The 72,089-nt window shown below is 32.8% G+C and overlaps 4 protein-coding genes across 5 annotated transcripts; 3 read left to right on the forward strand and 1 right to left on the reverse strand.

The window, feature by feature from the left end:
• Nucleotides 1-11,991: 11,991 nt before the first annotated feature.
• On the reverse strand, nucleotides 11,992-15,814 carry LOC140431304 (uncharacterized). The gene is made up of 3 exons (XM_072519237.1): nucleotides 15,727-15,814; nucleotides 15,163-15,550; nucleotides 11,992-14,342 (listed from the first exon to the last, which is right to left on the reverse strand). Exons 2-3 carry the CDS (start codon nucleotides 15,390-15,392, stop codon nucleotides 13,271-13,273), a joined length of 1,302 nt encoding a protein of 433 aa, XP_072375338.1. The 5' UTR covers nucleotides 15,393-15,550; nucleotides 15,727-15,814; the 3' UTR covers nucleotides 11,992-13,270.
• Nucleotides 15,815-23,917: 8,103 nt separating this feature from the next.
• Nucleotides 23,918-25,066, forward strand: LOC140431300 (uncharacterized). The gene has a single exon (XM_072519234.1). The coding sequence runs from the start codon at nucleotides 23,918-23,920 to the stop codon at nucleotides 25,064-25,066; it is 1,149 nt and encodes a 382-aa protein (XP_072375335.1).
• A 680-nt stretch (nucleotides 25,067-25,746) lies between these two features.
• On the forward strand, nucleotides 25,747-26,595 carry LOC140431301 (uncharacterized). The gene has a single exon (XM_072519235.1). The coding sequence runs from the start codon at nucleotides 25,747-25,749 to the stop codon at nucleotides 26,593-26,595; it is 849 nt and encodes a 282-aa protein (XP_072375336.1).
• A 28,831-nt stretch (nucleotides 26,596-55,426) lies between these two features.
• On the forward strand, nucleotides 55,427-58,038 carry LOC140431303 (uncharacterized). 2 transcript variants are annotated; one of them, XM_072519236.1, is made up of 4 exons: nucleotides 55,427-55,752; nucleotides 55,850-56,096; nucleotides 56,156-56,193; nucleotides 56,634-58,038. In XM_072519236.1, the coding sequence occupies exons 2-4, from the start codon at nucleotides 55,865-55,867 to the stop codon at nucleotides 56,697-56,699; spliced, it is 336 nt and encodes a 111-aa protein (XP_072375337.1). In that variant the 5' UTR covers nucleotides 55,427-55,752; nucleotides 55,850-55,864; the 3' UTR covers nucleotides 56,700-58,038. The 2 variants fall into 2 exon arrangements, 1 of the variants encoding a protein (XP_072375337.1); XR_011949654.1 differs by lacking the exon at nucleotides 56,156-56,193.
• Nucleotides 58,039-72,089: the final 14,051 nt, after the last annotated feature.

The raw sequence follows: 72,089 nt of genomic DNA on the forward strand, positions 1-72,089 counted from the left end.
CGAAAGAAACAAAATCTAGATTCGCAACATGTACTCCACGAATACAAGCCCATTTTATGACTAAAATCGAGAAAAAACTGGCCAGATCAACACGTATGTAAGATATACCAAAAAAAAGCTAATCCTCGCCATCTGAACCCTCGGGAGGACTCTTGCCTGCAAACACCGGTTAACTTGTGTGAATATGGGGTGGTAAAAGATTCTTCACACCTTCTTAGTTGACTTTGCCATTTAAATTGCTCTTTTCTGAAGGGACAAGGTTTAATTATTTAAACTGAACATGTAGAGTACAGTCAGTAAGCTATTGCTTATAAAAATCATTGCAAATTGGACACTAACTCCACTTGTATTGATTAGATATTACCCCTAAATTACCTTACCATTCAGAAGTATGTAATATTGGTAAAGTGATACATATATTCTGGCTAGATAAATTAAGCATTCTTTGATTTTTTGCGGACTACTATCCATTTTTACAAAAAAATATCTATTTTAGCACTTAAATATTTATTTTAAGATAACCTTCTATCCAGAATTATATGTAGTATACAAACAAAACCAGAAATAAAATAATAAAGAAGCTACAAGATATCGTAAAACAATAGATGGATGAAATAAATCAAGTTCATATTAATCGGATTCTTAAATAAAACGTATAAAGATATACTGACGTTAACAAAATGCATTAGGAAATTTTTGCATATGAAAAAAACATCCAACTTGGTAACGAAATCCTTTTGTATCTATAAAGCTATTTTTAGAAAAGCACGTACCTACCAAAAACAGGTATTTGGTAGTAGACATATCTATTACATACTGTAATGCGTATGAACGATAACAAAAATAAAGACTAAGGAGTCCGTATGAACCGTTTAGAATATACGCTGAAAATATACGGCTTAATCGCATAGCTGCCAAACTATCAGAGCTTACTTAAACCGATATACTTATGGTTCCAATATACAGTGAAAAAGACCTGAACGACCCCTATAATATATACAAGTGAACTAAGCGATATACATTTATGATACAGGGGTACTTATGGACTCTACAAAATTTTTAAAAATTATGAAACTATACATGTTAACGAATCGACACAGCCAATATTATGGAATAGTCAAGTGAGCTCCGTATATCGGTGTCCACTTCACCGCGGAGCTCACTTGAACCTTAATTTTAACATGGGCGGAGTTTACTTTATGCCGTAGATATATAATTATGCACAGATATCAAAGTGAGGTCCTGACAATACACGCACTTAGTGAGGACCGGTAGAAAACGTAGACATAATCGATTCATAGTGACCTTGACAAGTAAATAGCAATTAAAAAATGAGCAATATACACAAAAAAAATTACGTGTATGTGTCCCGTATTGTTCAAGTATATTGCCACCCAAGTGAGGCCATTATACGCAGCTGTTAAAGTGAGACTGTATATATTTTTTAGTTATGCACACAAAGAGAGGACAACTTTACGTGTATATTTCCTTACAGCTCATCAAGTGAGGACCCTACAGTGTTGTCGATAAATATGAGATTAGTGGTTTCTACCGCCTTTTTCTGTATAACACAGTAAGAATTATTGTTTAGATGTTTCAGTATAACTTGTAGTTATAAGAAGGATGTCGCTTTGTTCTTGCTCGTACTGTTTGTTAATTTTATAACATTTTAGTACCTAAGCATCAAATCACGGTAGACTTGTCGGAGACTAGCTCAAAGAAATAGTATAATTTTTTTCAATAATTTACATTAAAGATGGATAGGAAATCAAGAATTTTGAAAATGGCATTAGTTGAGAAAAATAATAATCAAAATGGAGGATACAGTGATAGTTCAGGAATGCGAGATTTATATTGCAATATTATGTGTTACAATGTGGGCCAAGGAAAACAGTCCACTTCGATATTTGGCAGTATTTATTATATTTTAAGGAAATAACGAAGCCCCACCGTTCCACTTCCCTCTCCTCTTATTTTTAAATAGGGAATAGGGGTTGTCTGCATTTGCTTTTGTACACTTTTTCATTGTCGCTTTTAATGCTCTATTAAACCGTTATAAAAAATTTTATATTCGACCTTTCGTCTTTTTGAAACCATCATCAACTTTATTGTTAGACAACGTTTCGACTTCATAAAACCATCTTCAGTGAAATTAAATGGAAAAATAATACACAGGGTGAGTCTGTTTTTTTGAAGTATGATTTTACACTAGACCTCATTTAGTGAAAAAAATTTCATATAAACAAAGGTCGTATAATGCTTTGTTTCTGAGATACGGGGTGATAACATATAAATCATTTTTTAGTTTTTCGCAAATATCTCAAAAATAGTATTTACAATTGACTTCTAATTTTACAGTTATTAAAGGGGCATTCAAACTTATCGAAAACATAAATAAACTCATAACATTATCAATCAGTGACGTGCACTGAGGTTAATAGTTGCACTATTTTAAATAGAACTCCTAGGCCACTGCATATTTGGCAACATTTCTATAAATCTCCATGAAAAGTTCCTGTTGTTTAAATATCGTATCTTTTTAGTTTTTGAGAAAAACAGCAGTTAATCATTATTTGCAGTGTTTTTTTTTTAATGCTAAAATTTATCGTTTTTAATATTGGCTGTTCATAGAAGTTAATAGTAAAAATCATAATATTCTTATTGATGAATAATAACATTTTGTACAAAATTTAATATTTTTAATATTATTTTTACTATGAACTTTTACCAACAGCAAATATTAAAAAAGATAAATTTTTACATTTAAAAAAATATCTGCAAAGAATGATTAACTGCTGTTTTTCTCAAAAACTAAAAGAGATACGACATTTTTACAACAGGCATTTTTTATGTAAAATTGATTGAGAATTTAATAAAATTTAGCCAAATGTTGCCAAATATGCAGTGGCGTAGAAGTTCTATTTAAAATTGTGCAACTAGTAACCCCAATGTACACCACTGATTGATAATAAGATGAGTTTATTTGTATTTTAGACAAGTTTGGATGCCGCTTTAATAATTGTAAAATTGGTCAATTGTAGATACCATTTTTGAGATATATGCAAAAAACTCTGTATCTCAGAAAAAAAGCATTATACAACCTACGTTTATATAAACTTTTTTTCACTAAATAAGGTCTACTATAAAGTCCTTATAGCCATAAAGTGTTATGGCGTCGAAACGTTGTCTAGCAATAAAGTTTTATATATCGTTGAATTTGGTACTATGGGAAATTTAGTACTATGGGAAAAAATGAAGTTGATGATGGTTCCAAAAAGACGAAACGTCGGATATAAAATTTTTTATAACGGTTTAATAGAGCATTAGAAGCGACAATGAAAAAGTGTTTTGTTCTTAGTCTGTTAATAACTCCAAAAATAAATAAAAACCGAATTGCAAAATTTTGGTTTTTTGCGAATTTTTTCAAAACGGCTTAAGAAATCCTTGATTTTTTAGTGTCAAATTATTGCGCTTTTGATTACGCAACTTTGACCCAGTTTACCCTTCTCCCTATGTTTTACCGTTTACGAGATCCCCATACTTTGCATCTAATTTGACTCACCCTGTACAATACAATTAACTTTTTGCATAAATATTTTAAAGTTTCTGAAATGCTTAATGTTTATTATTTATCAAAAACATTTTCTGTTTTTACCATTTTTTTAGGTAATGAGATCAAAAGAAAAAAGATTATGTAATAAAAAAGACTATTGATTTTTTTGCGATACAGAAGTTCTTAAATTTTCTCGACATATTACCAGACATCATGAAGCCAAGATTGAAGTTCAAGAAATTTTGTCATGTTCAGTTGGTAATAAAAAAAGAAAAATACTTTTTAATAAACTCAGAAGCAAGGGAAATTTTCTAAAAAGTTGTACCAATGATCGTGTTGTCCCTGTGCGAAAACCTTTATTGGGAGAACTAGAACCAGCAACAATATCATCCTATTTACCTTGCAAATTTTGTAAAGGTTTCTATAAAAGAAAATTTCAGGTGACAGGCATAACTTTGATTTTCTAAATAGGAAAGTACATAATGTGACACCTTATTTAAAAGCTTTTGAAATACTGATTACAAGAATGTATATTATTTTAAGCCTTTCTGAGAACACAGGCGCAAAATTTCGCTCAAAATGTTTTTAAATGCGTTCATTTTTTCGAATCCTGAGGAAACTATTAAGTATTTTTTAAAAATTTAAACGCAGAATGAAATATTACTGTATTATCTATGATCGAAAGTCCCTGAGAACTTCTATAATATTTATTTTAATAAGTCACAGAGGTGAAAAAAATTTTAGTCTGATTTTTTATTTTAAATATATCATTCAAAAGAAACTTTTTGTTTATTATAAGGGACTTTCTGCCCTCGGCAATACTGTAGTCTTTTATTCTGAGTTTAAATTTTTTTAAAATATCTACTTATTAGTTTTCTCACGATTCGAAAAAAATAAATGCGGTTAAAAATAATTCGACCGAAATTTTGCGCCTACGCTCTCAAAAAGGATTAAAGTATTATACATTTTTGTACTATTTGAATTTATTCGACGGTCCACTGTTTTAAAATAGGTTGAACAGATGTTGCCAGTTGTATGGTCCTCACTATGTGTATCGTATGTTATTCAACAGGGCATAGAATATACATGGTTAGAAAATATACGCCAAAGTCAGCGCCTCTATGCGGAAAATCTCTGAACTAAAAATTGATGTGGACCATACAAAATGAGGTCCCACTTTTTTTTGTAAAAAAATAGTTTTTGCCATCAGTACATGTCTACGAAAAAGTCTTACATTGATTGACCAAGTGAGGTCCATATACTGGACCTCACTTTGTACAGGACCTCACTTCAACCGCAGTTTCTTTTGATATGTGGCTCACTTCATACGCTGGGAGAAAATATATATATATATATATATATATATATATATATATATATATATATATATATATATATATATATATATATAAGAATAAGAAAAAAGAAGTACTTGTGACTCGTTTGGAACAAATATATAACTGTTTTGGATGGGTTGGAGTCAATAATAGGGCTATTGGTTAACTATTTTTTTATTCTCGAGCTTTCAATTGTGTTTACAATTATTATCAAGAGCTAAAAAAGACAAAATACTTACAAGGTTGAACTAAAAAGAAAGTTAACAAAAATTGTTTTTTGTTTTATATATATATATATATATATATATATATATATATATATATATATATATATATATATATATATATATATATATATATATATATATATATATATATTATATATATATATATATATATATATATATATATATATATATATATTATATATATATATATATATATATATATATATATATATATATATTGTTATGATGTGTTTTTTGTTTGAATGATGAGCAATGAGTATTTTTAATAATATAGGGTTTTTATCGCGGTTCTCAAAGAATTAGCTTGTAAGTACTTTTTTAAATTATCTTTATTATAACTATTATGAAACACACATATATATCTAACCTAGCCAATGTAAATTTAAAATAAACTATCTTTAAATTGATATTCTTATAAAACTAATTAAATTCTATAGACAATCTAAAATTTAAACAAAACTATCTTCAAAATTGAAATTGCTATGACACTAACTAAATTATATTAACAAAATTTTGTACCTTTCTTTCACTGAATGCCTAAATGAACTGTTTTCTACTATATAGATTCTAATCACCACTGAATGTCTTCGTACTTCAGTTATCCTTGTTTTTTGTGAAATTACTTTTTCCAATTTCAGCTTCTACCAATTTAAGATATAGTTTTCTTCACCAGCATTTATACACCACCAACCAAACCAGCAAACACCATTTATATTTATTCTTCTTTTCAATATACCAATATCCAATTATTATAAGTTGATTTATACTAATCTCCAATCATAATATAATTTAATTCCTTCCAATGTCCATCCAATATTCTTCTAATATACTTTTATAATCTTCAATAATTATTTGTGTATAATTATAAATGTGCATTAAATATATGCATAATTTTTTAATCTTCATTTAACTCACTATATTAAACAATTGGACTATCTTCAACTAACTTTCATATTTCTTATTAAACTGCTTGACTGACTTACTAAAACTGTGAACAATTGACTTCACTAACTAACTTTCATAATAAACTGCTTGACTTCTGACTAAAAACTTTAAAACTGCCATCTTGAATCCAAATCACGGGTATTTATATCCTTTTCGATATTCCAGAACCATCTGGTAAGAAATCATGTATTATTTAGTTCTATTAAATACTTGTCTGAATTTTCTGGAACAAACCATTTCGCAAACATGGCCATCTCCGGAGATCCAGAGAATTCCATTCTTTTCTATTAATAATTTTGTTTACATTTAGGCTTTTCAGATCAGAATATATAATTAAATTAGTAACTTAACATTCTAATTTAATAAAATACACATTTCAAACAATATATTATTATAACCCCACTTTATATTCGTAAATATTCTTAAACGTCACTTCAGAGTATAAATATCTGTCTATCACTCACTGTATAGTTGGTTGCCTAGGCACATGGCTCACTTAAATCTATTTACAACATTAAAATTACTAAAATACAACTTTTTACAATTATTATATGCTAATTTATTAAAAATGCCCTCACATAAATATATTTTTATTAAATTCTCTAATATATAACTTCTTAAAATAATCAAATACTTTTTTATATCTAATATTATGTAGTATATAACTTATAAATTATTTTCTATAAACCCCAATTGTCACAATACCCCAAAAATAATATTTAAAATAAATAATTTACTTATTATTTTTTTAAATATTAATTTTCTCATACCTTATTAAATTCAATTTTTTTTTTATTTAAAATGTGTTAAATACATCCCTGTTCGCTGTCTATGTCAAAGCAGAGAACAACGGATCACAGTTCGGCTATTCTATGGTCAAACTGTCATGTCAAATGGAGAGAATAAAATATAACCTTAATTAAAAATATAATGGATATTGTGTTCTGTTTATTTATAGACAAAATCTAGGAATTATTTCCATTTAAAATAACTTTCATCAATATAAATTGGTAAGTTTTTTCACTTTATTATATTAGAAAGACATTTTTATAGCAATTATAGTATCAATTTTGTGTCTAACCCCAAATTATGATTTTTAGGGTAGAAATTAATTTCCATATATACAAAATTCAACAAGTATGATGTCAAATTGATTCAAAATAATGAAATCTACCATCTACCATTTAACAAATCAAGTCTATTGAATAAAATGGATATATCAGTAAGCTGTTAGTATTAAGTTTATAACCTAGATATATCATTACTTTTTGAAAAATTGTACATTTTTCTTGATTTATTTTTAGTCCAACTTTGTCTAATCTATTTATTATAATTTTTAGGTGTTTCTCATGATCTTCAGCAGTTTTAGAAAAAATTAATATATCACCAATGTAGTGAATTACAAAATGTTCATATTGATCCAAAATATCATGAAGACATCTACATAGAACACTGCAAGATGATTGAAGCCCAACTGGTACTACTTTGAATTGATATACTACTCTATCTATCTGAAATCCTGTATACTGTCTACTTTTTCTTTCTAGAGGTATTAACCAGAAACTATGCTGTAAATCGATTTTAGTGAAAAATGACATTCCTGTAATTCTTCCTAATATTCCATCTATAGTCATTGGTGCTTCAAATTGCTTTTCAGTAATCTTGTTAATATTCCTTGCATCCAAACATAACCTGATTTCACCTGATCTTTTTCGTACTCTTACTATGGGATTTATAAAACGTGTGTCTGCTTTCTCAATGATTCCATCTTCTAACATATTATTAATTGTTTTGTTTACTTCTTCTCTGTATTTATATGGTATTGGGTATGATTTTGTTTTAAAATCTTTTTCCTCCTTAACTCTTATACTAAGGATATAATTCTGTGCAATTCTATTTTCTTTATTGACAAGTCCCTTGTGTTGCTGCAATATGGAAATGACTATTGATTTATATTCTTCAGGGCAATTTAAAACTTTCATCATATCTTCTTCTTTACAAATCACATTATTCTTCAATATGTATTCATTATTCCTTGCTTCCAATTTTACGCACTCCGCCTCGTAGGAATCCATCTGCTTAAAATTTCCATTCCTTAAATATTCACTACAATAATTATTCTTTACATTCTTTTGGGACATTTCCCTATCATCAAAATACATTTCTTCTTCATAAACATCATTATTTTCTTTTAATAATATCCTATCAACTCTTATTCCTTCTTCCACCTCATCTTTCTGCATAAATTTAATTATTTGCCCTTCCAAAGTTACCATTTTTTCTTCAAAATCTATCTTTACTTTCTTCTTTTCCAATTCATCATTTCCCATTAATATATCAACACATAAATCCTTGACAATAAATCCTTGCATATTAATTTCTTTATTAAGAATATTAATTTTAAAATTGGCTAGTTTATCAATTTCACCCAACTTCTTATTATTTGCACCAATAATTTTAATTTTTGGAATCTTTATTATATCTGATAGTTTTAATGTATTAAAAATAAAATTCTCCGAGACTTAAGTACTTTCTGAACCAGTATCTATCATAATTTTAATCATTTTATTTTTGGCCAAAGCATTTATATAAATTAAATTAATAGAGTCAATAATTTTATCTTCATCTAGAGAAATAAATTCAGAAGGTTTTTCATAATAGCAATGGCCTAACTTGTAATTCAGAAAGTTTACTGAACAAAATTTTGATTATTAGAATTGTCAGATTGTATCTGACCACTTGGATCTGATGTACTATGTCTTTCCCTACTATGACTTCTACTCACATTTTCTTGCCTTGTACGATTTCGTTCCCTGTCTTCGCAGCTCCTATTCCTTCGAACACAATTTACCTGTCTGTTATAGTTAGGTTGCTCTGTATTTCTTCTATTGTTAAAATCTTGTCTATTATTATTAGTACTGTTATTAAAATGTTGTTTATTATAATTACTGTTATTATTATTAAAATTTTGTCTATTATAACTAGTATTATTATTAAAGTTCTGTCTATTTGGATTACTGTTAGTATTATTAAAATTTTGTAAACTATCACCATACCTAGTATTATTGTTATATGATTGTCTATATTGTTGATTATCATTTTTATTATATTGAAAGTTATTGTTGTTTTTTCTGTTGTTATTATTACTTGTCATATTGCCTCTTTGTATTCTTTGAATAAAATTAATAAAACTATCTATTGTTTGAATATTTTGTACAGTTACGGTTTGCACAACATCAGCATCAAAATGTCTAGATACATTTAAGACTGTTTCATCCTCTCTAAGTGGTGGTTCTAAATATTTTGCAACTGTTATCAATTTCAATGCATAATCTACCATATTTGATTTTAAATTTTGATTATACTTTCCAAAATATAGAATTTCTCTAAACTTGGCTTGCTCTAATTCACCCCAATAATAATTTAAAAATTTATTTTCAAATGTTTGAAAATTATCTAAATCATTCTCAATACTAGCAGACCAAGTTGCTGCATTGTCATTTAATGTCATCCTAATATAATCTTTAATATCATTAATATTATTCACAAATCTTAATTTATGTTTTAAACTATTTATGTATACTCTAGGATGCAAATTTTTTATATTACCAGAGAATTTAATCCCAGTCTCATTTGTTAAATTTAAGTAAGGTCTCCCTATGTCTCTCATTTGTGAAATATCATCTATTCTCTGTTCCACATTTCTTATTTGATTACTATTTATTTGGATATTTTGTTGTATATCGTCTAATTTTTCTTCTGTGTTTCTCCTGTCTTCGTTAATTTTTACTTCTAAGTTACATTTCTGTAACTCTATTTTCTGTTCTATATCTATTTTATTATCTTGAATAATCCTCTTTACTTCTGTCCTCTCATTGTCTATCCTTTTCTTGTAGTCCTTCCGTATACTTTTTATTTCATTTGCAACTTTTTTTTCTGCAGCTTCAAGTTTTTTATCCATTTGTTTTTCCATTTGTTTTACAATTTTATTATTATTATCTTCTATTTTCTTTTCTAATTTTCTATAATTCTCTTCTAATTTCTGTTCCATTTTTTTCATCTCTTCTTTGACTTCTTGTGAATTCTGTTCCATTTTGTGTTCTATTTTTTTCGTATTCTCTTCCATTGTCTTGTTCATCTGCATCATTAATGACATCAAAGCTGCCATATTGACATTTTCCTCTCTTTCTGAATTCATTTCTGCAGTATCTTGTGGAACTTGAACTAAACTCTCCTCTTGTATAGGTTGTGTTTCTACTTCCACATCTTCTTCATTCTTTTTGCTTCTTGTACCTTTCTTTCCTTGAGACATTTTGAGACTTTACTTGTTCAAATATATTTAAAAATAAAATCTATAATTTTTTCTTTCTACTGATAATTAATTTAATTATATGAGAGCACTTATCTTTCCAAACTAATTCTTTTAAATAGAGAGCCACCGCGTTGGGTGCCAAATTGTTATGATGTGTTTTTTGTTTGAATGATGAGCAATGAGTATTTTTAATAATATAGGGTTTTTATCGCGGTTCTCAAAGAATTAGCTTGTAAGTACTTTTTTAAATTATCTTTATTATAACTATTATGAAACACACATATATATCTAACCTAGCCAATGTAAATTTAAAATAAACTATCTTTAAATTGATATTCTTATAAAACTAATTAAATTCTATAGACAATCTAAAATTTAAACAAAACTATCTTTAAAATTGAAATTGTTATGACACTAACTAAATTATATTAACAAAATTTTGTACCTTTCTTTCACTGAATGCCTAAATGAACTGTTTTCTACTATATAGATTCTAATCACCACTGAATGTCTTCGTACTTCAGTTATCCTTGTTTTTTGTGAAATTACTTTTTCCAATTTCAGCTTCTACCAATTTAAGATATAGTTTTCTTCACCAGCATTTATACACCACCAACCAAACCAGCAAACACCATTTATATTTATTCTTCTTTTCAATATACCAATATCCAATTATTATAAGTTGATTTATACTAATCTCCAATCATAATATAATTTAATTCCTTCCAATGTCCATCCAATATTCTTCTAATATACTTTTATAATCTTCAATAATTATTTGTGTATAATTATAAATGTGCATTAAATATATGCATAATTTTTTAATCTTCATTTAACTCACTATATTAAACAATTGGACTATCTTCAACTAACTTTCATATTTCTTATTAAACTGCTTGACTGACTTACTAAAACTGTGAACAATTGACTTCACTAACTAACTTTCATAATAAACTGCTTGACTTCTGACTAAAAACTTTAAAACTGCCATCTTGAATCCAAATCACGGGTATTTATATCCTTTTCGATATTCCAGAACCATCTGGTAAGAAATCATGTATTATTTAGTTCTATTAAATACTTGTCTGAATTTTCTGGAACAAACCATTTCGCAAACATGGCCATCTCCGGAGATCCAGAGAATTCCATTCTTTTCTATTAATAATTTTGTTTACATTTAGGCTTTTCAGATCAGAATATATAATTAAATTAGTAACTTAACATTCTAATTTAATAAAATACACATTTCAAACAATATATTATTATAACCCCACTTTATATTCGTAAATATTCTTAAACGTCACTTCAGAGTATAAATATCTGTCTATCACTCACTGTATAGTTGGTTGCCTAGGCACATGGCTCACTTAAATCTATTTACAACATTAAAATTACTAAAATACAACTTTTTACAATTATTATATGCTAATTTATTAAAAATGCCCTCACATAAATATATTTTTATTAAATTCTCTAATATATAACTTCTTAAAATAATCAAATACTTTTTTATATCTAATATTATGTAGTATATAACTTATAAATTATTTTCTATAAACCCCAATTGTCACAATATATGTATATATAAAACTGAGGATAAACATTTTTATTTAAATATTTTATAACATAACATTTGCAGCGATAACACTTCTTTATATTCTCTAAGGGTTTTCAAAACATTTGAGCCAGTTTGTAATATATTTTTTATTTTGTTAGTGTTGTGTCATTTTTGTAATTAATTGTAACATACATGATTTATGTTTTTGTTTTTAACAATATATAGGTAAACATTTTTAATTTAATATGTTATAATACAGTTTGCAGCAATATAATATCTTCGTATTATCTAAACATTTTATAAAATTTTGAGCCACTTAGTATAAGTTTTAGATTGTTTGTTCTGAGCTTTTTGTAATTAATTGAAATATTAATATTTATATCACTAAACTATACTAGATTATAAAACTCTATCATATATATTATAAAATGATGAAATATCACTAAATTGTAAAATTATATTACTAAACTATATTTGATTATAAAACTATATCACTATTTACCATTGTGAAATAAATAAATTATGAAAATATTAATAAATTTTTGTTTCACTACACAAAGTTTGCAGCAATAACATTTCTTATTCTCTGTGCTTCCAACACCCAACCATTTGTTTTGATTTGCCTCCTTTGGAATCATTTCTATGAGAACTACAGGCTGTACTTCATCTTTTTCACCATTTTGGCACCAAGTGTTCCACTATCCCTGCAGTTATTTCTGTTAATACTTTACTAAATGTACTTTGTTCCATTGAAAATAACAGGTCGTTACCAGTACATTTTTGTAACTTCCATTTCCTACAAAATTAAGTAGGGAGAGAACCTTTAATTCTATTGAAATTTAGTTACCCCTCTGCCTTTCAGAAACTACAGGTGGCAAAGTATCTACAACATACCTAGCAATATTTTTGACACCCTAAAATACTTTATGAAGATCTAGAGCTGGTTATCTATTTCAAATGGGCTACTGGTGTCCCGTAACTGACGTTGCTCTACATTTACATAATTTCTTTCTGCCACATCATTCCATTCATTGCGTAATAACAAATTTACAAAATCCATTTTTTCAAAAACAAACAAGAAGCCAAAAATAACGTTTTATGTAATTTTCTGCTGTGGCTTGGTCACTTTACGCATAGCAATGCAGGGCATGATACATCATACCGTTTTTACACATTATGTTTTGAGAACTGTAATCTGATGTACGTTTTCTGAATTTTACACTAGTATGTAATTATTTACGTAAATGATACATCATAGCCACCATTAGCAGCATCAATAATCAGTATCTTAAATTTTATTACATTTGTAATTTTTACCTACGACTTTAATTTTGAGGCACCTTCAGGATAGAACTGCTCTACTTCTTTAATTAGGGGATATTGCATATTTGTTAAAGCCCCAATTACCTGGAAGACGGCATCAGCATGTGGCAGTAAGGAATAAGGTATGAAATCCAAGATTTTAAAAATTTTCATCCTTCTAATGGCTCGCTCAACATGAATTCTAGCCCTAGCAATGCACTCAGTCTGTCTAACTTGCTCAGGGGTAAACTGTGCAGTTGTTAGAAAGGGTGGAATGTTAACGTGTACTCCAGATGGCACTATATCTTTAATTAAAAATCCTTTGTCTGCTAAAATTAAATCCCCTGCTTCTAAGTGATCTAGAATTCCACAATCTTTAACAATTTTTTTGTCAGATGTTGATCCTGGATATAGGCATGATACAAATGTAACTACTCCATTGGGAGCCACTCCGACTAATCCTTTACATGTATTCCTATGTTTGTAGGAACTGTATGTAAGTTTTTGGGTTGCCATACTTGCCCTAGATACACTGGTATATACTTCGGTACAATCTAATATAATTCTACAGTTTGTAAAACTACTAAAGCAGTTTGGTAAACAAAGTTTGTTTTTATTCCGGGAGGGGATTTTGCCCATCAACTGCTTATAAACCACTTCATGTAAAACATGCAGCCATGTTGTAACAATATTGGACACTGTAGCTTGTGCAACACTAAATCGGACAGCAAGATCTTCATGGGGAAAGTTTTGCCTTAACTTCATAAGGGTCATTAATAATTGATCTATTTTTCTAATTTTTTCTACTTTCGACTTGTAATAATAATTCACTTCAATGTTTTTCAGTAGGTCGAAAAGAGATGTGAAAATTTTTTCTGTAGGTAGGCCAGTATAAAGAAGTATGAGCCTGTCGTTACCCCTGATGTTCTCAAAAGAAAACTTCTCTGAAAGGTGTTTCAGATCTTCACTCACTTGTTGCAAATTTTGCCTAAGAAAATAGTTTTCTGCATCTACCACAGCATGTAATGCCAAACTCTTTGTAGTTACAGATCCAGTTAAGGTAGATGGTTGTGGTTCTTCGACAGATCTATAATAATTGTACTGTATTAGTATAACACACAAATTCTTTATTATTTATTATATATATATATATATATATATATATATATATACATATACTGAAAAATATCACACTTGTGCTTATTTAATAGTGCATTGCATTGTGCCAACATATGATTAATGGGTGACAAGTTAAAATATAATAAAATATATCAACTTTTAACGTTCTTAGTCTAGCCTTTGGTATCTTGAATTTAATATAATTAATAAAATTACAGTCCTTATACTTAGTATGATGTAAAATATAGACAAATATCACAGCTTGTTTGTTTCTCTTGTCATATTGGGCCGTTATTTTAAAACAGTCAACCATGGACATGTATAATATTATGTAGGGATATTAGTTATTTTTCCTTACATAGAGACACCTCAAGAATCATTTCTAAACTTTTTCTATATTATAGTTCTTACTACTTCTAATTACAAAACTCAATAGCATATATGCCTTCTGCACAATTGTTTCATAGTGCTGGTTAAATTTCATATTGCTCTGAAAAACAACTCTATATATAAATAGCTTTACATTGTTTATATTAAATGGATTTGCTACTATATTAAGTTGCTTTTGTGTAAATGTAACAACAGAGCACTTGTTTACATTCAAATACATTTTATTATGAGTAAACCAATTGCAAACAGTGCCCAAATCTTGCTGTAATTTATAACTATCTTCCAAGCATGATATTTCCTTGAACATTTTGAAATCATCTATACTCAGCTAATCTATCTACCCATATGCCATGATTATATAATACATATAAGGAGAAGTAGTTTAAATACATTAATACCTTGCATCATGCATTAGGACATCCTCAATGATTTCAGTTACTTCTTTCTTTGCTCTAGTTCTTTTCTCCGGGGTTGGAAACTTTTTTGTTTTTCCTTCATTATGTACGAATAATGTAGGCCCATTCTCTTTTTTTCCATCTACAAAATGGCAACTGCAGAGGAAAGCCCCAGGACCTGGTTCTACTGTTCTTCTGTAAAATAACATATGCAAAAGAATGATATAGTACATTATTACCAAAAACAAAATATTCTATTTGATAAATTTTCACCTTGTCAATTGTATCCATAGATTCCTTGTTTTTGTATTCTTTGGAAAACGATAAAATTTACATTTTTCTCGTACATTGTAATGATTACAATTGGGTGCCCAACACATTACCATTTTTCCTACAAAGAAAACATTTAGAATAAAATACACTTTATTTATTAATTATTACAAAAAACAATTCCATTTTAAAGTTATAAGTTAAGTAAACAAGGATTGTTTTGTGGAATTTAATGATTTGTTTGCAAATTGGCTTCTTCAGTAAAATGTATCTTTAAATATACATCATTTTACATACCTTGAAGCGAAAAACGAGTTATTTTCAACAAAAACGTACAAAATCGATGTATTAAAAATCTACTTATGGTAATCACAATAGAATGCTTGGTTTGTTTGGATCACAGAATCATAGATTACTAATCACAACTTGTGATTAGTATTCTGTGGTTTGGATACAGGACCATAACCTATCTCAACGCGTGACGTCACCACTAATGAAGCGCATTGGCTATAAGTACGTGTGCTTGGTTGTATAGTAATTTTCAGCCACTTCCATTCTGTCAAAAAGTAACTAACTTCGCAAAAAATTTACTCTCTTATTAATAAACACGGACTAACCTTGGACTAACATTAGTCCCAGGACTACACCAATAATATTCATTTTTCGTATTAATAAACAGCGACTAAGGACAGACTAAGCTAAACCTTGGCTAGTCTCAGACTTCAGACTAACATTTAATCCGAGGTAGTGGCAGGTTTAAGAGAATGACTAACTTGACAATTGACATTGGGCGCGTTCAGCAGACGGAGCTGCTCCACAACTGTTGAGTAAAAGTCTGCAAAATCAAACCGCTACCGATACGCTACTTCCGGAGCGGCCTGTCAAATTTGGTAGCGTAAAAATGTATCGCTAACGCTAAATCCATCCAACATGTTGAGAGAAATGTCATTCATGACATTTCTGTACTAAAATTGAGGGTTAGGTGTTTGTTTTGTTTTTTTACTTCCAGCCATATATTACTTTATTATAAGGACATATCCATTGAATTTATTTAACTTGTTTAGAGGTATTTCTTGATTGGATTTCTAATTCCTTTCCAGCTGTTTCCTAATAACAAAAAGGTGATTCATTATTTATCTTTACAATTTAATGACTGTTTGGTTCCATTCCTTCATGTTTTGTTCATACTTTCTTTTCACTTCATATATTAGCTATTAAAAATGTTTACGTCGAAATTGATCATTACTTATAGTTAATGTTATCTAAAAAGAAAACTCTGAAAACTTTTGTTTTCTACATCTCTATAACTTTTATTATAATTTCTTCCCACTACAGCTATTTCAGCATTTTGTCTTTCTCAATTGACAAACAAATGTCTGCTTTACACTTTATAGTATCTGAACAAATAAAGGAGGGGAAAGCTGTATGTCTCAAATTGGTCATTCAGAATTATATCTGTATATTTTAATACATCTCACTGCCATGAGAAGCATAATGTGATACACGGGTAATACGATTTTACAGCCGCGAGAATCAAATATCAAATACACACGCATTTGTAATGCTCACACATCACAAATTATGAAAGCTCTGAGAAGCAATTGTGGTCTCTCATATCAAAGTATCATTAATGCAGTTTAAACGTAGACGGCTGTAAGTAACAGAAACTATATTTGGCCTCTGAAATATGTGAACCAATGTTTGATTCTCACAGCCTGAAAAGTGGGTTACTGATAAAAACTACTTAAGTCAACTATTATATATTTATTTTTTAACGAAAACTATTATTTAAATACATTGTTATTTTAATAAGAAATTAACAAAAACTTTATATATTAAAAAAATATTGTTTTCATTACACTATTTAGTTTCTCTTGTTTTTTTAACTCATTTTCACAGTATAAAGAATTGCACAGAGTACACAGTGAAATCAACAAACACCTACGGGCTAACAGTTGGAAATAAGTAATATTCATTTAGAGCAAAATTGTATTTTTCTGTAAAATGGCCTGTATTGTGGAAATGGACATATAATTGTAATAAACGATATTACATTGATAAACAAGGTCGCATGAATCATATGGACTTGTTTTTGTGTGAATCAGCATGTGATGCACACTGCTGTAATATACGATATCAGTCAACAAGGCTGCGTGAATCATATAGTGATTCTCACCTCTAACTAACACAAATTAAGGTTTTTTTTTAAAGAAATGTGTAGATATATACTTAGATTTTAATTGTGTGTGTATATAGAGTTAAAAAGATATACAGCCAGAAGGGTCCTTTTTTTTCACTATGGTGCAGTGTGAGGGTTCATAAATTTCTCAATTTAAGGGTTTGAAATTGTTCACTAAACAAATTATTATGATATAAAAGGTGAAGTGTGCATGTAGACTCTGTTTTTTGTTGTTGAAAGCTCTTTTGTGTTCTGGTATACATTTGTTTAAGGTTCTACCGTTTTAACAGATGTAATATTGTATGTTGGGTTTTTGATTAAGTTTGTTATACCCCACTGTATAAATGTTTTTTTATGTTGGCTCTGGTGTTTATTATATTTGCTTAAGTAATTGTTTGTTCTGAAAGCTGGTGTTATTCCTCTCTGTTTCTGGTTTTTTAGTTCTGTTGTTATCATGCCTGTAGATGTAATTATTGTTTAAAATTCGTTGATGGTTTTATTACTTACATATCAAAGTCATTCTTTCAGGCACTATATAGCTTTCCTTATTTAGATGATAATTGTGTGTAATGTTTAATCTAATTGTCAACTATCTAATATGTTGTTTCCAAGTAAGTGAAAATTTACTATATATTTACTGACGATTTAAAATGCTTTAAAATAAACAAATGCCAGGCCGAAGTCTGCAGAAGGATATTGATCGCCTCTAAGTGGAGCACACAAAATGGTATTTGGATGCGTCAAAATGTCATAGTTTTCATTTGCACCTTCCTCATCCCCCAATAATATTCGAATATAGTAAACACAATTTAACCATATATTCTACTTTTGAAACCAAGGATCTAGGTGTGAACCTTGACTCTAACTATAAATCACACATTTCCACAACAATACAGAAATCTATGAAGCTACTTGGATTTGTGAAGAGAACCATCAAAGATTTTTCTTACATCTCTGCTATTTGATCTCCTTCTCCATGGTTAGATCCCTTTTCATTTACTGGTCTACAGTTTTGTCCCCTATTACATTGCATCTAAACTGAAACTTAAGACTGTCCAATTTTCTGTCATGCCATTGTATGGATGCATGTATACTGTGAATATGTTGCATTAGAATGTATACTGAACTTCTCTTGAGGTATATAGAAATCAAAGAGACTTAATAGTTCTATTTAAAATTATCAACAGCCTGTGCAGCTGCTTCAAACTTCTCTCCAAAATATTTGTTTATTATTCTCCAATATTGCAACTAGGTATGTGCAGACTTTTTATATTCTTTTCATATATTCAATTACTCTTATAACAGCTTTACTCCCAGAACTCTTCTATTAGCTAACTCTTCAAAGAAGCTCCAAATTTTTAATCTATCAGTTTTCCCCTTCAAAAGTGATAATTCTGATTCAACTTTGTAATACTTTCGACTTCAGCTTTTGTATTGTGTTTAGTGTTACATTATCTGCATGCATTATATAACTTAATACCATTATACCTTGTGACTTTTTCTGAATTGATTTGTTATCTTATTTTGTGACTGTATATGTTATTTTTTTTTTGTAATCATACTATTCATATATTCTTCTTCCAAATCAGTTTATTGTATTAACTACATTTATAGCACTGTAAATAAAACTTGTAAAATGTTGTAAATAAAATGATATATTTTTAGTAGCTTTTGTTTTATTAAAATTAATTCTTTTACAGAGGAAAGTGTGTTTATAAGCCAAATAAGAAAAGTTTGTAAATATAACATAAATATTAATGAACCAAAATATATACAAGTATCATCATTCTATTTGCCTTTTCGCCACATTAATAGATGTTCCACTTTTTATCTAAAGGAATTGTAGGGTATTGAATTGAAATGGGTATAACTCCTAAATTTCCTAGTTGCTGAGTAATTACCCAAAATATTTATATGTAGTTTTCAAAGAACTAATAATCTTTACTAAAACCTACTTCAGCACATTCCCTACTCATGCGAAAATGCTTCACAAAAAGATCTCCCATATATTATTGGTGAATGGTTTCCTCATAAAACTTTTGATTACGAGGCACTTGAGCTCTCAACATTATTTAGCTCTAATTCTTCATTTTGTGTCAACTGATCCACAACATTTCCAATTAGCTGGATATTATTTTCCTCGTCCGCAAGTTCTTCCACTAATACTCTAATTATGTCATTCCTTTCTATATTCCTATTCATAGATAAAGAATTCTTATTATATAAATGTGACGTAAAGTTAAATAATATTTAAAAGTCAAGCTAAATTGGCAATCTACTGACAAACGTAAACAAAGAACAAAAATATTTAATTTTTAAAATGACAAATTATTTGACATTGACAGATAAGGTAGCGGTAGCGGAATCCAGCAGGTTTTGACTTATGACATTTGGTCCAGCGCTAACCGATGGATTCGGAAGTAGCGGAGCGGTAGCTGCTCCGTCTGCTGAACGCGCCCATTGAGTTGAGTTTTGTTTTGGTATTCATAACCTGAATTGTTTTTGATTATTCATATACATTATTTAATAATGGAAGATTATTTTATCAACGACTTAAGATTAATAGAACAACTTAATGACCATAGAAAGCAGCGAAATAATATTCATCTACGACATATTAAAATATATAAAATTAGAAAAATTCCTCTAGAAGAATTAGAAGAAAATGAATTTAAGTGCAAATATCGCTTTTCAAAAGCTACAGCAGTTTTTATAATAGATATGCTTAGATATGATTTATCTGGTGATTCCAGAGGTGGACATATACCTCCTCATTTAAAAGTTTTGTCTGCAATAAGAACTTGGGCCCATGGAGAAGTGAAATTTTTATTAAAGTTATTAATAAAAGTATATCTATATTGCATCTAGTATTGTTAACTTTTAGTTCTAAATATTTATTAGTTACACTATAAGCTCAGCAAAATTTAATTTCTAAATTGACTAATTACATTATAATTTCAACAGATTCAAGATGATGCTGGAGACTGGAGATATTATTGGTATAAGTCAGCCAGCAGTCTCCCTTGTTTGTAAACAAGTGGCTTTAGCTCTGGTACAGCACAGAGCTCGTTGGATCAAAATGCCAGAAAATGATTTGGAACAAAATGCCACAATTGTGGATTTAGGCAAGTAATCGGAGCTATTGACTGCACTCATATAGGAATACCAAAAGTTAGTGGAAACATTGGACAATATTACGTAAATAGAAAAGGAAATAGTTCAATAAATGTACAAGTAAGTTAAGAATAATTCTAGGCTAATTTGGTCACTTACTAAATTTATTGTATATGTCAAAACATAAGTCACCTATTCTGGGCTCATATAGAATAATTTTAGTAAAAAAACACAAGAAAGTTTCAAAACCACTTGCTAAATGTCTAAAATTTATATATTTTTAAAATATACAAAACCTCTGTACATGTTCAGTGTGGTTTTATTTCTAAATCTGTGACTTATATATAAAGTCACATATGTCAAACAGTTGTGACAAGTTATAAATAGAATGCTAGTGAAAATCCAGAAATTTGTATTTTTTAATTTATTTCAAAAATAATATGACTGGATTTACTGAGCTGTTTCATTCTCTTATTTACTATTATGTAATACTATTTTATTCTATTTTAAGACATAAATGTTTGTTTTCTTTTAGATTGTGTCCAATGCAAATGTTGTAAAAACAACCTGTGTAATATTGTAATCGTAGTATAGTTATTTTATCAAATTGTGCGCTCGGGTCGTCAGCTATCGTGTTAACGTGTGTGCGACTGATTCCTATAAACCCTCTCTTCCCCGCTTTATATAACTTAGGACTAGGACAGACAGTGCCAATTTGCCTCTCGGCAAGTGAAGGCCGGGTGTTGTGTGTGATCCCGAAAAGTGCGTGGTGCGTAAGTGATAAATGCGCTTGTAAACCCGGTGTTTTGTGTTAAAACGTATATAGTTGGTCTCTCTCAATTTTATCATTTCATGTATATCTGTTACTGCCTCCCCGCACTCACTGTAAAGCTAATATTTGTATAACTCTTTATGTAACTATCAGAATTGCGATAATTGTCAATGTTTGAACCAGCCCTTAAGTCTATTGTGTAAATAAATCGAAGGAAAATACATTTTAATTGTTTTATTGCTTCAGTGGTCCTTAATAAATATTTTGAAGCAATTAGGTGTTCAAATACGCCTCTCTTAAATGTGGATAGTTTGGCAACAAAGTTTACCCTTTCCACCATTTGTGGTCATTCGAGCCGGATATATTGTTTATCGCAATTCTCGCTCTGATTTATCTTCATAAATCAAATTAATTTTCTCTTATTTTAATTCTCTTCCCATAAAAATTAAAATAAACTCATTAGTAAGTGCTCTTCACAAAATAGAACTTTGCATAAGATAAACAATCTCACGGCACATGGAACAGTACGTCACCACGCAAGTGTTTGAAGTGTTTCCACCCAACATTCTTAGATTTATCGCTCTTCCAGGTGCATCTCAAGTGAAATTGCTGACAAGAAACATGTGATGTGCTATGGATTTTTTAGTTTCATTTCTATCTGTTGAGTTCGTTCCAACATATATTTTTATAATCACGTACAGGGACATTCAAAAGTTCGAACGCATATTATTAGTATACGGGACGAGTTTATATTTCGCAGGATTCGTACAGACATTATTTTCTGAGACTCTTGTTTATTATACGGGGTGGACTAAGCTGTATTTTAGACTCTAAAATTTTTTATTTCTCGTGTATCTCTCATAGATAAGTATCTCGCAAAGCTTTCGATACATTTCTAATCGCAATGGATCAATTGAAGAAACAACGCAAACCGTTGAAATCAAAAATCTCCCGTATCTCTAATTGGTTAAGGGATAACTCTGCTCAAGAAACGGATCCCTTGCAGTTCCAACTCCGTCGTACTGAACTAACGAATTGTTACACCAAATATGATGACCTCATGGATCAGATTGAGAAACTGGACGAAGCAAACACGGAAGAACGCGATAGGGAAGAAATTGAAGAAAAGTACTTCTCAACTCTGGCAGGTCTTCAACATAGAATGGAGATGCTCCAACCTCCTTCACACCAGTCCAGTTCCACTTCTCCACGTTTAGCTAGTGCTAAAGTGACTCTTCCCGAAATTAAAATTCAAACTTTCTCAGGATGCTTCTCAGAATGGAGTGCATTCTATCAGCTCTTCGAGACGTTAATTATTAATAACCCGGAACTCAACAACGTCCAGCGTTTTGTTTATCTCAAATCTTTTCTACGCAACGAACCTCTCCAGTTGGTAGAAAACATCCAAGTTTTAGAAGAAAACTTCCAAATCGCGTTAGACACTCTTCGAAATCGCTACGAAAACAAATCGCGCGTAATTAGTTTGCATATACAGCGTCTTTTGAAAGTTCCATCCTTAGTCAAAACTAATGCAAAGGCCTTACGTGAATTTTTGGTCACCGCAAAATAGACCTTACTCGCGCTAAAAAATATGAATGTACCCATCGAGCATTGGGATCTCTTATTAATAGAAATATTTTTGCAAAAAGTGGACTTTACCACTCACCGGTCTTTCGAATACGAGTTAGGGTCAAAAGATATTCCCACGCTAAATCAATTCTTTGATTTTTTAGAAAAAAAGTGTGACAAGTTAAACTCCTCAGATAATAACGATAAAAAAGTTATTAAAACAAACTCTAAAACGGTTCTCTTCTCTTCGGCAAGTAATAAAAATAACTCATACTCCAAAACATGCGTATTTTGTAATAATGCTACACACACTATTTATGCATGCACAAAATTTGCTAATCTTTTCTTACAGGATAAGTATAAATTTGTTAATGAAAACAAACTATGTCGCAACTAAACACTTCTCTCTAAATTGTTCGTCTCAACGTTCATGTAGTATATGCAAGAAAAGGCATCACACACTCTTGCACAATGACCATGAAAATAGCTCTTATTCTAGTAGATCTTTTCAACGACAAAATCACGCAACCTCTCGCAATGTACAAAACACTTGGTCTGATGGTGAAGCCGGCCCAAGTAATTCTGTCTCTCTCTCTGAATCTCAAACCTCTCAGGTCTCAAATGTGATGACTTCTCTCTCTGCTCTGTCAATAAAGCAGGATGTTCTGCTGGCAACCGCTCTAGTTACTATTTATTTAAAGCATGGCGTACCTATACACGCTAGATGTATTTTAGATAGTGGATCTCAGTCGTCATTTGTCTCTAAAGATTTGGTTCAAAAATTAAACCTCTCTCCTTATAGCAAAAGGTTACAAATCTCTACTATCTCTGAACATAGTTTATTCTCGAACAAAATGGTCGATCTAGAAATTTTTCCATACAAAAGAAATGGTAATGGTTTCAAAATCTCCTGTGCTATTTTAGACAACATAACTTGTAGACTTCCCCAGGTATCCATAAACAGAAGTAAATTTAATATCCCCTCTACAGTCACTCTCGCAGATCCCACCTACTCTGTCCCTGGAAATATAGATCTTCTTCTTGCCAGTGACATATATAGCGAATTGTTATCGGATGGTTTAATACGTTTAGGTAAAGGACTCCCTGTTCTCCAGAACACACACTTAGGGTACATTATGTTTGGTTCTTTACCTCCTTACGCACTTCACAAAGGAATTTATCGCTCACAGTTGTCCCCTACACAGTCAAATGTCTCTTTATTTGTCCAGTCCACATCTGAGGAAGATAAGCTCGATAATATAATTCAACAATTCTTCGAAGTCGAAGAAGTGACCCCCTCTGTTAAAATCTCCTCCTCTGAGGATCTGGCTGAACAAATATTCACTGAAACAACTCAAATTCTACCTTCTGGTCGGTTTCAGGTAAAGCTTCCTCTCATTTCTGAAACAGTACATAAAATGCTGGGCAATTCTTACAATATGACTAGGAAAAGGTTTATTAGTTTAGAAAATAAACTCTTAAAACACGAAAATGTATACTCTCAATATAAAGCATTCATCAATGAATATGTTTCTCTTGGACATGCCAAAAAGGTTCCTCTTTCTCTCACAAATGTGCACTTAGAAAATAAATACTTTTTACCTCATCACTCTGTCATAAAAGAAGAATCATTATCTACCAAATTACGGGTGATTTTTGACGGCTCCATAAAAAGTTCCAGTGGCTATTCTCTTAATGACATCCTGTTGAAAGGAAAAACTCTTCAGCCTGAACTTTTCGTCATTCTCCTTCGGTTTAGATTGTATACCTATGTCTTCACTTCCGACATACAAAAAATGTACAGGCAGGTACAAATTCAACCTGATCACGCATTCCTGCAGAATATCCTCTGGCGGGATTCTCCAGAACAGGACATCGAATGTCTTGAGCTTCAAACCGTAACTTATGGAACAAAAAGCGCAAGCTTTCAAAGTACTCGTTGTTTGATGGAATTAGCTAAAACTCATCAAAACACTACCCATTGGCCTCCGATGCTCTCTTAACAGGCTGCTATGTAGATGACATTCTATATGGGGCCAATGACACGCAAACTCTTCTTAAGGCTCATAATGAGATAACTGACCTATTCAACAAGGCATGCATTTCTCTTCATAAATGGTGCTCTAATTCAAAAATGTTTTTAGAAAATGTTTCTACTCTCTCTACAAACTCTGCCTATGTTATTTCACCAGAGAATGCTTCTAATAAGGTTTTAGGTCTCTGTTGGAACCCTAGTACTGATACATTTTCAATTTCTGTACCTCAATTATCAATAAAGGATAATTACACAAAAAGGGAAGTACTCTCTATTATCGCTCAAATTTTTGATCCACAAGGGCTCATTAATCCCGTAACTGTTCTTGCTAAAATTATTATGCAAAAAATTTGGATTTCTAAAATTAATTGGAATGACTCCGTGGATTCAAATATTTTAAATGAATGGTTGAAGTTTATAACTGATCTCGCTGCTCTCAAAGATATAAGCATACCCAGATGTCTTTTCTCATGTCATGAAATTTCTTCTATTGAAATTCACTCTTTTTCTGACGCAAGTTTGAAAGCATATGCTGCTTGTTGTTATATACGGGTTATCTACAAATCAAAAAATGTCTCGTGCTCTCTCATTGCTTCGAAAAGTCGTATTGCTCCTTTAAAGACCATAACGCTTCCAAGGCTGGAACTTATGGGTGCTTTATTGGCTAGCAAGCTCACCACAAAGGTGGTTGATATCATAAAGGATAAATTGCCCTCTATTACCTCTATAAACATGTGGAGTGATTCTGAGATAGTTTTGGCGTGGCTCAGATCACATCACTCCAGATGGAATCAATTTGTCGCCAACAGGGTAGCTCAAATGCAAGAAAATTCTTCTCACTCTCATTGGAGACACGTAAAGTCTAAAGACAACCCTGCTGACATCCTCTCCAGAGGAATGATGCCCTCTAACATACTCAACTCCACTCTTTGGTTTCACGGTCCTCAGTTTTTGCAAACATTTGACCTAAATTTGTCTGAATATAGTCCGAAGTTTAATTCTAATAAATTACCTGAAGAAAGAAAAGTTGTTCTTCACACTCGAAGTGCTCAATTTGATTTCTTTGTCATGCTTTCTGAAAGGTTCTCCAGTTTCACGAAATATGTAAGGACTATAGCTTATGTACTCAGATTTAGTAATAACGCAAAGTCTGGCACTCAAAAATTATCCGGTGCACTTGAAGTATCTGAACTTCAAAATGCCGAAATGAAAATTATAAAATTATTGCAAAACTCAAGTTTCTCCTCAGAAATTGCTGATCTCAAAGGCAATAAGATTATTTCTAATAAGTCTCTCTTACAATTTGCTCCTTTTCTTGACAAAAATGAAATGCTCCGTGTAGGTGGACGTCTTAGGTATTCCGAAGTTACCTTTGATCAAAAATATCCTCTCCTCCTCCCCTCGAAAAATCATGTTGTTCGTTTAATTCTCAAAAAAGAACATCTTAGGCTCCATCATCTTAGGTCCTCAGAATACTCTCTCTCAAGTTCGCCTTAGATATTGGCCCTTGAATGGTCTACGGGAGATTAAGAGGATAGTCCACGAATGTCATGTTTGTTTCAAGTTTAATGCCAAACCCTTAGCTCAAATCATGTCTGATTTACCTAAGGAACGCTTATGCTCTGCTCAAGTTTTTGCTCATGTAGGTTTGGATTTTGGTGGTCCCTTTCTAATAAAGGCCTCTAAACTTCGTAAAAGTCCCTTGATAAAGTCATACATAGCTCTATTTGTCTGTATATCCACACGTGCGGTTCATATAGAATTAGTCAGTGGGCTTACAACAGAAGCGTTTCTTCTTACTCTCAAGCGCTTTATCAGTCGAAGAGGTCTCCCTCAGACTATATTCTCTGATAATGCGACAAACTTTCTTGGGGCTAAAAATCAGTTATTCGAACTCTACAATTTCTTGAAAAATAAGGAAACTAACTCTTCTATTCAGGCATTTTTAGCCTCCTCTCAAATTCGGTGGAAAACAATACCACCTCGATCTCCTCATCATGGAGGACTTTGAAAGAGCGCTAAACATCATATCTATAGATTGTTGGGCAATCTCAAAATTACATTCGAGGAATTTAGTACCGTGCTTACCAAAATTGAAGCCGTACTTAATTCTCGGCCCATTTGTGCCCTCTCTAATGATCCCTCCGATTTTACATATCTTACCCCTGGTCACTTCCTAATTAAAAGATCTCTCACCTCGCTACCCGACCAGGAGTATACATCTATCCCGGAAAATAGACTTAACATCTGGCAAAATCTCTCTAAGCTCCAGCAACTTTTTTGGAAAAAGTGGTCGACTGATTATCTGAATCGACTTCAAAATCGTCCCAAATGGTTTCTCCCATTCAAAAATTTAGAACCCAATGACCTTGTGTTAGTTAAAGAAGATAATCTCCCTCCTCTCTACTGGTCATTGGCACGAGTGATGGATGTCTTTCCGGGTAAAGATGGCAGAGTGAGAATTGCATCTGTTAAAACTAAGGATGGTATTTTCAAACGCACGATAACAAAATTGTGTCCCCTTCCTGGTGAAGGATTATGCTAATGTTATTAGGTTTAGTACTTTTACTCATATGTTGTTTGTATACTATTACTCATATTGGTTTTTTTTATGTACTCTTTTCTTTTTAATGCTTTTTATAATGTTAAAGTTAGTGCTTCAACTGGGGGCAGTATGTTGTAAAAACAACCTGTGTAATATTGTAATCGTAGTATAGTTATTTTATCAAATTGTGCGCTCGGGTCGTCAGCTATCGTGTTAACGTGTGTGCGACTGATTCCCATAAACCCTCTCTTCCCCGCTTTATATAACTTAGGACTAGGACAGACCGTGCCAATTTGCCTCTCGGCAAGTGAAGGCCGGGTGTTGTGTGTGATCCCGAAAAGTGCGTGGTGCGTAAGTGATAAATGCGCTTGTAAACCCGGTGTTTTGTGTTAAAACGTATATAGTTGGTCTCTCTCAATTTTATCATTTCATGTATATCTGTTACTGCCTCCCCGCACTCACTGTAAAGCTAATATTTGTATAACTCTTTATGTAACTATCAGAATTGCGATAATTGTCAATGTTTGAACCAGCCCTTAAGTCTATTGTGTAAATAAATCGAAGGAAAATACATTTTAATTGTTTTATTGCTTCAGTGGTCCTTAATAAATATTTTGAAGCAATTAGGTGTTCAAATACGCCTCTCTTAAATGTGGATAGTTTGCCAACAAAGTTTACCCTTTCCACCAGCAAATTTGGAAATTATGGACATAGTAGCTCACTGGAGAGGGAGCTCTCATGACTCCAGAATATTTAATGAGTGTAGTTTAAAACGTAGGTGTGAGCAATCTGAGTTCAAAGGCAGATTATTAGGAGATTCAGGCTATGCCTGCACATCTTATTTATTTACTCCTGTCTTAAATCCACAAACAGAAAGGGAAGAACTCTACAACAGGGCACATATAAGAACCCGCAACTCAGTCGAACGGTGTTTTGGTGTGTGGAAACAAAGATTTAGATGTTTATAACATGGGTTTACCACCAAATTAGAAAACACAAAATTATATATTGTAGCATTGGCAATACTTCACAATATTGCCATTTACAAAGTTGATACGGTTGATGATATTGAACAATCAGGAAATGATGGTATGCCAGAAATACCTGCAATAAATAATACAATAAGAGGGAATACAGCTCGAGCTGCGTTTATTAACGAAAATTTTTAAAAACAAAATTTATTTAATAAAATATTTTACAATTCATTATGTTTATTAGTATTTTTTATATTTTCCCTTTGTAATAAAATATTTTTTAAAGTTTCCTCCTGAACTTTTATTTTGAGGCTCTGTTCTTTTTGAACCATGCTATGCTCTCTTGCCATAATTCTCATGCATCTCTTATGTTCAATTTCTAGAAATTTCATATATTTCTTGTGCTCTTTTTCTTTTAGTTCTCTTGAAAATTGAACCATACTTGCCACATATTCTTGATCCTGCAAATTATAATAATACACTTCTCAACAATTGAAGTGGATATTATGAAAATGTGTATTTTAGCAGTCAGCTACTTCACAAAAACAAATAGCAGTCAGCTACTTCATTGATTTAATGAAAATGTTTCCCTTTATATTTCTAAAGCTTCATCAGTTCACTGCAAAAAGGGAGTATGTATTACACAATGGTAGGTTTATTTCTTAGCCTTTGTCATATTTTTTTGTAGTGAACTGATGAAGTCTTAGAAATATAAAGCAAAACATTTTTATTAAATCAATGAAGTAGCTGTCTTCTATTTTTTTTTGCCAAATAAAATGACTGAATAAGCCTTTGCATTCCCTAGCTGAATACTTTTGGAATACATACTGTTAATTAAAATTTTCCAAAGGTGCTGTTTTTTATACCTACATACCTTCTTACTAATTTTGCGTTCCACATTTTTTAAATTTTTCCTAATGGGAGTGGAGATGCATGGTATGTCCTTTCCTTTTAATGTGCTTGCCCCTTCATTAACATAATAAAATAATAATATGTGTTACACAAACAAAACTTAATTATAATTAAATGAAAATTTTTAAACTATTCTGCAAAGATGGTCATTAACTCATTATTTAGCTCTGGCACATTAAATCAACTAACCTGTTTCATTTCTTCAATCTCCACCTGTTCACTCTCCACCTCTGTAAATTCTTCACTCTCCATTGGTAACAATATATCATTCTCAAATATCTAATAAAAGATTTTTTCATTAATCATATACCATAATTAAAAAATTTAAATCTTTGATAAATCTACTGACCTTTAATTGGGTGTCCACTTCTTCACTAGTACTTGGTTCCATTTCATAGTTTGATAATTGTATTATCTGTGAAAAACAAAATTTAATGTAATGTATATAATAATAACTATTATATGAAAACTCACAGGGCCATCAGAATCATATACATTATGATCTCTCAACAATTCTGCAGGATTCATGATGTCCTTAATCTCCATCACTATCTCATCTGGAATTGTGAGTCCCTGTCCACCTCCTGTCTTTTTCTGTTCTTGAGTATAGTCGCTGTACACCTTGCGGGCATTCATTTTCATATGTTTCCATTGGGTCTGCAATTGTCTTAAATCCCTAGGTCTGCTATTTACTCCATTGAACCTAAACAAAAAAAAAACAAAGTTGGGGAATTGTTAATTAAACAAATTGAATAAATAAATATGAAACGCCAGGTGCAGAGGAACGATTTAATGATGATTTTAAAAGAATAAGGAACAGGATTGAAGGATGCAATGGTGTTTTGAAAAACAGGTTTCGATGTTTACTTAACCATAGAGTTCTTCACTATCAGCCTCAAAAAGCAGCCAAAATAACAATGGCTTGTTGTGTGCTACACAATATTTGCATACATTATAGAATTCTCGAGCCTGACAGAGATGATGAATTCTTGAATGCAGATGTTGGAATAATACAAGAAAACCCAGCTGCAGGAGCAGTGAATAATTTTGCGGCTCAGAATGATTTGGAAGCTGGAAGACTACTACGGCAATTAATTATTGATAATCATTATAATTAATATTTTTAAAAAAATGTGATTTTTTTGCATTTATACCCATTATAAGTACATTTTAATTATAATTTTTGTATATTAGAAAATTCAATATATAAATATGCTAAAATAAAATATGTTTTATAGATATTTTAATCCTTTTCTTGAGGTCTTCTTTTTAACTGGCCAACATTCAGTGCCATACATCATAACTGGTCTTACAGCTGTCTTGTAAAACACACAACATACCACTCGCTTCTTTACATTTCATCCTCCATCTATTTTTCTATTGCTTTGCAGTGTTGACCACAAATACCTAAAATTATTGGTTTTTGAAACCATTTCACTACATATATTCTGTCTTTGACCTACTCAGTTTTAAACCTTTTCCCTTGAGAGCTTGTCTCCACTTCTCAAGTCGCTGCTGTACTTCCCACTCAGTATTTCCTTTCAGCACTACATCAAACACCACGGAATGTCACCTTGAAGGTCTCCAGTGATCTGGTCTAAAACCAATGAAAATATATTATACAGGTTTAACACTGAGCCCTACTTCTAAATTTGTCAGTCTCTCCAACACTAGTTGTCACTCCTTCATACATGCCTTTCATAAGTTTTACTTACTCTATATTTTCTGTTCACCTCCTTTGGTGTTTAGTTCTTCGTATAAGTTGCTATACACTTCTGCTTTTTCCTTGTTCTCAAATTTCTTTCCTGCAGTTTTTCCACAGGAACCTCTCTAATAATATTTGCCATATTTCATCATAAAATAATCTATCTAGGATCGATTACCGCCACTTATTAATTAATTAATTAACTGTAATTAGTTAGCTTTCTCTCTTTTAAAAGAATGTGTTTACAATAGCCATATCTAGTGCTATTGCCAGTTCAAGCATATCACCTCCAGCATCATTTCTACTTCCAAACCCTAGTCCACTGTGAACCCCTTCACTTTTCTCCTGACCAATGTGTGCATTAAAATCACCTCCAGGTATTACTCTCTCTTCCGCTGGTAAGTCTGGAACTATATCCCTAATTGATCATAAAATGCATTTTTTTTCATCATCACCCAAATCTACTTAAGGAACATACACACTACATTCAGCATTTCCTTATTCACAACAAATTTACAGACATTATTTGGTAACTCGTTCTTACAACTTCTACTACTTTTTCTTTCATTTCGCTATCAGCAATTATGCCAACTCCATTTCTAGTGCTGCTTTTCCCTACACAGTTTGTAACCCTCATCCAACTCCTTCACTCTCTCACCTTTCTACTTTGTCTCTTGAATACAAGCAATGTATACCCTTCTTCTCTTAAGTGCATCCACTAAGTCCATACTTTTGCCTGTTAGGCGTCCTACATTACAACACCCTATCCTAATTTTACTAACCTGCAATGGTGTTCCCCCTGAACTTAAGGTAAGCAATACAATGATAAACAAATAAATGGTCATAGACTGAAGGTAGGTAGGTAATAAAATAGTAAAACAATAAATAAATTATGTATTTACATTTTTAGGTCCACCATACATTTTGAAATCTTTCCGACCGTAGGTGAGCCCTTAATTTTAACCCATCTATAAAATTTTTGTTTTTGTAGTAGGCTGCTTCGATATCATTTTTTTGCTTCATGGAAGCTAGATGTTTCTGACTTAAGGCCAGTGAAGTTTGTAGCCGAGAAGTCTTCGACATTTTTCTAGGTGGTTGAGGTCTACCTTTTCCTTTTTTTTGAATTGGATATTCCAACGTGCAGTTATGTTCCTGAAGGGCCTGTAATAATAAAAAATATGTTACAAACTCTCAACGCCCATTATTTAGTTGATTTGACTATTACCCCATTGTTTTTCTCTTCAGTTTCGGTCACAATCTTTTGATCTACTTTTTCCTGGAAATAAATTAATAATAGGTACTTTACTCTAAATAATTTTAAAGAGAAAAAGTTATCTTTTCACTATCCATCTCGGCAATATCATATATAACATCCTCAAGAGGAGTTTCTGAAGAAGGCAAGCTCTAAAACATATTTGAACAAAAAATTAGTTTTAAAATATCATTTTACAGTAATGACTAATTTTGAGGAAACCCCAATTTTACTAGAATATATAATACAACGAAACATTTAGTATAAGGTGGAAAGCAGCACGGAATGTTTCATCAAATTTTATTTTATTAATATGTATTAAATATACTGGTTCAATTTTGAGCAGCTACTAAACCAGTTCAGTGAATTAAAATTAAATGTCTGTAGTAAGAACAGGCTTCAATTGAATTTGAGTTTTACCATAACAAAATTTGTACCTAGCAGAGCACAGTTATAAAAAGTACTTACTTGTTCTTCAAAAGAAAATTCTAATGGGGTTTCTTCAACACCAATCCCTTCAGTCTGCATAGGGCTAATTATACTTAAAACCTCAGTTTCTGTGTTACTGAGACTGCTGGAACATGCTGGGCCTCTTCTCGTCATATTCTTGTAACGTTTTATGGCAGCATTTTTTGCCTTTGCATTTTTTTTTCATATCTTGCCATGTTTGAAAAAAAAAAAGAAATAAGCTGCTGATTTCAATAATCGTACTTGTCACGATTGCATTTTATTATATAAAAAAACTTACTTTTCTCCATTTTTTCCAATCTTTTGATTGACCATTTGGGACACTATTTAAGTTAGTGGTAATTTCTTCCCAAAGTTGTTGGGCTTTTTTGTATGTAAAAGTTGCAGTAAATTGCCCCCTACGCAACTCTTCATGTTGCTCCATGTAACTAATTAGTAATTTCTTTTGTGCCTCACACATTTTTTAATAAATAACTAAGTCCTTAAAAGTATGGTTTAAAATAACAATAAGGAGAATCGACAAGACAAAAGACAATACACTGTTGTGACACAACTAATGCAACTAACCTAATAGCAAAAACTTTTCTTGTTCATTTCGTTTTATCGTGAATATGCATCGAGTTAGAATCTATGGAGAGGGCATCACGTGACTAAAAACGACCTCACTTCGGCCATATTGTTTTGCCACTTTTGACAGATCGTATATGTTTATTTACTTTTGTTATTTTTCGAATATTTTTAGTTTTATAATACTTTTATAGAAACTGTAATAATATATTGTGATAGTGTATAATAATGGTTTCTTGTTCTCAACGTAGTTGCAGTGGCAGAAGCAATATTAATAAAAAATCTTCAGGAATAACGTTCTACAGGTTAGTATACAAATATGTAAACAAAGGAATGGCCCGTACTTCAGAGAATAAATTAAGAGTATTTGACTGTATTAGTTTATCTTTATGTATAATATATCGTGTTTTTTGTGTTTACCGCGGGATAAATAAATCATAGTTTATTAAAAATGTATTGCACTTTGTAGATTATGATTAAATCTCCTGAATAACTATTCATATTTTTATAGTAGTTTTAATATTATTGAGTCCGGCCATGATCCCACCGCCATATTGGTTTCACAGTTAGCCACGCCTACCTACGCCGTTTTTAATACACACGTTAATATGCTTATAGCTTCTCCATAGATTCTAACTCGATGTGAATATGGTTGTGGCTAGGCCTACAATAGGTACATTTGAACTAAATAATAGGTCAAAGTTACTCGTTCGCTTTGGCAACGCTGGGTAAAATGTAGTAGACTCGCTGAATCATAGAGAATTGGGTTTTTTGGCACCATGTGAGCGATGACCGAGAGAGTACTCACACTGATGAGTTGTCGTGCACGAGCACTCTCACGAGTTACAGAATTCGGCCCCAGGAGGAGTAAACTAAAAAGACAGATTCACACCCAAGAAAGTTACTAGAAAAGTCACCAAATACATCTTCTTTTTTGGTTGCTTATCTCGGCCTTGCGGTAATCCGGTACTCAGTATTGGACAACCACACATCGATTCTAACCTAATTTTGTTTGTTTATGTTTGAATAATAATTTTTTCCAATTCACTTCCAATATATATTATTTAGTTTTTCTAATTACAATAAAAAAAAGTTAGACTGTTATGAAGAAGTTGAAGAATTTTTAGAGTTTATTTATCACATTGTAGAAGAAAATCGTCTGGAACGAGTCTGAAAAATGGGCAATGGTCTATATGGGATTGCCCATTTTTCAAATGTACAGTTAATAGATATTTTCATTATGCAGGCTCCATTAAATGAATTGTAGCTCTTTCTGGTCATAGAAGGGAGATTATGGATATTGTTGTTGAACTTAAAAACTTTCTCTCTTATACACTGATTGTAATACAATCATAGAAGCCATCCCCCACTGGCATGTTTAGAATCAGTGTATGTATATATGTATGTATAATCACTGTATGTATATATGTATATTTTTAGGTAATGATCAAGGAAATAGATACAATAGTGCACATATAAGAACAAGAAATATTGTATTGTAGAAAAGCTATTTTGGAACCTGAAAAAGACAGTTTCCTTGTTTTCAACAAGGTCTACAATCCAAATTAAATACATCTCTTGCAATAATATGTGCTACAGCATTACCTTACAATCTGGGTTTAAGGGAAAATAATGATGGTGATGATGATTTTGTAGAAAATGTTGATGTGTTGGTAAATAGAAATGTTAATGATGTGGAACAATGGTTAAATTCTAGGAGACATTTTATTCAACAATTTTTTTGCATGAGAATGAGAATACTATTGAATATCATACTAAATGTTTTTTTTTCTATTATTTCTCAAAATGTGATCATAATCATTGGCTTGACAACCTTTTTTGTTTGGGTTTTGGTCTCTTCAGGAATACTTATTTCTCAATTCCAATCTATTTCAATGACTTATTCTAAGTATTTGTTACTTACCTATATCTAATCTTTGGTCTTCCTCGTGTTATATGTCCATCTGACATTTGTTTATTTTGGAAAGTATTTTATCTTTCCTCATATTATGTGGTCCTATTTTGATGAATGTTAATTTAACCCATTATGACCCGAGTTTTTTTTGTAATGTATGTATTAATGAAACTAATATATGTTTATTAAAAATGTATAATAATAGACAAATTAACAATTTTTTAATCTAAAAATCTATTAACTAACAAAAAACATGTGTTACATAAATGTAATGCTAGGTCATTATAGTATTGTAGCTAAAATAAAATATATTCTTAAGAAACACAACGAAATTTGTATTAAAACTAGAATGTCCTCATATGAAAAATATAATTATTGCAGTCAATACACATGCGGACATCACATTTGCTATACATTGTTCGAATACTACTGCTACACCCCTATCCTTCACAGCAACATATTTTGTTGTTAGATATAGTTATTAAAAGGTGATTGTTTCCATCGCACCTTAGGTTGTCTGATATTCTATTAAGCGAGACACTAAATTTCAAAGAACCGGGTCTTCCACCATGCATTTGTATATTTGTTAAGATATGACTAAGCAATACATCTTCTGAAATCATGGAAAGACAAAGAGTGTTGTGTCTGAAAAACTAAAATTGGAATTAAATGCTATTCCTAAGATTTACCCCAATCTTCCGGCATATACTTATGTCTATTCCTAAACCTATAGACAGAAGTGATCCATGTGAAAGACAACATCACTTTGATAAAGAGAACCACAAATTGGAACAACTGGAAAAAGACTTTCTCAAACAAGATTTAATAGACTCGTTTGATAACTTTATTAACAAATGCAGCATGAAGATTACTTTAAATGAGTGGAATTAAAAAGTGACGAATGACAGTGTATATTTTTATTTTTTAAACATTCAAGAATGTAGTGACTCATATGACATTGGTCTAAAGATATTAAGTAGTGTTAAAATTTCTAAAAATTTAAAAGTTACTGTATATATAGTGTACTGTATGTATAGGTGAAAATTTGTTCAAATGGTCAAGTATTAACTTTATCCCTTTAGCCCCTCTGGTGGGTCATTTCGGTACTAATTAAAATTTAGTGGAAAATTCAAAATATTTTATTATTTTCCAATGGAATAATCTCACATATCGTGAGTGATGTGACAATACCTATCTGCTTTTTCACAAGTTTTGTAGGGAGACGAAAAACTTTATTAGTCACCTCCTGTTTTCATATGATATTTTTTGACTTGTTTTGTAGTAAAGTCATAGAATTTACTACAAAACAAGTCAAAACTTACATATAAAAACAGGAGGTGACCCTAAAAAAGGTTTTGCGTCTCTCCTAGAAAACTCATGAAAAAGCAAATAGAGATATTGCCAAATCATTGACTATATAATATTATTAAAATAAAATATCATAACTTACTAAGCTTGTAAGAAATACTCATAAATTATTTGCAACAAGACAAACTGGAAATGTGAGTATATTAATAATATTCTCAAGTTGCAAAATATATAAGTTTTTATTATTTCTTCTGTCAAATGTGGTTATAAGGAAAAGGACATATAAAAAAATTATACAATTTTTTTTTTCTAAATATATGTGTATTAATTTGCTGTTTCTGATAAAATAGATATAAAATATATTTATTACATTGGTATAATATACTTTGATCATTTAATAATAAAATTCTATAACTGAATAACATATCATGAATTTACATAGCTCATGATTTTTATTTATTTAACATCCCATTTATTTACAACTTTTAAAGCAAATTAGTGAGATGAGGTTGCAAGAAGCAGAAATACAGCGAGAAGAAATGGAAGATAAAAGAGAGAAAGATAATATCCTAACAGAGGAAAAAGTCATCAAAGCAATACAAAAACTGAAAGAAAACAAAGCTCCTGGATTAAACGTAGGCTAGTAAAACTGATATGGAGGCAGGTGAAACTACCTGAATACTGGAACGTAGGCATAATTGTACCTATACACAAGAAAGGGAACTAAACAGTTTGTGATAACTAGAGATGCATTACCCTGCTAAATGTGACCTACATTCTTTACAATCGACTGTCGCGATATTGTGAAAGCATAATAGGAAAATATTAGTGTGGGTTTCAGGAAAATATCCATCAAATATTCCTTTTAAGACAAGCTTTAGAAAAAACATATGATTATGGAATTGATACTTATCATTTGTATGTATATTTTAGATGTGCCTAGGAAAATGTAGACAGAAACGCTATACAAAGCCATGGTAGAATTTAATATCCCAATACACTTATTGAGGTTGGTGAAAGCAACCCTCTCAACAGTTGAGTGTAAGGTTAGAGTGCAGAACGGAATATCAAGAACTTTCCAGACACAAATAGGTCTTTGACAGAGAGATAGCCTATCATGCCATGTATTCAAGATTGTTCTTAGTGAAAGCTATTAAAGAATCTGGAATAACAACAAGAGTGACGATTATTAATGGGAGTGTACAAATACTAGCATATGCAGACGACCTTGATATCATAACAAGAAGAAGGGTGGACCTGGTTCAATCGTTCACAGCATTGGAAACAGCAGCAGAAAGAAAGAGACTACATGTTAACACTAATAGATATATGATATACATGAAGAGTAGTAGATATACTACCTATTTCCTGGCACATCCCCTAAATTGCAACCCCTAAAATCGCAACCCCTGGTTGCAAATGCCAAACGGCTTAACGTAGGATGACGTACGAGGGCTCGTTGGAAAGGAGATGAAAAATGGGGTTGAATGCAGTATGTGCCGTGCGCATCGGAGCATGCCAAAAGGTCATTACGTCATATCTTTGTTTCTATTGGTCCGATCGGGGCGTACGGGGGCTCGTTGGAACGGGGAGAAGGCAGGGAGACAAAAAACAAAGATGGCGGCGTTGCCAAATGGGCGCTAAAACGTATCTTCGTTGCTATTGGTCTGATGTTGACGTATGAGGTGTCAAAGCGTTGGATGTCACGTGACATTCGACGCAGGACGTGACATGTATGTGACATTTGTCACAGAACGTGAAATGACATTCGACGCAGGACGTGACATTCAACACAGAACGTAAAATGTCACGTGACATTCGACGCGGGACGTGACATTCGACACAGAACGTGAAATGTCGCGTGAAATGACGTGACATTCGACGTAGGACGTGACATTTGACGCACGTCCTGCGTCGAATGTCACGTGACATCCAACGCTTTGACACCTCATACGTCAACATCAGACCAATAGCAAGGAAGATACGTTTTAGCGCCCATTTGGCAACGCCGCCATCTTTGTTTTTTGTCTCCCTGCCTTCTCCCTGTTCCAACGAGCCCTCGTACACCCCGATCGGACCAATAGAAACAAAGATATGACGTAATGACCTTTTGGTATGCTCCGATGAGCACGGCACATACTGCATTCAACCCCATTTTTCATCTCCTTTCCAACGAGCCCTCGTACGTCATCCTACGTTAAGCCGTTTGGCATTTGCAACCGGGGGTTGCGATTTTAGGGGTTGCAATTTAGGGGATGTGCCAGGAAATAGGTAGCATATCTACTAAGAGTATATGAAGGTCACAAATAATAATCAAGTAAAAAAACCTGAAGATCTAATGGTTGGAAAATATACTTTCGAAGGAGTAAGGGAGTTCATATATCTAGGCTCACAAATAAACCACTGTTATTTTATCATAGAAAAATTAATCTTGTGAGACTTGAAATACTAATTAATATTTTGTTGGGAAATAAGCCACAATAAAGTTAAAAATAAGTTTATTTACGTTTCAATTTCCACTTCGGAAATCGTTCTCAAAATACAAATTTTGTTTTTGTTACTTAGTGAAAAAAATTCTTCTAATAATTTAATTTTATCTGACTCAATCATATTGACAATTCAGACCCATATTATACATTTTAGAGTAGAAGACTTTTAAAATGATATTGCCAATATTGGTAAGTTGCGTTCCTGGGACGACTTTACTTGTAAGATAGTTCATTCGATTACATGAAATCAACTTTAAATATTTTTTTGGCGCCAATTGATTTATACTGTCTGCATATGTTCTTTTTGGTGTCTTTCCTTTTAATATTTTGTTAATATTTGCACACCAAGTAAAAATATGAAAAGAACATAAAAATTCAGCAAACAATTGCAACATATTGGGATTCGTACAATTAAAGACATAACAAAATTCCAATTGAGTTGTTAATTGATATACTAAATTAAATTTAATATCTTTAATTGTACAAATCTGAGGTATTATTACGATTAAAATCTGTATTGATTTAATGACTAACTGATTATATGAAGAGTTTGGATATAATAATGCATAACAGCAATATGCTCTTGCATCAATAAATCTAGATTCTGCTATATGTACTCAGATCTTCTTTTTTTCCAACTAGGTCTGCCCTGCATATTTTACATCTTTTGATTTGTTTTAATAATTTTTTTGCTACATATCCAGATATATATGTTAATTTACCTTTTTCAATGTCATTTAAATTTGGAAAATTGTTTATTTGATTTAGAATTATTATATTTTTAGCATCACTAACTGGTTCACGAGTTTTTGTTAAAAAAGCTTTCAAATTTGACAATGAAGTTGAATGCTGAAGTTGAAGTTGAATGTGATGCTTCATAATTTATTTATTATCAATGATTTAAAAGAATTTACAAAAGAATAGCAGGATGGATTGATATTCCCAATACCATGAGACCTAATGGATCCAAAGAAGTTCTCTAGAGGATCTTGATTTAAATTTCTTATTGCTAAAAATTTAAATCCATCTTTATTCAATTTGTTCCACAAATATTTTAGAGCTTTGATAGTGTGAATCCAGTTCTTTACAGAAGGAGGTTGACCATTACTATTTATAAATTTGAATGTTTCAAATACTTTTATTGCTTCTGTCCAAAAATGTTCATGTTCCGATCTATTAGTAACGGCTACTCTTAGTCCTTTTCCCCCTTCCGGTAACACTTTTGCTCCATTCACACTGTCAAAAACTTTGTCCATAAATAAAATAAACTCTGCAGTGTGAAGAGCTTCCTTTGGCATATCAGAACCTAAAATAGACAAGTACAAAATTAACACGTTTTTACAGAGTATAACAAGAATGAATGTTTTATTAATGTTTATAAAAAGAATGTTGCAAACACCATTTATTAACCAGTGGTCTTATAATAAAAAAATAATTCTAATGCACTAACCTATAGTGTTCTAAAAATATTTTCTTTTTAATACAATATTGAAAATGCATAAAATGTGCAAAACAAAAAAAAGAAAATTGATATTTTCAAAAACAATTGTTAAATACGATTATTGTTTGCTTCCTGAAAAATTTTAAAATTGACGCTTACACAGGGAGCTATTCAAATAATCTTTTAAAAATAATTCAGACCATATGTTACTGGAAATGTAAGATTTAAGGATATATTTTATTATGCGAAAATGGTTGCGTTTCGATTTAATTTGAGCTTCTTACCACTCCCTGACACGTGTTTCTGGGTCTTCCCGTCATCAGAGAGAGCTTGTAAGAAAACTCAAACTAAACCAAAACGCACCGGCTACTCGGCAATTATAGACAAAATAATTACCAGAGTATGCTACTAGAGACATCTAGTGATGAAAGATGAAGTTAAATGTGTCGATAGCAATTAAAGTAAATTGTATACTCACGCTTAATCAAGCCATTAAGAGCGATGCTGGGAATATTTATATTCCACTAAGCATCAACAATTTACCCATATAAATTACTATCTTTCTTGTACTCATTGCGTCGAGTAAGGACGATAAATATGCGAAAATGGTTGCGTTTCGATTTAATTTGAGCTTCTTACCACTCCCTGACACGTGTTTCTGGGTCTTCCCGTCATCAGAGAGAGCTTGTAAGAAAACTCAAACTAAACCAAAACGCACCGGCTACTCGGCAATTATAGACAAAATAATTACCAGAGTATGCTACTAGAGACATCTAGTGATGAAAGATGAAGTTAAATGTGTCGATAGCAATTAAAGTAAATTGTATACTCACGCTTAATCAAGCCATTAAGAGCGATGCTGGGAATATTTATATTCCACTAAGCATCAACAATTTACCCATATAAATTACTATCTTTCTTGTACTCATTGCGTCGAGTAAGGACGATAAATATGCGAAAATGGTTGCGTTTCGATTTAATTTGAGCTTCTTACCACTCCCTGACACGTGTTTCTGGGTCTTCCCGTCATCAGAGAGAGCTTGTAAGAAAACTCAAACTAAACCAAAACGCACCGGCTACTCGACAATTATAGACAAAATAATTACCAGAGTATGCTACTAGAGACATCTAGTGATGAAAGATGAAGTTAAATGTGTCGATAGCAATTAAAGTAAATTGTATACTCACGCTTAATCAAGCCATTAAGAGCGATGCTGGGAATATTTATATTCCACTAAGCATCAACAATTTACCCATATAAATTACTATCTTTCTTGTACTCATTGCGTCGAGTAAGGACGATAAATATGCGAAAATGGTTGCGTTTCGATTTAATTTGAGCTTCTTACCACTCCCTGACACGTGTTTCTGGGTCTTCCCGTCATCAGAGAGAGCTTGTAAGAAAACTCAAACTAAACCAAAACGCACCGGCTACTCGGCAATTATAGACAAAATAATTACCAGAGTATGCTACTAGAGACATCTAGTGATGAAAGATGAAGTTAAATGTGTCGATAGCAATTAAAGTAAATTGTATACTCACGCTTAATCAAGCCATTAAGAGCGATGCTGGGAATATTTATATTCCACTAAGCATCAACAATTTACCCATATAAATTACTATCTTTCTTGTACTCATTGCGTCGAGTAAGGACGATAAATATGCGAAAATGGTTGCGTTTCGATTTAATTTGAGCTTCTTACCACTCCCTGACACGTGTTTCTGGGTCTTCCCGTCATCAGAGAGAGCTTGTAAGAAAACTCAAACTAAACCAAAACGCACCGGCTACTCGACAATTATAGACAAAATAATTACCAGAGTATGCTACTAGAGACATCTAGTAATGAAAGATGAAGTTAAATATGTCGATAGCAATTAAAGCAAATTGTATACTCACGCTTAATCAAGCCATTAAGAGCGATGCTGGGAATATTTATATTCCACTAAGCATCAACAATTTACCCATATAAATTACTATTTTTCTTGTACTCATTGCGTCGAGTAAGGACGATAAATATGCGAAAATGGTTGCGTTTCGATTTAAATTGGCTTCACTCTTAATGGCTTGATTAAGCGTGAGTATACAATTTACTTTAATTGCTATCGACACATTTAACTTCATATATTTTAGTGTAAATTATCTTTTAATACCTAATTTTTTCGTTAAGTGACTTGCTTTTACTAGTAGTATATACTTACTGTGTGTTGCTAACATCTTCATTGCTGCAGCAACTCTTCCACTGAATATTTGTGCTGCTAATGAAACTTTAATTTTTTTTTTAATTTTTTACATGCGCTTCAATGAGTTTATTGCACATTTTGTAATCATTATCATGATTCTCCATTGTATATAATTTTGTGATATGATCCCAACTGGCTATTTGGTGACCATATATCCATGAGAAAGAAACATTGTACTTAAAAAAGTTGTTCCTTATACATTTCAACATATGTGAAGGATCAAAAATAGGTACTACCTCTTGTTCATTTATTTCGAATCCAAATGATTTCTTATCTTTTTTGTCTGCAACATATTTTTGTTCTGTCTGTCTATATAGCTCTTTAATAGCAGCACAATTCGGTCCTCCTTGATCACACACAGTTGCCATCACTTTTAAATTAATTTCTTGGGCTTTTGGCCATTTCATCAAATATTATTGTACAGTATTTATCAATATCCTGCATATTATCTACACTCCCCTTCAATAAATCAAAAAATGTTTGATTTATTCCAGTGGTAAAGGGTATTCTTCTTAATAACTGGACAAGAGTCCGTCTAGATGGTAATGCAAATACTTTTCGCAGTACTCTATATGCTTTTGGACTTTGTTTCAAAACCGATAAGGCAAAAATTTTATCGTCTAATGTAAAGCTTCTTCCTTTTGGTGAAAGTTTTTGTAATGTCAATTGACTTTATAGAATGAAATTATATGATGTTGAATTTACATTCTGAAAACCAGGAAAATTTGCTAGGTTTTTTGCCATCTTTATTTGTTTCTTTGTCATTACCAATTCTTTATTTAAGCGTTTAGCAATTATTCTTGTACGCTGGGCTATTTTATATAGTTTTTTATATCTAGGTGTTAGGTCTAGTTTTTTGCTGCCAATGCATCTTAACAGATTTATTCTTGAATGTAAATCTAAAACAATAACAATGATAAATTAATACAAGTTTTTAAATTGCAATAAGGAAGGGGAATTCAGGATAAAAAAAGAGGAAAACAGATATAAAAAAATAATAGGAGATTTTAAGAATAGGATAGACTAATGCCCGTATTTATAGTTGAGTCTCAAGAACTCATCAAATCACAAGACCAACCTTGAATAAAATTTGTGTTTAGTTTACACACAAATTTTATTCAAGGTCAGTCGTGAGACTTGACTAGGTCTTGAGACATGACTAAAAATATGGGCATTAGACTGTAAATTGAAATAAAAGACGAAAAAGCCTAAAAATCGCTAACCTTTTCTACTTTTTGGTGTATGACAAGGTGTGAAAACAACACCAGAAACAGGTGTCTGGCATAACATTGGTTCCTCTTCATCCACAATCATCTCAGTAGCAGAGGTTGTGGGTTCTACACAATAAATATTTTATTACAAAGGGTCCTATTACAAAGATATACTATATATTATAGTTCATTTCACAGATTTTGTCCCATGAGTGAAATCATACTTGAGGCAAATTTAGATTAAAATCTTTATCAGATGAAGGCATTTAAAATTCTATACATTAACAAATGAGATTATTTACTACTAAATATATTACATGGCTGCATTGTCAACTTTGACCAGGCTACATACATTAATGCCCATTTGCACAAATTTCTGTTAAAATTTAACAACCCCTTTAACTGATAGTTTTACATGTTATTTGATGATTTGTGTTTGGCAAGTAGTAGTTAAGTTTGAATGGAAATTGGTGCAATATTTGCAAAAGATTTTGAAAATTTTGAGTAGACAATGAAATCGCATTCTGCCAAATTAAAAATAGCCATTCCCAACTGGATTTGTCCATAATATGGGTGTTTCCGTTTTAAAATAACTTTGCAATTTTCAATCTGAAGATAATCACAATGAACAATTAACTCTGCTGAATTTTTGGTTTGACCTTGAAATAATAAAAAAATATGTACATAGATACTCTAAATATACAGTAAAAATATTACCAATAATAGGACACTTTATTTCAAGTAGTTTATGAGGTTGTCCAATATCAAATCTTTAGAATTCATATCCGAAATTGGACAGTATAATTTTATCACCCAGTAGACCGAATGAATCTATTTGTTGTTAAATACACACACGTAGTTAATTAGGTTACATACACATTTGGTCAATTATCAATAATATAATTTGGACATCAGTCAAAAGTGCTGACAAAGTTAAACAATTTACATAAATTAAATACACATGTCACGCGAGGTCCGCGAAAATATTGACCCAATTAAAATTTATATAAAACTAATATCTCTTGCCTAGAGAAGCATTCAATCAATATTCACTCAACGAACTTGATAGTCTTCAACGATCAACTTCATCAGTCTCTACTCAAAGTAATCCCGGGTCAACACCCATAGTGTACGTCTCAACAATAAACTCTGCTACTATTATTTGGTGTTTCCATTACAACTGAACGAACATCTTCACTGAGCCAACGAAGAGAATTTGTTCATGGTCCTATCGAGAAACAGAATATTTCAAGGAAGTTTGAGAGAGCCTATACAGTCCACGCCAGCAACACCCTCAGTAGCAGAGAGAGACCACTAGACCCGGGAGAACGAGAGCCATACTAGAGCCGAGAGCAGTACCAAAGCCGAGAGCCATACTAGAGCCGAGAGCAGTACCAAAGCCGAGAGCCATACTAGAGCCGAGAGCAGTACCAAAGCCGAGAGCCATATTAGAGCCGAGAGCAGTACCAAAGCCGAGAACCATACTAGAGCCGAGAGCAGTACCAAAGCCGAGAGCCATACTAGAGCCGCAGAGCAGCCAAAGGACAGGACCGATTGCAGAACCCACCAGAAGCGAGGGATCCTCAACGTCTAAGAACACAAAAAACCGTAAGTTTTTGAATAATTACAAAATCTTCCAACTTTTACAATCTTACAATTTAACAAGTTTTTTTTTTATTACAATTTAACAATTTAGAACAACAATCTCCACTCTATCAATCGTATAATAATGTACTTTAGAATGTATACCATTTAAATAATACAGAGAATTGATAAAACGAAAATAAACGTCATTCACAACTATAATTTACTAAACAGTAATTTTGTATGACAATTTGAAAAAAGAAACGGTCATAGCTTGCTTTTAATTTCAATTAAATACTTTATTTCGAAAAATTAAAATAATTACGTAGCAAATAATTTCATTTATTTTGATAACAATATATATAGATGTATATATATAATTATAAGAGTGTGTGGATTACATCTTGACCTACCTCAGTACAAAGAATAGCACAGCAGGCAAGGTCAAACACATATTTCGCTAAATTGCACATTCTGATAGAAAAGAAAGTGTTATAGTACAGGTATACTTATTTAATAAATAACGTACATTTCGTATTGTCTAATATATTTACCGCTGAATGTAAAAATTTATAAAAATAATCATGGAAAGTGTATACGTTAAGCAAGCGGAAATAGGAACAGAAATAACGAAACTCGTTTCAAATACAAAAAAGGATTCCCAATCTTGGAAAAATCAACAATACATCCGGGATAGACAGGAAAAATTAGAAGAATATTGGGCAAAATTTTTAAATAACCACGAAAAGCTGCTATAAGGGGGTATAACGAAAGAAAAATATTTTGAAACAAAATACTATGATCAGGTATTTAAGACATACATTGAGGGGAAAACCCTGTTGGAAGAATATGGAAGGGTACTGAAAAGAGGAAAAGCACCGAAAGTAAAGGAGATACAGATAAGAAAACAAAGAATCGAGGTATTATTACGGCCAGAAAATGAACAAGACTTGCAGGAGGATGAAGAATTGCAGTCAGAGTTAAGAGAATACATGGAAAAGGTGAATACACTAATGATTGAAGCAGCAGTAAATGAGGAACTAGACGCTACAGATAATGGAAAAGTAGAGAGAATAAATCATCTAAAGAGGAAAGTCAGGGAAGTTTTAAAGAAAATAAGGCCAGGAATGCAACGGCCAGAAAGCACACAGAGGAGGGACGGTGTGAACTTTCCACGATCTGTTTACTAAAGTAATACATGAAAACGACCAGTTATCAAACGCAGAAAAAATGCAGTACCTAAAAACTCAAGTAAGAGGGGAAGCCAACAGAATGATACAACACCCGAGGCCAACTACGAAGTGGCCTGGAACATGCTAAAAGATAGGTATGAGAACCCAAGGATGATATTGTTTAAATTAATAGACAGGATGCTACTAGCGCAGGAAGTAAAGGAATCTTCTGCTAGAGCATTGAAATCACTACATGACACCTTCCACGAAAGTCTGGAAGCCATAGGAGGGTTAGGAACAGACACGGAAGCGTGGAGCCCATTGATAGCCCGAATTATCATAACGAAATGGGACAATGAAACTAGGAGGCTGTACGAAAACCTCATTGGAGACAGTAGAGAAATAACGACGTACAAATCGACACAAACATTCTTACAGCGAAGATTTCAGACACTGGAACTGCTGGAGTCAGAAAAAAGACAAGCGAAGCAAGGAGGATCTCTTAGGAAACCAAGAACACGTTGCGTGATATGCAACGGAGATCACGGAGTACCGAACTGCAGAGAATTTCAGGAACTCAATGTAAGAGACCGGAACAGGATGATAAAAGAAAAAGGATTGTGTACAAACTGCCTAGAACATAAAAAAGAAAAACAATGTTATTCACAATATAGGTGCAGACACTGTGGCGGAGACCACCACCATATGTTGCATTATGAAAAAGTAAACACAAGCAACAAAAGAAACTCTAATGGAACGAAAGGAGAACAAACACAAGAAAGAAATGGAAGAGATTCGAACAATAGAAGAAACGGGTACCAAGCTGATAGGTACAGAGGAGGAAATAATAATCCATACAACGCCAGAGAACAAAATAACGGAGGGCGAGAAAATACACAAGATACCAATGGGCCTAGGAATAGCAACGACCAACAAAGAGGGCAGAATTCAGTAAACTGTGCAAGCCATAAGGAAGGTGAAGCATTACTAGCGACAGCTGTGGTATGCATAAGAGATGCGAAAGGAGATTCACACATAATGAGAGCACTAATCGACCAAGGGTCACAATGCGCATTTATAACGGAACAAGCTGCGACGACGCTAGGAACAACAAGGAAGCCCATACAGGCGACCATATCCGGGATAGGCTCGTCAGGAGAAAAAACAGCCAACTGGAGTATGAAACTTTTAATCGAAACTCATTACGAAAGTGACTTCGAGATGGAAATAGAAGCACTAGTACTACCGAAGATAACAAGGAATTTACCGGAACAGGATATAATTCTACCGGACTATAACGAGAAAAATGCAATACTGGCAGATCCAAGATATTACAAGGTAGGGAAGATAGACTTACTACTAGGAGTAAAAGAATACAGTTACATATTGACAGAAGGGATGCACAGAATAAGTAATGGACTCCTGAGTCAAAACACCAAACTAGGATGGATAGTTTCGGGAATAGCACGAGAAAGGGAGAATATAAAAGCAGAAGTATGCTGTATGATATCAAGACAAGAAATGGACGTACAAATAAAGAACTTCTGGGAATTAGAAGAAGTAAATCAGGATACAAGTTTCTCAGTGGAAGAACAAGAATGTGAAGAACTGTATCGACAGACTGTAAAAAGGAATGAAGAAGGGAGATACGAAGTAAAAATTCCGTTTAGGGAAGACGTCGCAAAGTTAGGAGAATCTAAACAGCAAGCATTCGCCAGATTGATGCAACTAGAAAGGAAGTTTGCAAAAGACAAACAGTTAGAAGCGAATTACAGACAATTCATGGAAGATTATGAAAACCAAGGTCATATGGTAATAGCAGAAAACCAGGGAGATGGGTACTACTTACCTCATCATCCAGTGAGAAAAGAGGACAGTACTACAACGAAAATAAGAGCCGTGTTTGATGCATCAAGCAAAAGCTCATCGGCAGTAAGCCTGAATGATATTATGCACACAGGGCCGAAATTACAACAAGACTTGACAAATATACTATTACGATGGAGATCCAATAAGGTAGCATACTCAGCGGATCTGGAAAAAATGTTTAGACAAATCAGAATGGCAGAAGAAGACCAAAAATATCAAAAAATTTTGTGGAGAAAGGACACAAAGGACCACATACAAGAGTATAACTTAACGACGGTGACATACGGCACGGCCGCAGCACCCTTTTTAGCGTTAAGAACAATACAACAATTACAAGAAGACGAAGGAGCGAGGTTCCCGTTGGCATCGAAAATTGTAAAAGAAAACATGTATGTAGACGATATACTAGGAGGAGCTGAGACAGTGCAGGAAGCAGAAACAGCCCAAAAGGAATTAATACAACAGTTCAGAAAAGGAGGTTTCACTCTTAGAAAATGGTTGAGCAACGAAGAAAAAATAATGGAGAACGTACCGGAGGATATGAGGAACGTAGACTCGAAGGCATTCAAACAAGAAGAAGTACAGAAAACGTTAGGAATACACTGGTCACCTAAAGAGGATATAATCACATTCAAAATAGGGATAACGACGGCAAAGAAAATAACGAAAAGACACGTACTGTCAGAAGTAGCAAAACTATACGACCCACTGGGATGGATAGCACCTGTAGTAATTCAGGCGAAAATGTTCATACAGGAATTATGGGAGCAAAAGACCAGTTGGGATAAAGAATTAACTAGCAACCAACAAAGCAGGTGGAATACATACCAGGCGCAATTAGTAAATCTGGAGAAAATAACATTGCCCAGGTGGAACAACTTAAGCAAGATAAACAGAGTAGAACTACATGGATTTGCAGATGCGTCTATGAAAGGATATGGAGCGGTAATCTACTCAAGGGTATTAGGCCCAGAAATTAAAACGAATCTAATGATAGAAAAATCAAAAGTCGCACCATTGAAAGGGAAAACGACGTTACCGAGGCTCGAGCTATGTGCCGCGGTACTACTAGCAAATTTAATGAAGAAAACCCTACAAGCATTGAACAGGGAAAACATTGAGGTATATGCATGGTCGGACTCAACGATAACCCTGGCTTGAATAAGGGGATCATCAAAAAGGTGGAAAATGTTCGTCTCCAACAGAGTAGAGGAAATAAGAGGCGTTATAGGACCGAAAAATTGGCATAAGGTAGATACAAAGGAAAATCCAGCGGACATCCTCTCACGTGGAAGTACCGCATCAGAATTATTAGAAGCAGAGCTATGGTGGAAGGGACCAACTTGGCTGACTAGTAACAAAACTTTAACGCAGGAATCAGAAGAAATACCAGAGACAAATGAGGAGGAAGTCAAAACGAAAATAACGGTGCACACGACAACGATAAAGGAGGACATATGCGAGAGATTCTCAAATTTAGAAAGAATGAGAAGAGTACTTTCATATTGTAGGAGATTTGCAGACAAATGCAGAAAAAAGAAAGACAATGGACAAAGTCAGCTTACAGTCCAAGAATTAGAGGAAACGCTATTAAAGGTGATAAAGCACACACAGCACGCCTACTTCAAACAAGAAATAAATAAGCTGGAGAAGAAACAGCAATTAGACAAGAAAAATAAATTAGCGTCATTGGTACCATTCCTGGATAGACAAGGAATTCTAAGAGTCACCGGAAGACTGAGACACACAAATCTAAAGTACGGAGAAAAACATCCGATAATTTTGCCAAAGGATAGTGCATTAACAAAGTTACTTATAACAGATAGTCACGCAAGAAATCTACATAGCGGATTACAACAAACACTACAGTACATAAAAAGGAAATACTGGATAATCAACGGCAGAAGAACCGTGAAAGATCATCTAGCAAAATGTTTAAGGTGCAGGAGGTATAAAAGCCAAGCAGCACAACAATTAATGGGAGATCTACCGAAAGACAGAGTAAACCCGAGTCATCCCTTTACTAACACAGGGATAGATTATGCCGGGCCAATAAAAATAAGTACCACGAGAGGCAGAGGACAGAGGAGCTATAAGGGCTACATCTCAGTATTTGTGTCTGTCAACGAAGGCAGTACACCTTAAGGTAGTAAGCGATATGTCTACGGATGCATTCATCGCAGCGTTCAAGAGATTTACGGCACGCAGAGGACAGTGCAACAACGTATACAGCGATAACGGAACCACATTCGTAGGAACAGCAAATTTGTTGAAAAAAGAAAATTAAAAAATAAATGACGAGATAAAACAAGGATTACTGGCACTAGGTACCCAGTGGCATGTCATACCTGCATATGCACCACATTTCGGAGGATTATGGGAGAGCGCAGTGCGAATAATGAAATATCACTTGAAAAGAATCATCGGGGAAACAGTTCTAACATATGAAGAATTGAGTACGGTGCTGGCACAAATAGAAGCATGTATGAACTCGAGACCATTATGTGGGTCATCAGAAGACCCTGAAGGGAAAATAGCCCTGACACCAGCTCACTTCCTTATAGGGAGAGAAATTATATCACCAAATCGGGAAGAAGAGCTTACGACTTATTTGAAGATGCCGACGAGGTGGAGATTAGTGGAGAAAATAAAAAGAGACTTCTGGAAAATTTGGAAACAGGAATACCTGCACCAATTACAACAGAGAAATAGATGGCATAAGGCGCACCCTAACATAAAAGAAGAAGAAATAGTTATAATTAAAGAAGAGGATACACCTCCAGGCAGATGGCCATTAGCAAGGGTAACAGAAACACACCCTGGAGCGGAGGGATTAACCAGAGTAGTAACAGTGAGAAAGGCAAACGGGAAACTGACTAAAAGACCCATACATAAGCTAATACGACTGGAAGAAGAGAAACAGGAAAAGCCGAAGAAGGCAGCAGCACTAAGATGGAAAAAAATACTAGTAGCTATAATGTTTTTAACGATGTTAAAACCCATAAAGGCAGAACCGTATAAAATATATAATCCGGTACCAGGATTTTTCACAGAAGACCTTTGAGAGGTCGTCATAGACCGGGGAACATTTCGAATAAAGGTGTTACTCGAAAAAGGAAGAATTCGAACAGAGCACCAACTAATAGGAAATATTATACAAGGCGTACGAGAACTGTGTCATGAGATAAAAATCGTGAATTGTAAGGATATAATAGAGAAGTTAGAGGAAGGACAAAGAAAGGCGGAGTCAGTAAGCGAGGGGTTGACAGTAGAAATAAAAGGAAGGGAAAGAAGAGGAATATTAGGAACAATATTAACCTCAGTATTTGGAGTCAATGACGAAGCCTACAGTAACATTAAAGCATTAGATAATAACCAAAAGGAGCTAATAAAAGGATCACAGCACCAGGCGAAGATAATGTTAGAAACAATAACATCAATCAATCACACAGAGAACAGGATAAACGAGCAAATGAACAAGTTTAACAAAGCACTAATCACAGGTCTACAAGAAATATCTAAAGAACTTAACGAAGTAGAAGACAAAGCACAAAAACTAGAAACCGAATATAGCACGTTACGAATACAAACGATAGCATTACAAGTTATGGACTTCATAAACGAATATACTAAATTTTACGAGGGAATATTAAACCTTCACTATAACCACGGACACTTCATTGATATAGTGAAACCGGGTGAAATAACCAAATTAATAGGGAAAGCAGGGCAGATACTGCCTCAAGGGGTCGAAATACGACGACAACCCATTATAGAAACAGAAGTCAGTCATGACGACAGATATATAACAGTCATCGGCATGCTCAAAGTCACGGCCATACCACTTAACGTTGAGGGGTCGGTGTTGCGCACATTTGTCGCCCCAAGGAATCTACTGGTCGTAGATTATAACACACTGCACTACTTCGAATTGACCGCGGAAGATAGAGAAAGATGCTTACTGTTGACAAAGGCGCAGATAGCGTGCTCACCAACGGCTATAAGAAACATGGATACCCAACCAAAGTGCATACTTGAAGAAATTTATGAGCGATCTAAGAATAGCACATGTCCAGTGGTAGCCAGGACAATACAGACAGCTCAATGGAGTAAGATGGGTACTCCCAACCTCTGGCTAGTTATCACGCCAGTCAGGATACACATATCCATTATTTGCGATGGAAATCGGAGCGAAAGAGTACTGGAATGAGTCACATTCCTGAAGCTTTCACCCAAATGTATCGCCCAAACGAAAAATATTACATTACTCCCCACTAGCAGTGGGGTGGACAGAGCAGTGACGAGTTACCTGAAGTCGCCAATCACTCCCGTGGCCCAACTGGTGGCGAGGACACCCCGCAAGTTTAACACGCCTCTAAACACCTACCTTGACATACCAGGAGGAGAGCTACGTCATGTGTTACTTGAGGAGGAGAGTCTGGAACAAGAAATGACGCATACGCAGTGGCGATCGATTCACGAATCTAATTGGCATTATTTTGTGGCCACCGGGATCATTACTATAATGGTAATAATTGGGATACTCACGTTATGGAAGTACCGTCCTGTTGCACGACTATGTCGTTCAGGGAATCCACAAACTCAGACTAACGAACAGGAAGTACCTGTATTAGTTAGTAATCGGCACAACAATGTACCGTCGAATTCCCAAATTGACATCCCACTTTCCACATTTTCATCCAATTGCCCTAATTTTAATCTAGAGATAGAGTCGGACATTGATAGCTAGGGTACGGTTGGAAGATTATTGATTATTCTTAAACTATTTATAATTTATCATGTTTGAATTTTACTATGTTATGTAATATTTTTATGTAAGCTTTGAGTATTGACACTTGGGCCAGATTGCCCGATTCCGCAGTATGTCCAATATCAAATCTTTAGAATTCATATCCGAAATTGGACAGTATAATTTTATCACCCAGTAGACCGAATGAATCTATTTGTTATTAAATACACACACGTAGTTAATTAGGTTACATACACATTTGGTCAATTATCAATAATATAATTTGGACATCAGTCAAAAGTGCTGACAAAGTTAAACAATTTACATAAATTAAATACACATGTCACGCGAGGTCCGCGAAAATATTGACCCAATTAAAATTTATATAAAACTAATATCTCTTGCCTAGAGAAGCATTCAATCAATATTCACTCAACGAACTTGATAGTCTTCAACGATCAACTTCATCAGTCTCTACTCAAAGTAATCCCGGGTCAACACCCATAGTGTACGTCTCAACAATAAATTCTGCTACTATTATTTGGTGTTTCCATTACAACTGAACGAACATCTTCACTGAGCCAACGAAGGGAATTTGTTCAGAGGTCTACCATTCTTCATTATTATTCCATCTGGAGAATACCACAACCACTGATGTTTCTTGGCAATAATTAAACCAGTTTTTTCCACTGCATATCCAGTACTCTTTATATAGCATAATCTTGCCTCCCCCTCAGTTGATAGCCCATATTGCATAGCTCTAAAATAAAATGTGGAATACTTTAAAATGCAAGCACATATATGTAATATAACATACTTGTTTGAAAATCCTTTTGGCCAAAAATATTTCTGTATCTTTTCGTTCCAATTTTCTTTAGAATAGGTATATAAAGAATAGCACCGAGAACCACTTATTCTAAACTGTCTTTCTTGAATCCACAGTTTCCTGTTACTCATCGTTTCAATCGCCACACATTTTATATCTACATTACTCATTTCGTTAAATGTTATTTGGCAACATTTTTTGTCAATACTCCAGTCAGGAAGATACTTCAAAGTGACACTTTCATTTGAGTGTGTAAGGATTACATCCATTAAATCTTCTACTCTGTGAATAATAAACATAAAAATTACTTGACATAACAATATATGTCATCAGTATCAATTGTTCTAAATGTTTTTTTAATTAATTTTACTGATTACCATCACCAACCTATAGTTTAAGTCCAAATTGTTGCGACTCTCCAAGACAAGCAAAAGTAGTTAAATCTGTACTTACACCTTCAAAAAATAAACCAAACATTAATTTCATTGATATAAATGTCATCTCCGTAGACACGGTTCCGGTTTATTAAACTAGTACCGATTGGGTAACTAATAATTTCACAAATTTTAAACACTCTAGCTGAAAATCAGCAAAAATGTATTGAAATGTATGTATGAAATATGAGTAATGAATACTGAAATGATGATTTAGATTTAATATCAAACCTCGACGTAAGCGACCCTTACGGATATTTTGTTAACTGAGTCATGGCATGTGATCTCAAGTATCACTATTGCAGACTTCTTTCTTTGAAAAAAGAAGAATTATTCTAATTAGTGGAAGTGTATACTAAACCCATAAAATTTTGGGTAGTATATACACAGTAATCTGGTTCGGACATGTTAAAAGAATGCCAGAGTACAGATGGCCTAGGAGAGTACTGGAATGGATCCCTCCTGAAAGAAGAAAGAGAGGACGACCACGGAGAAGTTGGCGCAACGATATTGATGAAGCAATGGCGGCAAGAGACTTAGAAGAGGCAACTGCATATGACAGAAAAAGATGGAAATTGGGGGCGGAGAAGCGGCGACAGCCGTAATAAATCCGTTATTATATATATATACACAGTATAGACAACAACCAGTATTCCCACTCCGCTTTGGCGCGAAAGTTCGCGCAATTTTACTCGTGCAGACAGCGACGCCATTTTCTCTGGACTCCGAAAAATTTGACGGCTCTCATTGGTCATTGGCCATTGTCATTTGTCATAAATAAATAATATTGAGGCCATTGTATTTATTTACTTTTTGTGTATTTATAGATACAAATAAACTTTATACATTTTTTATTTCGCAATTACGTTGTATAAGTACGTCGATATGTACAAAAATAAAAACAAAAAGCCTTGCCACACTTGTGCAGCTACAAAGTGTTGTAATAATTCTAGAAAAAGTAATGTTTTCGTTTCCAAAAGATGTTAATAGGTGAGTGTTAAATTAGGATTAAAATTGTGTATTACAGATGTTAAGATGTTATATTATTTATTAACGTTTCATCGTGTATTAAAATGTTTGTATTTAGGCAAAAATTTGGTTAATGGCATGTGGACGAGAAGATTTATTGAATAAGGCAGAACGTTTACATAGAAGTCATCATCTTTATGGTACTCATTTCGACAATAAGATGTTTCTGAATGATATGGGAAATCGATTACAACCTTCTGCAGTTCTCACAAACTTTCCTTTAACAGAGGGCTCATCAACTTTTGATCATACTTATTCTGCAGTACTCCAAAACATATGTCTTCCAAGATGTCCTATTAATGAAGGTAAATAAAATAAATAATTAAGATGTAACACATATGTAAGCTTTCTCTTTTTCTTTTAGAAGTAGTGAAAAGTTCAGCTATGGATATAGAGAAAAATGTTAGTATTAAACATAAACCATCCACTATAACTGTAGTTTCTTCACATGCTCTTGTGTTTTTAGTGAGATTAGTGAGATTATATTGACATTAATCAAGATCAAGTAAACAACAATGTAAAATAACATTCAAAATCATATTTAAACAAAACCAACTGTTTATAGAATAATCCAAGCTCCTGAATTGCTTTAGCTAATTTGTTTTCATATTCCTCTCCGTTCACTGCGTCAGAATTTACATTATCTGACTTCTCATGCATGCAAATCAGTGCTCATGAGATAGAATTTGTTTAACTTCTGAAAATCTAAACTACAAAATGATACTTTGTATAACTTAATGTGTACTTACTTATTTTATTCATGTATATTTTATTTTTATCTGTAATTGTATAGGTATATTGTATATATCTATAATATATTGTCGTTTTGTATATTTTGACAGTGCAGAGACTTAGATGGGCTGGACACATTGCTAGGATGTCAGATCACGAATACACGAAGAGATTAACATTTTCAAAACCAGAGGGCACAAGAAGCAGAGGACGACCACGAATGAGATGGATTGATGATGTGGAAGAAGACCTACAGATTCTAGGGGTTAGAAGATGGAGGGAAGTTGCCAGGAATCGACAGGAGTGGCGACTTCTTTGTGAGCAGGCCAAGATCCACAACGGATTGTCGAGCCACTTATGATGATGATATTTTGACAGTGGGTAATAAATTTTATAACATATGTGTGTGGATATTTAATGAAAAAATGTATAGAATTCCATAGTTGTGAAATGTGTGACAGATACTCAAAAACTGTAACTAATTTGTCAGATACTACTGTATATTCATGTTTAAGGGATATGAAAATAGAACTGGTGACACATTTGGTAATCTAAAAATGGCTACTGGTGATTTTGTTAACTATATTAGGATACTTAACTGCCTCTTTGACAAGAATTTTGGCATATTAGTTGCAAATCAGAATATTATTAAAACATATGTTTCTCTATCTAGTACCATAAATTTTAGCCACCCTTGTGAACAATTTCCACTAAAATATTGTATAACTTTATTTAGCTGTGTATGTTTGAACTATTCATTAAAATTCATGAAGAGAAATTTCAAGACTGAAAAACATGAAAATATAACCAAAAGAAAAAATAATAAATTTATTATTTGGAAACATCGATAAAACATTATTTACTTCTTTATAACAATATATTAAGTCAAAATAATCTTTTTTTATTACAATGAACAGATAATATCAATCAATAATTAATTTACTCATTTAGGGGTTTTCTTCACATCCTCTTGTGTTTTTAGTGAGATGTACTTAACTAAAATATCTTATCATATTACATAAAAATGAATTAGAGTGTTACTTCTAATTAATTAATAATTAATTATATTGACATTAATTAAGATCAAGTAAACAACAGTGTAAAATATCATTCAAAATCACATTTGAACAAAAGCAATTGTTTATAGAATAATCCATACTCCTGAATTGCTTTAGCTAATTTCTTTTCATATTCCTTCCTGTCCACTGCGTCAGAATTTACATTTCCATGTATCATATCACAGAACTAATTATGGTTCATATATAGTTATGATCTGACTTCTCATACATGCAAATCAGTGCTCATGAGATATAATTTGTTTAACTTCTGAAATTTTAATTTACAAAATGATACTTTGTAAACTTAATGTGTACTTATTTTGTACATGTATATTTGATTTTTATCTGTAATTATATTTATCTACAATGTATTTTTGTATACTTTTGACAGTGGGTCTGTCACCTTTGTTATAAATAAATAAATGTAATATCTAATGTAACATGTAATAATAAATGAAGTTCATTTAAAAATTTATTTTTTATTTCCACAAATACATTCTTAACATTAACAGGATGACACTACTTTTAGCACTTTGTACAATTCCGTTAGACGTCTAATGTACATCAACAAGGATTGTAAGAAAAATTGTGTTATGAAGTACAGTTATGAAATTATGGAAGGAAAACCATTACTTAAATAAAAAATTCAGATGTTACATTCTACAGAAAAGAAATGTGTCGATTATGTGACAATTGAAGACTATATGGCACTTACATCTAAATTTTGTCCTTCGTTAAATTAAGCTAATTTCATAAATGTTCAAATTTTACAGTCTAGAAAAAAGGCAAGGGGTAGAAGATTCAGTAATCAGTTTAAACAGGATGTTTAAACTCTTAATGTACTTCAAGGGGCCAAAAGTTTTACAAAAATGTTTTGTGGGGCAAATTATGTTTACCCAGCCCTAATATATTATTTAAAAATAATATACCAGACAGCTACTCAAAAAGTGTAACTCATTTGTCGGATAAAACTGTATATTCATAGGTTAATGTATATAAAAATAGAACCGGTGACACATTTGGTAATCTAAAAATCCCTACTGGTGATTCTGTTGACTTTATAAGTAGGTATACTTGACATTCCATTTCAAAAGAATTTTGACATATTAGCTATACAGCCGAATATTATTATGTTCTCGATTTAGTACCATAACTTTTAGTCACCTTTTGAACAAAGTCCACTCAAATATTGTACATTATTTAGCCGTGTACGTTTGTACTATTTGTTAAAATTCAATAACAGAAATTTCAATACTCAAAAATATGAAAATAAAACTAAAAGAAAAAATAATAAAATGATTATTTGGAAACATCAATAACACATTATTTAATCGTTTATATCGAAATAACAAGTCAAAATAGTCTATTACAATGAACAGGTAAGATCAATCACTAATCAATATATATATTTAGGAGTTTTGTTCACATCCTCTTGTGTTTTTAGTGAGATATAATTAAAATATATTAACTGATTTCAAACTCTGTATTTGAATTTTGAAATGAAACTTTGCATTTTATTCTACTTTATAATCATACAGCTTTAAAACTAGCATATTTATTAAAAACTGTTGCATAACACTCCATTTGATTTTTTTTTGATAGTGTATAAGACAGTTCTGTAACAAATAGTTGTGAAACGTTAGAAAACAAAATCATAAATACAACGCAGAGAAAGAAACAATTTTAGGTTTTTTTTTAATTTCTCGAAGAATGAAAGAGTAGCAAGAAGAGTTTTGAAATTGGTTGAAATTAAAATCAATTTTGTTAAATAAATCAAAGTCGGCTCTGTCGCGTCCATATGTGCAGGGCCAGTCCACGGTTTTCGTCCAAACAATATGGCATCAAGGTCACCGAATTTTGTCTAAAAAGATCAAAGGTACCGCGGTAGAGTGAGAATACTGGTTGTTATCTATACTGTGGTATATATTTAAAAGATATATATTAGTTGTTATAATTTAACCTAATTTAACCTATTTATTATATATGTTACGAGCAATGTCCGAAATTGGACAATCCTAGCACTGTACAAAAAATCTTGTCCACTTCTAGCATTGTACCCCTTTACTGTACAATTTTCGAAATATATATAATCGGCGGACTTTGTATAAAAGAATTGCTGTACAATGTTCGAATTTCAATAAGTAGCCATGCGTCAAAGTTTGAGATAATATATCAGATATCAATTCATATCGATTTTTACGATTATTCCCCATTTGTTATTAACGACAAACAAACATCAATTGAGGTTATAAATCCATAACTAACCAGCGTTTTTGACTTTTGGATTCGTAGAATTAAATTATTTTAAATTATCATCCATCTCTCTTGAAAATCTAAGATAATAATAATAATAATAAAGGTCTTTATTTTTCCTTCAAATTCATACAATACACAAAATATATAATTTATATATGCATAAAATACAATAAGAAAGAAAAAATGCCGAAGATCAGTTGGTGCTGATTTCAAGAAATCAGTACCTCTGCTTTTCATCTTAAGCAAGAGAGAAAAAAAAGTATATAATATATTTTTTTGCATGTTATGTAACAATTAATTAAAAACCATAACCAATAGCAACATTTAACATTTAAATATTGTCCAAAAACTATGACACAGTTTATACATACTTCATAATGTTTGACATTAATGTAAGATAGGCTTAACGTAAACCTGGTAACTATGTCAAATATGTCAATGTCAAGTCAACACCACTTCCCAACGGGGACAATGGGCGACATGATCATGTTGTAATGTATGAATATTATTAATATATGTTCAGCCAATACAGTAGTTTAATTGAGACCTTATTAACATACTTTAAACATGGCGCAGTCAATTTATGGAATCTACGCGTCCAAGGATAAAGTTAAGTGCTAAGTTTATTAAAAAGAAAAATTTAAGTGTTCCCAAAATGGCAAGCATGGTTAATGGAATAGGTTATGTTAAGTTACCCCAAGATTTCGACCTCAAGGGTCAGAGTGCCGCTTCTGAATGGAAATTTTGAAAAATTTCATTCGAAGATTATTTAGTAGCAACAGGACAACACGACGCTGTAGATCAGGTGAAATTATCCATCCTGCGAAATATTATTGGCCATGAATCAGCACGGATTATGGCTACTTTTGTTATCCCTGATGAAGAATTAAATAAGTATGAATTCACAATGCAGCTGTTAGATAAGTATGTGAACCCAAGAGTTAACGAATGCTTTGAGAGGTACAACTTTATAAAACGAGTACAAGAAGATGGGGAGACATTTGAACATTTTTTGACAGAGTGCAGACATTTGGTTAGAAGTTGCAATTACAATGCCCTAGATCCCGATGAGTCATGTGAAGACAAGGCATTAAGAGACAAAATTGTTATGGGAATTAGGGATCCGACCACACGAGAAGCCTCCCTGCGAATAGACAAATTAAGTTTAAATTAAAGCTATAGAATTCTGCAGAACAAGTGAGCAAAGTAGATCTCAAAATTTACAGTTTCAATATAACACAGGAAATATTAATCATACACAGAAGATAGAGAAAAAGAAATATGATATAAAGAAGAAACCTTGGAATGAAGAGAAAGAAGTTGAAGAAGAAGTTTTTTTATGCAGAAGGTGTGCAAAAAAGCATGGTCCGAGGGAATGCCCAGCTTATGGCAAGAAGTGTAACAAGTGTGGACTAAAAAACCATTATGCAGTTGCCTGCAAGGTCAAAAATATTAAAAGTACTGAAAAAGATGATTGTGAGTCAACCTCTTCTAATGAATTTTTTGTAAGAAATGTTAACAGCAGGAAAAAGGTATGTAATGTTGATTTGATAGACACTTGGGAAGAGTATATAGAGGTTGAAAATTATAAATTGAAAGCTAAGTTAGACACAGGGGCAGATGTAAATGTTATTCCTTTAAATGTTTATAAAAAATTTAATTGTCAATTTAAAACCAGGCCTACTGAATATGTGTTAAAGGCATTTGATGGAAATGTGTCTCATCCTATAGGTGTAGTAAATTTAAATGTAAAATGTAAGGGTAAGAATATTTTTGAAGATTTTGTCATTGTGGATGGTGCAAGTCAGGTTCTGATATGTGGACAAACATGTTTAAATTTAAGTTTGGTAAAACGTATTGATTCTATAAAAATAAATAAGATAGGCCGGTCTGATTTAACAGATAAATTTATCAATGAAAATTTTGAAGTTTTCACAGGGTCAGGCAAATTTCCTGGCACATATGAAATTACAACAAATGATAAATTTGAACAAGTTTGCTATCCACCTACCAAGTGTCCAATAAAAATTAGAAATTCACTTAAAACTGAGCTAGATAGATTAGTCCAAAGAAAAGCAATTGTTAAGGTAGAAAACATAGACCCCAGGGCAAGTATTAATAGAATGGTGATAGTCGAAAAGAGTAATGGTAAATTAAGAATATGTTTAGATCCCTCGGATCTGAATAAACATATAGTACGCAAACCTAGAGTTGGGGAGTCCATTGAGGAAATATGTTCAAAATTATTAGACAAAAATGTATATTCTGTTTTTGATTTATCTGAAAGTTATCACCAACTTTCAATTGATGAAAATTCTTCATGGAAATGTTGTTTCTCTACACACTATGGAACGTACAGGTTTTTAGTTTTACCTTTTGGGTTATCAAATTCTCAAGACCTTTTTCAAGAGGCAGTTGAAAAGCATTTTGGTGATATTAAAAACATTGTAGTTTGTCATGATAATATGATCATAGCAGGGGCGTCTCAAGATGAACATGATCAAGCAGTCAAAGAGGTGATAAATAGAGCAAAAGAGGTAGGTGCTAGATTTAATAAAGAGAAAATTCAATTTAGCAAAAAGGAAGTAAAGTTTATGGGACAAATTTTTTCTCATTTAGGAATGAAAGTAGATCCTGAGAGGACAGATGCTTTATGTAAATTAGAAACTCCAAAAAGTAAATTAGAGTTACAAAGAATAATAGGTTCCTTTAACTATATTAGACGTTATGTTAAAAATATGGCTGAGCACATGCAAATTTTATGTGAACTTTTAAAAAACAATGTAGAATGGCAATGGTTGCCTAAACACCAGGAATGTTTTGATAAGTTAAAGAAAATAATTTCAAATTCTCCAGCTCTGGTACCATTTGATCCAAATAAAAAGATAGTTTTGCAATGTGATGCATCCAAAAATGGAATTGGGTGTTGTATGTTTCAAAACTATGATGGTATGTTGAAATTAGTTGCACGTTCATCTAGGTCTATGAATGAACATGAAATAAATTACAGCCAGACAGAGAAAGAGTTATTAGCCATTTTTTATGGTACACAAAAATTTCATAACTTTATTTACCAGTGTGATGTTGATATCCAAACAGATCATAAACCAATAATTTCAATTATGCAGAAACCAATATGCAAAATTGGGTCAGTAAGGTTGCAGCGTTTAAGGCTAAAATTATTAAAGTACATATTAAATATTTATTATGTTCCAGGAAAGCATATTCAATTTGCAGATATGCTTTCTAGAGCTAGTTTAAAGGCACAAACCCTTGATTTAGAGATGTTTGATATGGTTCATTCAGTCTCACTATACTTACCAATGACAGATAAAAAAATATATCAGTTCAGAGAAGAAACCTCTAAAGATAAAGTTTTGGCTACAATTGTTGATTTTTATTATAAAGGCTGGTCTAAAGAAAACAAGATTCCAGAGTATATAAAGCCATATTACAGTATTAAAAATGAAATATATGTTGAAGCAGGAATTGTTTTTGTTGAAAATAAAATAATTGTACCAAAATCTCTAAAACAGGAAATGATTACTCTGTTACATAAAGGTCATATAGGAACTAGTAAAACTATTAATAAAGCAAGATCTTTATTTTTTTGGCCAAACCTTAGGGATGATATTGTCCAGTTTATAAAAAAATGTAGAATTTGTGAAAAATTCATGCCAAATAATTATAGAGAGCCAATGTTAGCACATTCAATACCAAAATTGAGGTTTAATAAAATTGCGGCTGATATTTTGGAATTTGGTGGTAAATCTTACTTAATTCTAATAGATTATTTTTCCCATTTGATAGAGATGCGATCATTAAATAATAAAACATCTGAAGCCATAATAGATGCAATGCAAGATGTTTTTTCCAGATTTGGCTATCCTCAATTTTTAATTGCAGATAATTTACCATTTATATCATTTAAGTGTAAAAAATATTACGATAATAAACAAATTACAGTCCTGACATGTTCACCTCATTACCACCAAAGTAATGGCCTTGCTGAAAAGGCTGTAGGAATTTGTAAACAAATTTAAAAAAAAAGTTTTACAGAAAACTCTGATTATCGTGAGTTAGTTTTAGAATATAATAATACTGCTATTATTTCATTAAGTGCATCTCCATCACAAATATTAAATAGTAGATCTTTGAGAACAGAAATACCAGTAAATAGTGAACAATTACAACCTAAAATTCAGAATGAGATTTATAAACTGTTATCGGACCAACAACAAAAACAAAAGTTCAGTATGATAAACATAGTAAACGTACACCAACAACTTATAAAAGGGGGGATAATGTAGTTGTTAAGAGTAGTGTTGATAAAGTATGGTATAAAGCTGTTATTGTAGAAAAAGCTAAAGAACCCAGATCGTACTGGATAAGAAAGGAATGCAATAATAGGATAGTTAGAAGAAACACAAGACACATAAGACCATCACATACAAAATCAGATGTAGCAGACATGTATCTTGAACCTGAGTTGTATCCACACACAAACCCAAATAGTTATAAGGATAATGATAATAATGATTTAAATAATGTATGTATTCAGGATAATGATTTAACAAATTTGTTTAATGAACATAGGAATACTGATATTGTAAGTCCTTATTATAGCTGCTCAAAAAATAATAATAGTAAGAAATGTAATGTTTCAAAATTCGGACGTACAATTAAACCTAGGGTACGCCTTAATCTTTAAGGGGAAGGTGTTTGACATTAATGTAAGATAGGCTTAACGTAAACCTGGTAACTATGTCAAATATGTCAATGTCAAGTCAACACCACTTCCCAACGGGGACAATGGGCGACATGATCATGTTGTAATGTATGAATATTATTAATATATGTTCAGCCAATACAGTAGTTTAATTGAGACCTTATTAACATACTTTAAACACATAACAGGTCATCAAATAGTTGCACATGTGTTACTCACTTAGCAATTTAGATTTAGGAGATTTCTTAAAAGATATAATCGATTTTAATTTTAATTCTTTAGCTAATCCATTATATACTTTTGTTATTTGATATGTAAATGAATTTTTAAATTGTTCTGTACGATGTGGCGGAGCTGTAATTGTATTTTTATATCTTGTATTAACATTATGTATGTCAGTTCTGTATATAATTTTTTTTAAAAAGATATGCTGGTAGAGAGTTTTTGATAATTTTGTGGAAAAGACAAGCAGCATGTAGAAATCTTCTCTTTTCCATGTTCAACCATTTTACATGTTTTAATTTGTGAGAAATAGGCTGGTGTCTTCTTACACCACAGATCAGACGAAGACACGAATTTTGAACCACCTGAATTCTTCTCCTATCATCTGAACTAATACAAGGCCCATACACAACATCTCCATAGTTAAATTTTGATAGTACCAGATTTTCGCACAATATTCTTTTTACTTTGTATGACAGATAGCGGCGAGTATGGTAAATTGTTCTTAGACTGAGAAATGCTTTACTCACACAGGTGTTAATATGTTTTGTAAATTTGAGGTGATTATCTAAAGTTAAACCTAGATTTTTTGCACTAGTTACAGGTTTAATGATTTCATTATTAACAACTATTTCAATGATGTTACTCATTTACAAACACATCCTGTTTGGACCAAAAACCACCAGATTAGTTTTTTTAGAGTTTATATTTAATGCATGATTTCTTGCACAAGCAATCAATGATTTAATATCTTGATTAACAATCTCAATAGCACTTGCTCTGTCAACCGGGTAAAATGAGTGGTAAATTTGTGTATCATCTGCATAGAGATGAAATTCACAGGTATTCAAGGAGGTACCAATATTGGTGGTGTATAAAGTAAATAAGATTGGACCTAAGATTGAGCCCTGAGGTACACCTGACAAAATGTTTAGAAAATCAGAGCTTCTTTCGTCTACTTTGACGCTCTGTTTCCTGTGATGCAAGTATGACTTAACCATATTCAATGCATCTATGGAAAAGCCGATTGACTTCAAAATTGCACAGAGTAGTGCATGATTGAGAGTGTCGAATGCCTTAGAGAAATCGATCAAAACCAAAATGGTAATTTTACCCACATCTCTTTCTCTCAAAATGTCATCAGTTATTTTAAGGAGTGCTGTTTCACAGTTGTAAAATGGCCTAAACCCGGACTGAAAATCAGTTAAGATATTATTGTTAGAAATATAATCACCAAGCTGCATTTGCATAATGCGTTCTAACACTTTTGATAAAGTAGGCAGAATACTAATAGGTCTAAGATCCTTATATTCGGTTGGATTGTTACATTTAGGTATGGGTCTAATTAATGCTTTTTTCCATTCATCTGGAAAATAGTTACTCGAGAGGCAACAATTCATTATATGCGTTATATAAGGAATGATTAATGGGCAACATTGAAGCAACATTTTTAAGTTTAAACCGTCTGAACCTAGAGCATTAGATTTAATAGTTCTGAAGCTATTTTCTTGTGGCATTTTAAATTAATTTATATTTAAATGGGAATAAGCCACAATTAAAGGTTAAAATACGTTTATTGACGTTTATTTCCGAAGTGGAAATTGAAACGTCAATAAACGTATTTTAACCTTTAATTGTGGCTTATTCCCATTTAAATATAAATTAGATTTAATAGTATATAACAATTTTTGCACTAGATCACAAGATACTGGAGTAAAGGTAAATTGTTCGCGATTAGGTACAGTATTTAAATAATTGTCAATTGTATTTTGATTGATTGTTAGATGTGGGATGCATGATGTGTAGTACTGATTAATCTCATAGGGCACCAAATCCAATATGGTGTCTGGAGGGCAAACAAACTATTTAGCCGTATTGAAAGTTAATAGTGTTTTCAATTAATTATATAAATTGTGAGTAAAATTATCAGTTCAGTGATTGGAAAACGGAAATAAACGGCTTAAAAAATATTTAAGAATAGGACTTTTTCAAAAAAACTTCTGTTGTGAAACTGAAAAATTAGTTTAAAAGGTTTGTTTACATAGCCTTTAAATTAAATTAAATGTGAATATGTGTTAAATTTTTAGGTAGCAAATATGTCAATCGTTTGCTTTGTTGTGGGATGCTCCAACAGATCTAACAGGAATCATATGGGGTATGTTAGGATACCGACAGTCCCTTTTAAAAGGTTTCGGCAAGATGACGAAACCATAAGGTTGGTTCAGCAAAGAAGTGCAGTCTGTTAATAAATATTTAAAGATCAACAAACTAAAGTTAAATGTGTTAAAGACGAAGGCTATGATAATAACAACTAAATACAAATACTCAAATATTGATATAAATACTATTAATCTTCAAATTAACAATGATAAAATAGAATTCATCACAATTAAGTACCTTGATTTTCAATTGGATAATTTATTGTCTTTTAATGACCATTTTAATTAAATATTAAAACAGATTTCTAAAAAGATATACCTGCTTTTTTTCAAGAATATCTAAAAATTTGTCAACTTGAACTAAAATTACAGTTTTTAATGCAATTATTCAACCTCACTTCGATTTTTGCTCATCAGTTATTTTTCTATTTAATTTAAATCAATCCGCCTAGTTGCAAAAATTACAAAATCGTGACATGAGAATCATTCTTGGTGGAAGCAGATATACACCTATAGCAACAATGCTTAGCATGCTGCAGTGGGTTTTAGTTCAACAAAGTGTCTTTTACCTTACAATGGTGTTCATTTATAAAATTTTAAATAATTTGGACCCTGCTTACTTTTGTGAGTTACATATGTTTAAAAGCAAATTAATGGACCATTTTAAAAGCACCAATAGTTAGGTAGTTGTTTTGTAGTCATGTTTTATGTTATATATTATTGTTTTATATTTTTAATAAGTGTAGGTACTATATTTTAAGTGTAATTGTTATTTTTATCTTATTATGTATTAATTTTATAAATTGATTATTTATTTGTATGTATTAGGGCTTTCCCTATTTTAATAAATAAACTTCTTTTTATTCTTTTAGTTTGCTATTATTATTTAAATTATACTCTCAACTTGTATGTACATTCAGTTCTGTTAATATAATTTGATTCTTGTTTTTTCCTTATTTTTTGAAACTTAAATTGTAATGTAAGCATATTATTCTCTCTCATTTTCAAAGTAACATAATAAATTGTACTTTTATTTTGGAATTTGTAATTGAAGAATAAAGAAACATTTTTGCCCTAAAATTTGAAACCTTTTTTAAAAGACAATCACGGAATGGAGAAAGTTATATTACCATTATTATTATATATTGTTAATATTGCTTAATAAATGTTATTTAATTTCTGTGACATACAATTTTTACATTTGTAATAAAAAACATTTATTTTGAATTTGTTTTATTCACAACTATATACCATATTATATTCGAATACAAAAATGCTACAAAATAAAGATAACGCCAACATTAAAAATAATAATTTGAGAGACAAATTTACTATATTTTGGTTTTATTGATAATTTAATTATTTGTTTTAAAAATTAATAATTTAATATTTACAAACAAAAAATTTACTTAACACAATAAAAATTAAAGATTCCATATCTAAAGAGAACATGATCACAAAACCATAAGTTAGTAGGTAGGTACCTCTAAGAGATTCACATATTTAAAGTGGAACCAAGAAATACTGCATTTTCATTTTCTTTCAAAAAAACTTTAAAATTTAAAACTGTAAAATTTCCAAAATTCTTTATTAAACATAATTTTTTCATGATATAATTCAGGTGGAGACCATATTACAAAATGGCGATATTGAACATTATAAAGAGCCATTTGAATTTGATAGTGATATTTATGTTGTCTATTTAGTTGAACTTCTCCATCAGAATTTATAATAAGACATGATGAAGGTAAGTTGATGAACTCTGCTATTGACATCTTTTCACTTCTAAGCATCCCCTACTGCAACATTTGCAAAAAACCATTGCATCAGGAGTAGCACCAAGTTGTGGAAATTCAGGCTTAATGAAAAATCTAGCATTTTTTATGACTAGATCTTCATGGGTACTATATGAATATTTTCGAAAAGCTTCTATTGCATTTTTTTCATTATTTTTCCCACACTCTGTTGCACTTGTTTTGAACAAACTTTGTTCTGGATAACATATAGTTTTAATTAGGGATAAGCCGTTTTTCAATGCGAGAATTGGCAGCTGCTTTAAATTTGATGCTTTTATTCTTCCTCTTCTTTGATGAAACCATTCTCCTGACTTACTTTGGTCTAGTGTCCTCTTTTCAATGGTTATACATTCACTTTCATCCAAACTTATAACTAAGTTATTAACAACTTCCATTAACTGGATGTATGTGTATGAAATGTACTTGTCATTATATAACGAAGAAAATGGGTTAATTGGTGATATCGACATTCTTCTTAATGATTCAGCCATTTGTTCAGCAAATGGTTCTGTCATTCTGCTTAAAATGGATGAACTTCCAGCTTCTTCAATGTGAGTCAAAAACTGCACAATATGGTCATCACGCAAACACAACACACTAGCACACACCCACGGACACAAACACGCACACACACACACGCCACACACACACGCACACAATCACACATGCACACAATCACACATGCTCACACACACAAATACACACAAACACACACACACACATACACTCACACACCCACATGTACACACACACGCCCACACACACACGCACGCCTACACACACACGCACACGCTCTAACACACACCCACGCAAACACAACACACTAGCGCACACCCATAGACACACACACGCACACACACACGCCCACACACACACCACACACACACGCACACAAATACACATGCACACACACACAAACACACACACAAATACACACACACACACAAACGCACACACACACACACACACACACAAACACACAGACTCACACGTACACACACACGCACACACAAAAACACACACACACACAAACACACACACATGCACACACACACACACGCACACAAACACACATGCACACACACAAACACACACACACACACACACAAAAATACAAACACACACACACAAACACACACACAAACACACACACAAACACACGCACACACACACAAACATTCTCCACATCTCGATTCCTACCAATTAGTCGCCTCTTAAGACAGGAAGGGGCTTCTTGCCTCCGTCGTATTCTTATCTCAGCAAGCCAAACGGAGACATACACACCCTCGCACACACAACATACGCACACGCCCTAACACACACCCACGCACACGCGAACACTCACGCACACACACACGCATACACACATACATGCACACACACCCACACGTACACACACACGCACACACACAAACACACACACACACACACACACACAAACACACACACATGCACAAACACACACACATACACATACACACACAGACACACACACCCACAAGTACACACACACCCACACATACTTATATACTCTCCACCTCTCGATTCCTACCCATTAGTCACCTCTTACGACAGGGTGGGCCTTCTTGCCTCCGTCGTATTCTTATCTCCGCGAGCCTAACGGAGACACAGACACCCACGCACACACAACATACGCACACGCCCTAACACACACCCAGGCATACGCACACACACACACACAAACCACACACACACACCCACACACACACACACGCACACAAGCACACATGCACACACACCCACCCACAAACACACACACACAAACAGACACACACGCACAATCACACACTCACAAACACTCAAACACACACACAAACACACACACACACACACACATAACACACACGCACTAACACAACCACACACACGCACACGCACTAACACACACCCACTCACTCACACACGCACACACACACGCACGGCTACACACACAACACACACGCACTAACACATAACCACGCACACACTCACGCACACGCACTTACACACACCCACTTACACACACACTCACACGCCCACACATACACACGCACGCCTACACACACACGCAAACGCACCAACACACACCCTCGCAAACACAACAGACTAGCACACACCCACGGACACACACACGCACACGCCCACACCCACTCCACACACACACATGCACACATACACACACGTACACAAACACACATGCACACAAACACACACACACACACACACACAAAAACACACGCACACACACATATTCATTCTCCACCTCTCGATTCCTACCCATTAGTCGCCACTTAAGACAGGGAGGGCATTCTTGCCTCCGCCGTATTCTTATCTCCGCGAGCCGAACAAAGACGCACACACACACACACGCGCACACAAACGCTTACACCAACACAAACACGCAAACACCCACACGCAAACACACACGCAAACACACACGCACACACACGCATACACACACGCCCACACATACACGCACACGCACTAAAACACACGCAAGCACACAAAATCTACAAGCACACGCACTAACGCACACCAACGCACACACACACACGCAAGCACACAGCTACGCACACTCACACACACACACACCACACACACACCCACACACACACGCACACAAACATACATGCACGCAAACATACATGCACGCACATACCCACGCACACACACGCAAACACACGTTCACACACACACGCACACACACACGCGCACACCCACACACGCACAAACACCACACACACACACAGAGACACACACACGTACACACACACAAACGAACACACACACACACCAACAAACACACACACACACACACACACACACACAAACACACATAAACACACTCACGTTAACACGTACACACACACGCTCGCCGACAAACACACGCACACGCACACACAACACACACGCCCACACACACACACACCACACACACACCCACACCCATACACACACACTCGCACCCACACACGAACACACACACACACATACAATTACACACACACGAACACACACACACACACACATACACAAACACACACCCACACACACATACACAAAAACATACATGCACGCACATACACACGCACACCCACACACACGCACACACATTTTCACACACACGCGCACTCTCACACACACACACGCACACATACACACGCACAGACACTAACCCACACAAACACACATAAACACACTCACACCCACACGTACACACACACGCACACACAACACATACACACGCCCATACACAATCACACACCACACACACACCCACACCCACACACACACACTCGCACCCACACACGAACACACACAGACATACAAACACACACACGAACAC

The sequence above is a fragment of the Diabrotica undecimpunctata genome, unplaced genomic scaffold (assembly GCF_040954645.1).
Source record: "Diabrotica undecimpunctata isolate CICGRU unplaced genomic scaffold, icDiaUnde3 ctg00000627.1, whole genome shotgun sequence".
In the NCBI taxonomy this organism is placed as follows: domain Eukaryota; kingdom Metazoa; phylum Arthropoda; class Insecta; order Coleoptera; family Chrysomelidae; genus Diabrotica; species Diabrotica undecimpunctata.

Coding starts and splice junctions, on each gene's coding strand:
- LOC140431304 (XM_072519237.1), bottom strand. CDS start 15,392: ATGTACTATATCATTCTTTTGCATATGTTATTTTACAGAAGAACAGTA. Junction 14,343..15,162: donor GTCCTAATGCATGATGCAAG/GTATTAATGTAT, acceptor CAATTATTATAG/ATCTGTCGAAGAACCACAAC.
- LOC140431300 (XM_072519234.1), top strand. CDS start 23,918: ATGGTCGATCTAGAAATTTTTCCATACAAAAGAAATGGTAATGGTTTC.
- LOC140431301 (XM_072519235.1), top strand. CDS start 25,747: ATGGGTGCTTTATTGGCTAGCAAGCTCACCACAAAGGTGGTTGATATC.
- LOC140431303 (XM_072519236.1), top strand. CDS start 55,865: ATGGCATGTGGACGAGAAGATTTATTGAATAAGGCAGAACGTTTACAT. Junction 56,097..56,155: donor AAGATGTCCTATTAATGAAG/GTAAATAAAATA, acceptor TTTTTCTTTTAG/AAGTAGTGAAAAGTTCAGCT. Junction 56,194..56,633: donor CTATGGATATAGAGAAAAAT/GTTAGTATTAAA, acceptor ATATTTTGACAG/TGCAGAGACTTAGATGGGCT.